Source organism: Ylistrum balloti, unplaced genomic scaffold (genome assembly GCF_031769215.1).
Source record: "Ylistrum balloti isolate Yb309-2 unplaced genomic scaffold, AGI_CSIRO_Ybal_v1 Utg369740, whole genome shotgun sequence".
In the NCBI taxonomy this organism is placed as follows: domain Eukaryota; kingdom Metazoa; phylum Mollusca; class Bivalvia; order Pectinida; family Pectinidae; genus Ylistrum; species Ylistrum balloti.
In genome coordinates, this window is record NW_026781950.1 from 944,736 (window position 1) to 1,014,213 (window position 69,478).

The 69,478-nt window shown below is 33.8% G+C and overlaps 2 protein-coding genes across 2 annotated transcripts; one reads left to right on the top strand and one right to left on the bottom strand.

Annotated features, from left to right (window-relative positions):
- Window positions 1-626: 626 nt before the first annotated feature.
- LOC132543098 (uncharacterized protein KIAA0825-like) lies at window positions 627-19,815 on the bottom strand. Its single transcript, XM_060206554.1, has 24 exons — window positions 19,781-19,815; window positions 18,809-18,974; window positions 18,098-18,269; window positions 16,909-17,569; window positions 16,654-16,863; window positions 15,937-16,083; window positions 14,322-14,551; window positions 13,750-13,893; window positions 13,348-13,469; window positions 12,745-12,898; window positions 11,847-12,037; window positions 11,057-11,236; window positions 10,446-10,583; window positions 10,064-10,154; window positions 9,464-9,696; window positions 8,838-8,892; window positions 8,388-8,440; window positions 8,065-8,207; window positions 6,964-7,124; window positions 6,246-6,387; window positions 5,777-5,879; window positions 4,270-4,373; window positions 3,644-3,846; window positions 627-2,367 (listed from the first exon to the last, which is right to left on the bottom strand). The coding sequence occupies exons 2-24, from the start codon at window positions 18,952-18,954 to the stop codon at window positions 2,173-2,175; spliced, it is 3,978 nt and encodes a 1,325-aa protein (XP_060062537.1). The 5' UTR covers window positions 18,955-18,974; window positions 19,781-19,815; the 3' UTR covers window positions 627-2,172.
- Window positions 19,816-22,351: 2,536 nt separating this feature from the next.
- LOC132543125 (treslin-like) lies at window positions 22,352-37,679 on the top strand. Its single transcript, XM_060206587.1, has 17 exons — window positions 22,352-22,358; window positions 22,776-22,824; window positions 23,261-23,558; window positions 24,562-24,793; window positions 25,286-25,397; window positions 27,552-27,664; window positions 28,789-29,001; window positions 29,328-29,479; window positions 30,133-30,242; window positions 30,442-30,538; window positions 31,728-31,810; window positions 32,280-32,522; window positions 32,645-32,729; window positions 33,173-33,227; window positions 33,956-34,093; window positions 34,447-34,614; window positions 35,310-37,679. The coding sequence occupies exons 2-17, from the start codon at window positions 22,808-22,810 to the stop codon at window positions 37,553-37,555; spliced, it is 4,362 nt and encodes a 1,453-aa protein (XP_060062570.1). The 5' UTR covers window positions 22,352-22,358; window positions 22,776-22,807; the 3' UTR covers window positions 37,556-37,679.
- The last annotated feature ends 31,799 nt before the right edge of the window (window positions 37,680-69,478 follow it).

A 69,478-nucleotide genomic window follows, 5' to 3' on the forward strand; every position in this document is an offset into this window, starting at 1 on the left:
TATAGATATAATACACAGGTAAGTAAAAACATATCTATATGGGATTTAGTAAGTAATGACAATACAGTATAATGTAAACATACATATTTTTTACCAGTTATCTATTTTAACCCCTTTTCCAATAGAGATATTATGCTAAAAACTGATCCTGCTAATTGCAGTTTAATTTGATGTAATTAATATAGCAATCATCGCTAATGCATTAATTCATCATTGAGATTATTTGTTTACAACTGACTCTACGCCAAATTTGGTGTCAAAATAAGTATGTTTACAGTATGCTGGAGGTTAATGAAATAAGTGAAATTCCATTTATAGACGTTAAATTAAAATGGATTATGGGAAAGATGATTATTTAAATGACAAAACCTGGTGATGTTCATGGTCATCCAGATTAAATATTTCGGAGAAAAAAATCTAGCACTGACCAGAAGCATTGCCAATACATAGAAATGGTGGACAACATGTGGAATTATATCTATAAATAGATACTGTTCAGCTATATTAAGATTGTATCTATATCTAAACAGGTGTGGTTTATATCTATAAATAAATATATGTCTATAAATGGAATACCTATAAATAGGTATAAGTGGTAAACCATAACAGAACAAATACAGGGAACTTATATATATACTTGTTTAGGTCATAGTGAACCCTGTAAAATGACAAAATTGTAGTGAAGATACACTAAAACAAAAAAACATCAACGAGGTTTTTGATTTCTGATTTCAATTTACATTTTCTTTGGTACTATTTATGTCAATAATGGAGAATGTCTTTATCTATCATAACGGATGTTAGGTGTATCCTGAAAGTACTCATATTGCTTTGGTATGTTAAGTGGAGAGTTACATAATCATGTGTCTTGTTTTACCAGAACAGAGCAAGAATGTGTCAGCAGAAATCTGATGGCTGACTAAATTTTCCATTACATTTCCTTTTTCTCTGAAATGGAAGAAACTTTTATGAAGCTATAACCTTCAATAAAATCTCCCCAGTCCTCTATCTACAGATATACCTGGTGTATCATAAGAGAATCCTAGAGTGCCAGCAACAAACCAATGACTGCCTGGATAGATCCCCACAGGCCAGTAGCATTACGCTTTGTGCCAGCCCATTCTAGAGACACAGCTCAACTCTAACAATTTACCTGATGGACAGAGTCAAAGACTCACCAGAGGCCAATTCCATCGCATGTACTGAACTCTGATGAACATCAGATGTAACATGTAGACCGAACAATGACCAAATACTATAAAATATCTACATTTGTAAGACAGGTCTTTGATATTTCCATTAAAAAATTAATGTACATGTATCAGATGTGATGAAATAAACCTGAATAGCTAAACATCTATTGATGTAAACAAATGTATTTGTTACCCAACATTTACACAGCATGATATATCACTACTTTCACAAATAAATATGTATTTAGAAGGGCAAAAGTAACTGAAAAGAAATTTTACAAAATTTCATTTCAATGTCATGGTTAATGTGGATACTTCAACAATTTCTTCCTGTGAAAAAATTTTGGGACTGTACACATAGACTCCAGATTGACGAAGAAATGTTGAGAGAATGTCTGAAAAATTTCAGCTATATCCTTGTAATTTGTTATCGGATCTAAGTGTTTCTATGAATGAGATCAGTCATTGAAGCAGCAGCATAAGCATGTATATCATAAGTTGAATTTGTGTTAATATTAAATATTGAATGGCACTAAAACTTCTAAAAAATATAACACTATATTAAAGATTTTAGAGGTTACATACAATGGCTATGTACATACTGTAAAATAATCAATTTTCGTGGGAGATTTATTTTAATTCATTTTGTGGGTACTCTCAATCCATGATTTAATATGACAACCCACTGTCATAATCATTTTAAATGCATTTATAGAGCTATTTTTATCCACGAAATCAAATGTCAATGAAATAGTGACTTTTTGAAAAACCACAAAAATTGAGCCTATGAAAATAATGATTTCACAGTAATGTAAATAATTTTGCCAGCAGACTTTCCCAAACTAACTAACATTAAATGAGGCGTTATCGAAGCACTATATCACACAGAGTTCAAAAATATTCTCTCCGTAGATGATCTACCACAACTAAAAGGAGACAACCACAAACTTGGGCAGTAATATTCTGACAGACACTTCATTCAACCGAGTTCTCTTGCTTCATTTTCATATGCAGATCGTAGAACTTCTACAGGTTTCTTTTCATTTTCCTCAAGGAAAGCTCCTTCTTGCATCTCATGTCGATTGTAGAGAAGTGTCCTGAATCCAAACTCACTAAGACCTAGATCAGACTGGAGAAGCTTCTGCCACTGTATCGGAAAGTTTCTGATCGCCTCCTTTGAAAAAATGTGAAAACAAATTGAATTATATTAAATTTACATTCAACAATTCCTTTAACATAGATAGACCCTTCTGTGATGTTACTCTTTCCAGATCCCGGTAATCTATTTTGTTTTATATATCACATTATCTGTATCCTGTTTCAGTTTACATTTTACCAAAGCATTTTGAAGCATGTTAGCTGATCACAAGAAAAAGCCTAGGAATAAGGCTGGGAAATTTACAGAACGTTAACAGTCAGAACTGAAAAAATACAGAACAGTGTTCTTTTTGTTTTCTTTTAATGACATACTTATGTAAGATTCTAAATAGAACTTAAGAAACAGATAGAGATACTGGTAACAAAAGTTATAAAAAGTTGCTCTGAGGTTAGGCCATATTTTTCCTTTTTAAAGCAAAAATTAGATGTACTGTTGTAAAATAAAAATGGTGTAAATTTTTGATAAATAATTATCATATTACAATATTGTTAGACAGATTGACAGGTAGAAACATCTGTGATGATCAGGATAAGCGAGAGCTGAACAAGGTGCAGAGCCTTCCAGATGTTGCTCTCCGGAATCCTCAGGACTGTCCATTAGCCATAAAGTCATTTCACAACTCAACCAGTTTTATAGTCTATCATTATTTCCAAAAAAAGGACAGTAAGGTATACTTTTTATTTGTTTATCATAATGTATTTATGTCAAAGTCTTAATAAAAAATTGAAAAATTTTGAAAATTATCCGAAAAAAAAAAAGCTGAAATGTAATGGAAAAGACATGGGTTTTCAAGACAGTTTTGCCAATAAAACAGATAAGATTTTACAACAAAATTGTCAATTATATCTTTATAACAAAAATTTTAGGGGACAGCTATGCATTATATTATACATTCCCTTGATATTCATGTAATACATTTATATATTTATTATGTTTTATAAGGTTTTTAACTGGACAAAAAATGTTTAATTCCTTAAAAATTTCAAAATCTGGATCAGTAGATCATAAGTGTGTATCTATGTGTGACCCTGGTAATAAATGTAATGAGGTAACATGTGTTTTATGTGTGTATTGTGGTGTAAATGTATCTACCATTAAAATATCCCGTAAAATCTGAAGGGATGGACTACATTAAATGGTAAAAATTAAGCAGCCTTGTTCTCCACTCAAGTACCCAGATAGTGTTAAAAATCTGGATTGATCGGGAATTATTTAAAAATATGAGTTATTCAAAATCTAAAATCATGAAATGTTAATAAAGAAGCCAGATATTATATAAGGAAAGTCATACATGATCAAACTTTCGAGTTCCAATCAGATCAAACTCCTTTGCTGGGTCAAATTCTTTCTGTGCTGTAGATTTCATGTTGGTGGTGAACACAGGAGGAAGTTTGTTGTCACTAGAGGGCAGCACATACTGGATATCAAGGTGGTGCTCCAGCCACAAGAAGTTATTGGTGATGAGGAAGTGAATATTACGTAGATCTCTCTGACCTAGAAACAAATGAATATGATCAGATAAATGCTGAAGTAGAGAATTTCTAAGTAACTTTAATCTTTCTAGTATTTCTAAGCACCTGAAAGAGAAATTCCTCTTTAGCCTAGAAATATAGGTTGCTGATTTGTGCAACAGCAGGGAAAGGACAATAAAATGGCATCAAATTATGTTATTTCAAGCTTGTATTTTTCTACACATAAAGGAAAACCTGTAGATTTGTTGTCTTTGTTATCTTTGATTTGTAGGGTGTCCCTCCTTAATGATTCAATACATATTGTAGGGGTCTTATAATGATACATATTTCCAATATTTTTCCCCCTTTTTTCACAAGCTTAACATTTCACATTTACATCTTAGGAATAAAAGTCTTATGGTATGAAAGACTTTAACAGGAGAATGAAGAGTGTAGGAAGTGTTACCTGTGTCTGTGTCAAGAATGTTACTGGCCAGTAATAAAAACAACTGCGCCATAAACTCATTGGTGGCCAGCTCCAAGATATTACTGTCATCTGTCTCAAATATCCTGTACAAATGATATACAGTCATGATAATAATACAATACTAAATGTGTGTACAAGCAACATATAAAACTGATGAAATGTTCAATAGGTTAGATATTTTTGCTGGGGATGTTGGCATGTTTTCCTCTCTGAACAACATACAGGAGGCCCATCACATTCCATCCAGATTAAAGCGAGTAAGGTATCTTGTTCAGGGAAAAACAACATCAGTACAAACTCGTCTGCATTTCCTGAGAAACACAAACTGCCACAAGTTGTGAACAACAAACAATACACCTTGGATCTCCATCTGAGATTGTGTAGGCAAATGCTATAACAAATGAGCTATCACAGCACTTACTTATCTAAGTCCCCACAAACAAACTTGTATAAACACAATATACCTATAAATATTATCCTATCTAGTCCCCACAGGGATGACTTACTTATCTATTATCCTATCTAGTCCCCACAGGGATGACTTACTTATCTATTATCCTATCTAGTCCCCACAGGGATGACTTACTTGTTTAAGTCCCTACAAACAAATTTATATAAACACAATATACCTATAAATATTATCCTATCTAGTCCCCACAGGGATGACTTACTTATTTAATTTATATCCCCACAAACAAATTTATATAAACACAATATACCTATAAATATTATCCTATCTAGTCCCCACAGGGATGACTTACTTGTTTAAGTCCCTACAAACAAATTTATATAAACACAATATACCTATAAATATTATCCTATCTAGTCCCCACAGGGATGACTTACTTATCTATTATCCTATCTAGTCCCCACAGGGATGACTTACTTGTTTAAGTCCCTACAAACAAATTTATATAAACACAATATACCTATAAATATTATCCTATCTAGTCCCCACAGGGATGACTTACTTATTTAAGTCCCTACAAACAAATTTATATAAACACAATATACCTATAAATATTATCCTATCTAGTCCCCACAGGGATGACTTACTTATCTATTATCCTATCTAGTCCCCACAGGGATGACTTACTTATTTAAGTCCCTACAAACAAATTTATATAAACACAATATACCTATAAATATTATCCTATCTAGTCCCCACAGGGATGACTTACTTATTTATTATCCTATCTAGTCCCCACAGGGATGACTTACTTATTTATTATCCTATCTAGTCCCCACAGGGATGACTTACTTATTTAAGTCCCTACAAACAAATTTATATAAACACAATATACCTATAAATATTATCCTATCTAGTCCCCACAGGGATGACTTACTTATTTAAGTCCCTACAAACAAATTTATATAAACACAATATACCTATAAATATTATCCAATCTAGTCCCCACAGGGATGACTGGAAAATGACAAGAAATTGAAATGAACATTAAAATAATTAAGATTTTGTTTTACTCACTCGCTGCTGATGTAACTACCAATGCTCTGGATCTTCTCCACGATCCATTCCTTGTTTTCTTTACAGAATTTCCCCGCTAAGCGTGGAGTGCCCTGACTCTTAGCTGAAACAGAGACATTAATTCTTAATATCAGTGAAATAAAATTTCTTTTACTATGACTGACTAAAGATAGAACACACTTGATTTATGTGTACAATGGAATCTCCTTACTCTGGACAAAATCATGTCCACAGTCTGATGAGGTGTGTAAACTGAAACTTGGTTGGTCAGGGCATTTTATACGATGGAAAACTTGTTAGTCTGGACATTTTATACAATGGAATTTTTGTCAGTCTGGACACATCTGTCTGGACAATTTATGTGATGGAATTTTTGTTAGTCTGGACATATCAGTCTGGACAATTTATACGATGTAAAACTTGTCAGTCTGGACACATCAGTCTGGACCTTGTTTATCTAGACACTCACACTTTGTGTAGACCAGTGTGCTGTATATACAGTCAGCCAAGAGAAGCAACTGATCCTTGTCGTTCTGACTGAGGGAGACTCCTGTGATAGACTGTATAAAGTTGAAGTCGGACAGCTTACACTTCAAACAGGTGGCTATAATCTGAACATCAACAGAACATAATAAGTATACTGGTATAAAAATAATATAAAAACTTACATGTAACCAAAACATATCACAAAAACAAACAGAAATTACATCAAGATTTACTGTACACAAACTTCAAGTGATGAAAAAGACCTGATCACTTGTTGGCAAATTAGTGCAATGATGAATTGGCATATCAACATTATTAGTTATGAAAACACCATACAGAAACTGCAAAAAGTGCCATCATATGTCAGCACGAAAAGCCCAATTAAATAGAATTAATACAAAAATGTTAACAGTAGTGAGTTTAATGTTAACAGTATTCAGTTTAAAGTTAACGTAGTCAGTTTAAGTCAACTTATCAACATCATAATTTTTTCTAATTCTTTATTCCATAAATTGAAAAGTAACAGTATTTATTATGAAAAAGCGCGACCAGAAAAAAAAAATTGTTTACAGACTGCATAAATTTTTTTTTTCCGAGATCATGATATAAACATGGCAAAACAATGTGAAGGCCTCCAACCTCTCCCACCATTCTCCAGAAAACAAAGGCCATAACTATGAATATTGTGAAGCCTAACCCACCTTGAGACTGGCACATTTGTGAGGAGACTTGATTCCCTTCAGTGTACACTGTTCTTGCATCATACGCATCAGGATACACACAGCAGTAGGCAGCACGTAAACATCCTCTGCCATCTGACCCAGGAGAGTACGCAAGGACACGTCAATGAATTCTTTATTTGCTGTTGAAATAAGAAACCATGTGAATATTCAAACACTTGGATATTACTCAATTTGAACAGATTATAACAATAATGAATTTGTACATAAACTAATATTTATTTCAGTGCAAAATTTTATTTAAAATTTCATAAATTGTGATTTATAATAAAAAATTGAAAGCAACAGAATCCATTCAATGTAAATCTGTTGCTTTAAAAGCTAATTTTTTATAACTATTAAAAAAAATAACAAGAAATACCACATACTGTCAAACACTTATTTTTGTGGGAGATATATTTGAATTGGTTTTCTATATATGAGTACTAGCTACATGCCATCAAACGTGTGTGACTTGGTGGGTGGGGGATTATATATGAGTACTAGCTACATGCCATCAAACTTGTGGGACTTGGTGGGTGGGAATTATATATGAGTACTAGCTTCTTGCTATCAAACTTGTGTGACTTGGTGGATGGTGTTTTATATGTGAGTACTAGCTACTTGCCATCAAACCTGTGTGACTTGGTGGATGGTGTTTTATATGTGAGTACTAGCTACTTGCCATCAAACCTGTGTGACTTGGTGGGTGGGGGTTTATATATGAGTACTAGCTACTTGCCATCAAACTTGTGGGACTTAGTGGGTGAGGGTTTATATATGAGTACTAGCTCCTTGCCATCAAACCTGTGTGACTTGGTGGATGGTGTTTTATATGTGAGTACTAGCTACTTGCCATCAAACCTGTGTGACTTGGTGGATGGTGTTTTATATGTGAGTACTAGCTACTTGCCATCAAACCTGTGTGACTTGGTGGATGGTGTTTTATATGTGAGTACTAGCTACTTGCCATCAAACCTGTGTGACTTGGTGGGTGGGGGATTATATGTGAGTACTAGCTACTTGCCATCAAACTTGTGTGACTCAGTGATGGGAGTTCATATGTGAGTACTAGCTACTTGCCATCAAACTTGTGTGACTTGGTGGGTGGGGGATTATGTGGAGGACAACCACAGGGTAGCTCAGCAAGTACAGTCATCACTGGCCGAATCTGATGTCCCGAACGGTCACTGGTAACCAAATACTCTAACACAGGCTTCAACACTCTGCCAAATAAAAATGGTGGACAACAACTTATCTCATGTTTCTTAATCTAAATGTATTGACTCTGATATCTTATACATTATACATTAAAAATATTTACAAAATGCATCTGTTTATAAAATCTCATATCTAAACTCATTAAAAAAAATAATGATAGTTTTAATAAGTTATGTAAAACTAACCTGAGAACAAATGGTTCCATTAGGTCAAATATTGTATACATCCAAACAGGAATCTATAAGTAAACAAAAGCTGTATGTAAATACAACTTCATTTCTAACATTAGGAACACTGATCAGACTTCCTACTTTGAGATTTTCTTTACTTGATTATAAGATTTATAATTAAATCTGGTAAAGTAGTGAATGTAATATATTGTGATTAGTTTATGCCAGAACAAAGTATGTGTAATAAATGTATACAGGAATTATTCACTCAATAAAATATTCATGAAAAGAAATATTCATATTCTGTAAAATTCAGTTAATGAAATATTAACTTTTTAAGAAAATAACCAATGAAATATCCATCTATTGAACAGAATAGTCATGTTACTTTATCCGATGAAATCAAGTTAACATTTACCATATAAATCTCATTTTTTTCTAAGTTTCTACAGTTATGATACATACATCAAAGTCGCGTCCTGGCACATGCTTCGTCTCCATATACACCCAATGTTCACATCTGTGATAAAATAATTCCAATCAATATTGATCACATTAACTGGCCAGTTGTGTGATATGCAGCCATGTCATAATATATTGTAAGAATCATGTGTAATAACACTACAGTGATGTCATGAATAAGTCACATCATAATGACATCATTTGATTAGTAGTTGAAAACACACCATCTTCGTCAAATAAGTCTGTCATATAGAAAAATTTATTTTGAAATTTTATGGGTTTTTCAGAAATACATATGATAAGGAGAATCATGATGTTAAATGGAATAAAACATGATCAGATGTAGACTAATCTGCACCTGATACAGAACTGAAAATGTCATAAATCAAAATTATTGAACTCCTTTAATATATACCAGGTTATCATGACACTCATGTCAGATTTTCCATATATTACAGAAAAAAAACAAGTTTATCAGGAAAGTTATGTTCCCAACATTATGTCTAGATCAACAAAATCAATGTCTAAAAAGTTATCAAATACAACTGATAGTATCAAAGCAACTCAACCATGCTTCTCATTCCACTTAAGAAATCTAACGCTATTGTCCAGAGTTTTAGGAGACATACCTGTCAATCACAGGAACAATTGCTTTAGCAACAGCATCTGGGAAATGCTGGGAGCACGTGGAAAGAACACTGACAATGGAATTAAAAAGTTGTTTGACATCTGGGTCAGAGGTCAAGGCTGCAACATTTGAGGTCACTTCCTTTCTTGGTGAATTGTGGGAGTTTTTATATGGATTGAGAACACTTTGTGTCAGGAAGAGAATTGGGAGGGTGAAATTCTTCATCACCAATGCCTGAAAAACGATTAGAACATATAATTAACTGAATGGTTTCTATTGTTGCATTCAATTTCCTATCATCTGGCAATAAATTAAAAAGTTATTGTTTTCTTGGTTCACATATACACACAAACCACATGGCAGAGTAAAATACAAATTCTGAAATCAGAACTGAACAAAGGGTCATAATTCTGTTTATTGTGAAGCAATAAACATTAATTCACTGTGCAACATTTTATCACACAAAGAGATAACCATATATAAAATGGTTAAATTGTAGTGTAGAGAAGATGTGCCCCAATCAATGTCACATGCAGCCAGAGAAAAAAATATGAGTTAAAAAACCTGTCCTCTTGTCTTCTTTCACTCAGAGTAACAGTACCTTGACTATCATTGCCCAGTCAATCTCTGGCTGACTCAGAAGAAGCTTGCACTGGATGTAAAGTGCTGTGGTTGTCTGCATGTCATCGTAGCTGTAATCATAAAATAAGCACCAAGATCAAGTTTCTGCTGCCATCAAATTAAGTCATAGCAAAATATATTCCTTATTGATGAATCTTAGGTAAGCAAGTACTTTGCCCTAAATGGCTTAGCTTTTACAAAAATTAGGCATTCAATGTATAATAACTCAATCATTTAAAACAGATGCATCTTGTCAGAATTTAGACTCTTGTCTTGAGAATTTGGTCTTGAAAAGGAGAATACTCTTAAGTTTTTTCATGATAGTGACTGTATAAAAAGTGCCTTCATGAAGTGACACTCACTGCTTGTGACCAGCCTCGAAAATAGTTGGTTGTATCCATGACAACCAGTCAGTGTTTGATCCTGGGACGTCTTCTACTGGTGAGACAATCTCTGATGTCTGTTTGTCAGAGCGCTCATAGAACCCTCTCTTAAAAACTCTGTAACACACAAAATTGATAAACCAATAAAAGCGAAGAAATTGCTTGAGTCGTTACAAACTATAAAATCCCTTCAAAGCTACGACATTGCTGAAACTATCAAAAACTACAAAATTATTATGCCATTATAAACAAATATATCTTCAGCCATCTTGACTGCAGACTGAGAACGCAGTCTGTGAGTTTCTACATCTATGGACATGTCCGAAAAAAATTAGAGTTAGAGCTACAACTATACTTTGACAGATTTACACAAACCAATATCACCTTTATACAACAGTATTTCTTGGTAACAGTATTATGTGAAGGATTTTCTGCTAGAAATTTAGTAATTGTTTCTATGCAAGCTACAACATCTGGTACATGCTCATAGTGGATATCATATGTAAACACAATTGGAAAGACTTATACTTTCTACACATATGCTTTAGACAAAGTTTCATCATTTTCCATTTCTCTATCTCATCACTTACTTGTACAAGATGTCCAAGGGAGAGGTGACGATGGCTACACTGGCCAGGAGAGTAGAACAAAAGTTCTGTATGAGATAGTGTGGGAGCTGTGAGTGACCAACATCCAGATACATAGAAACAGAACTACAGGCTGGCAATAGGAGCTCTCCCATACACAACAGTATAGACAGCACATCCGTTCTGCATAAAAACAGGTCTCTTCGTCATCAAAAATTGATTTTCTTGTTCCATACATTCTTTCTTCTCTTCTCTAATGTTATCAATTTTTTGTTATTTTTTTAGTCTTTTCCCAATTGCAAAAAACCAAGAACAAAATTAAAAGCAATCCACATTTCCAATTTCTTGCAAAACTTTAGCGGTAAAAAAAGTATTAAAAGGTAACAACTCTACAGGAAGCAGGAAATAACACAATTATTGTAGAGTGGATTTCTACCATTCAAAGCATTCAAATTCAGAAATGTTTTATTTTCTATCATATTTTTTCATTGGGTTTACCATCCCATCAGCAGCCAGTCATTTTGAGGTTGATTTTTTTTGGGATAGCTGGTAGCTACCTCAGAGAACAACATATAAGAGGCACATTACATGCCACTCAGAGTGATTGAGATATAGTGTCTTGACCTTGGACACAACCATGACAGTATAGAACATTGGCAATTTCAGAAACCTGATAAACAGACAGGGAATAATCATGTATGACTGAGGTATTCATACGAGAATGAAATGTCCGATAGCTAATCATGCAGATTCTTGAAAGTAAACCATCAAGTAACACTAGGCATGTACCTACCTGTACTGTTCTGTACGCCTGTAGGATGGTTTGGCATGAGCGTATCTCTTGGTGAGGATATGTACAGATTCATGTAAGACTTTACTGTAAATTCGCTGCCCAAGACGTGGAGGACACATCAACCAGGCATCATGGTGCAGACCACGCATATGGTAATTCCACATCTGTATGGTAAAGGAACAGCGCTCTCCCTACAAACCAAAATAACACATTATATAATTCTAATATTAGCGAGAACAAGACATCAGAAATGATATAAATTACATTTAGGTTCAACATTAATAGATAGGCAATAAAAAATAGCCCAGTGTATGAAATCATCAAGGATCATCTAAAAGTAGTGACAGTGAAATTGACCCAACAACATGAACAAGTCCTTTAAAGGTGTGTGAAGTTAGATCAAAACCCTACAAAGAATGAAGGCTGTCAAGGATTTTCTAAAAATAGTAAAGCTGACCTTGACCCTATAACACTGTAATTTAAATGTATAAGATATTATGGTCCTTTCTAAATGTGTGAAGTAACAAAATTCATATGGGAATAAAACAGCTAGAGAACTAACAAATTTGCGCACATATGTACATGTGATGTACATGTACACATAAAGATGTGTGTATGTAGATGTAAAGATGTCTGTATGTACATGAATGGTAACATCCTAATATCCCCTCCAACTTGGGATCAAGTTCTGAAGAAATTTTCAAACCAATATGTTAATGAGATACAAAATAACCACTATACTATACTTGCAAAACAAAAAAGGTGGAAAAACTTTCATTCTTAAGCATGAGAAATGAGCATTCTATATTTGAACCCAGCAAAATGCAGAGACTTTATCATCAGAGTTTCATGAAAATGGCACTCTTATACCCTGTATCAGTAACTCTTGTTCAATTACCTCAAAGAACTCTTTGGTGTCAGCCCAGTTGTTGCTCTCAGTATCATGTAGGATACTGGTGGCCATGAAGTTATTATGGATTTCTGTGGTGAGCTTACTCAGGGCCTCCACCAGTTCCTCATACTGCTTATACAGCACTGAGAAAACCTTTTTACTATCAACAAAACAACATACAACATCTGATTGTCTACAAAAATATAAAACATCATCTAAATGTCAATAAATTAAACAAAATCTTTCAATGTCAACAAATGTACAGGATTTCATTGTCACCAAAAGTATACACAAAAACCATTTATACGTCAACAAAAGTATACACAAAAACCATTTATACGTCACCAAAAGTATACACAAAAACCATTTATACGTCAACAAGACATTTCAACTGTATATCTGTGGAAGATTCTGCAAATGTATTTAGAAAATTGTGAACATTTCTGAATCTTCCACCAATATAAGTTCCAGTGATGACATTCCAACACAAAAAATGAAAGGACATATTCTAAATTATGTTTTGTATTCTTGAATCAAAATTATGCCATTTTATGCAAAATATGCCACAAGGATAAAATCCAGTGATTTGAGATATTGTGATAGAGGTACCTGCTATCCTCAGGACTAAGCACTGACTCGTAGTGATACAGATGATTCCTGATGTAAGCAGCACTGGATAGAATAGCATATAAACTCTTCATGGGAGCATTCCGTGGGATGTCGCCACTCAACTGAAAGACCACAAATAAAATCTTAAAGCATATATTGATAATTACTAGCAGTGTTAAAATTTCTCTTCAGAAAAAAACTAGTTATTTGAACACAGGACAACAGCATTCTTGTTGATTTTCCAGAAGGAAGGAATTAGTTGATTTAAAAATTGTTCTCAAGCAATAGCAATCAAATTTCAACTGACATAATCCAAAAGTAAGATTCTCATTTGGAGATATCAACAATATTTACTGCCCAATTAACTGATATTCTCTAGAGTGTGTAATATAGCTTTCTTACCTTTGTGAGATGTACATGGAAGTTCTGTAAACACAGATTAGTCGAGTCCACAAAAGCAGTCCTTACGCAATGAAGTACACTGTCAGATCCTGCCTTAGCAAAAGGCAACAGAAAATCCAACTCATTCATGAAGTCCAGCACAGACTGTAAAAGCAAACAGAACATACTAGTCCAAAACAAGTTAAAAGTACTTTTGTCTTGCTCAATAGCAGAGATATCAGATCCCGATTCCCTCAAAACTGTAGTTATTTTGTTCACTTAAGCTTCCTTCCCTCCCTTTGTGAGAGACTTAGGATAGCCCAGCTTCCCTCCTTACCACTGAGACAGACCATTTAATAGTTCAGCACTCCTCTTTAAAGATTTTTGATAGATTTGGGATAGTATAACTTGCCTCCCTACTTTTGTGACTAACTTGAACACTTGGAATAGTCCAGATTCCCTCCCTTCTTTAGTTATATACTTGAGATAGTCCAGCTGCTTCCCCCATTCCACTGTGGCAGACTTGGGATAGTCCATATTTCTTTTCGATCTTAATAATAGAATTCAGATACTTAATCAACAGAATTCCCTACCTTTGTGATAGACTTGGGATAGTCCAGCTTTCCTCCCCACATGTCCTCTCTAACCATCTCTGTCTGCAGGACATGAAGTTCTATCCAGTCCTTCAACTCCTTGTCCAGTGTAGTCTTCAGGAGGTTGCGTATCTGCTTGTCAACACATTGTGATAAATCCTTAGCAATCTTTTTGAACATGAGTTTCCATTCCCATCTTAGTCTCTCCTCTGCTCGCGCTTTCTCCACAACTGTAAACAACAAGCCATATTTGTACTGTCTTTATTTCTTCACCAACTGATGATAGATTTTTTCATAATATTAAACACCTCAACACAGTCTTTAGAGCTTTATGACTGAATCTTACTGCATAAGTCCTAAGCTCCTTACTGTCCACAGAAAGGGCTAAAGAAGGCATCAATTTGTTAGCTGTGAGCTACCAGTGAGTATTTTTTTGTTGAATGGCACTGTGTTTATCAATAAATGCTTTCTTTATTATTATTACTTTATATATACTCAAACCTTGTTATCTCAACCTCGGCGGGACCATGGGGAAACTTTAAGATAAATGAGTATTTGGTTTAAGTGAGTTTGAATGTTTTGTGTACAGTTAGGTAAGGGCTTAAGATAACATGGTTTGAATGCATGTATCTTCTGCCAAAACTGTTTTCTCAGAAAATGTAAATCATACCCAGATTGATGATTTAATGTATGAAATGATACATTTTATTGAACTTTTTATCAAGTCTATAGCAACAATAAGAAATTTATCAAATTCAATTAAAAAATCTGACAATTTCAAATGTTTACAAAAACAGTAGTACAGTAGTAGCATACATTATGTTTACTATGGATTCTTTTGTCACAGCAAAGATGAGTTTTTCTACTGTAGTTAAGAATTATATCTTACATACATAGCCATAAAGGCATGTTGTCTGTAATGTAGGGAGAATCAAATATTATTCTTGACACGTTAAAATGTTTTCTTCAGATAAGAAAATATATACATGTATACATGTACATATATGAATGATCAATGAAGTAATAATGACAGTACGCACAAGTGCATTGTCAAATTTTTGTGGCAATCTGCCTCAAAGAGCATAAAGCAAATACAAAGTTATAAAGTTAAATCGAGAGCAGTGGTGCAAATTTTTGTGCCTTGATAATCCCTTCATCCCATGAACACCGAAGGCACTTTATAATGGGCCAAAAAAACATCAGAAGTTATTGTATAGAAGATGGTGATTAAAATATCAAAAATGTTTTATACAATCTCTGTATGTTTTGCAAGGTACCTTCATCACTTTCATCAGACCAATGACCAGTAAGAAGATTTTAGCACTGACTTATAAAAGTGCACAAGATGGTCATCAATCGACTGGACTTCAGCTGCACTACAATCTTGGTATATAAAATGATGTATACATCATCAGGAAATCATACAGAATCTTCCATATGTATGTTTGGTGATCACAACGTACCACCCCTAGAGAGCTGATATTAAGGTTACCCTTTCTTCAAAACCTTGCCACTAAAACATTGCATATTAATCTTTCATCTGATGAAGGTACTGATTATGATTTATAAACATCTGCTGTTCATTCCTGAGACGAGAGAATTAAATTTCACATACCTTTCGGGGCAGGCATGTTGTCTGTGAGAGCTGACAATGAAGAGCCAAATGATGAGAAGCTGTCTGTGAAGGAGACATCATCAGCATGGCCGCTGAAGCTAACAGGTCGACGTACTGGTTCAGGACTGGAGCTTGTCTTCAGAACACCTGAATTCAGAAATGGAAGAGATATTTTACTAGTAGCAAAGATTTTCAAAATTGATCAAAGTTCTTATTTGTAAATTGTTCAAAATTCAAATAATGATAAAAGGGAATTAAATGCTACTTGCATACAGTTTATTATTTTCAAAAAGTTCTATAGTTCTCTCTTTTTTTGAAGATGAAACCAAACAGCAAAAGAATGTACCTTGAAAACAAAGTTACCCACAAAAAGAGTTCAATTCATTAACTTCTTTGAAAAATACATTCCTTTTATCAAGCTTTTGATAAAACCACAAAAATTTGAACCAATGAAAAAGCACAACATTTGCAGTATATTCTCTGAAAACTCTCAAAGATTTTAACAAGATTTGAGAAATGACCTGTACAAATAACAGTTTTTATGTAGAATTGTTTCAAGCAAGTCCAGAACACCATTTCCAAACTTTTGATGAATCTCATTTCTATGAGAAAAAGTAAATTCCACAGAAAAAGCTTGAGTTCAAGACTCAAATATCCTAGTTATGGCAATAAGGAAAAAGGGGGAGATATATGACATTAATGCATGTAAAGACTTACCTCTTAGACTGCCCTTTCTCTTGACTTTTTTGCTTGAGATTCCTGCATTATCCCATGCAGCACACTTTAGTAAACTTTCTACATGTTCCTCAATGTGAAGTACAGCAGTGACCACATTGAGTATGGACTCTATGTAATCTCTTGGCAGACTAAAAGTTGAGACTTCTTCATCATCAGGGTTAGTCGACGATACAGACTCCAGACTGTGGGCTTTCTCCTTTTTTCCAAGTTTGTTATTACTTTTTCCTAAATGACTGTGGTCACTGGAAGATTGAGGGGGCTGCTTGTGAATAATTTCTTCAATTTCTTCCCAAATGTCTTCAACAAGTGCAGACATTTCATCTGAAAATTTTTCTAGGTACATGTCATGCATGGCGCGTGCTATATTAAATGACTTTTTGAACACACCAGAATTGAAAATAACAAAATCTTCATCAATCATCTTTAAAATGATATCCGCCAGTTCTCTACAATTTTTTGTCACAGCCACAGAATTATATGACTCTGAATCTGCATCAGGAAGGAGAGTATGGAAACAGTGGTCCAGCTGCTGTGATCTCAATGTCTGATATTTAATGAGCACATCTTCTGAAGGGTACAGTGTGGACAAACTCTGGATATATTCCATGCGTTTGTTTTCATACAAATCCACTACTTGCTTTTGGCTGTCGATTGGAAGCTTTGTAAGACGATCTGTGAAATATCTGCGTAGGTGCAATGCTATTCTATCCCATTGCTGACTGATGTTTTCCTCACAGTTGTCTGTGGCAATGTTAAGAGAAGCCATAGAGGCCATTGGATCTGTCCCGCGAGGCCTGCTGGTGTGAGGGAGAGACAGGCCCTCAGAGGAGGACAAGGACAGTAACTCTTGTAGTATTGACTCCTCACAACCAGGGTGCTGCTCCAACATACCACTCTGTAAAGTTTTAACCAAATAATTTTAAATAATAAACAAAATTTATTGATATAATTCATTGGTTCACAAATATTTTTTGAAAGTTAATAATACAACCATCTGCCGCATCAAGAAACCACTCTGTTGCAAAATTAAAATGATTTGATATAAAAAAAATTTTAAAAATGATATGAATAGTTTTTTTTCTGTGATAAAGAATTATTTGCTTTTAAAGATAACTTGTTAATAATAACCATGGAATAAAAATGTTTCACAACAGGATTAAGGGAACTTTTGAAGTGTTCATTATTAAATAAGAAATAATTTAGGGAAAATTAATGTTGTTTCAATTTCTCATACTTTCAGTTTAAAAATACCACACCATAAGTGTTGTATCATTTTACAAGAAGTCAAAAATAATTAGTCCATAAAATACATCAAAATAATGTATAAATACAAGGTATCATAATTTTATTCTTCTATCTGAATAATGATTTACAAACATCACACCATGATTAGTTGTAATTACAATTTTATAATAAATCTTACAATATGACTTAGTATTGTATGAACATCTTCTGGTTCTGGGTCATAACATGAATCTTTCTCTAGCATGTTGGCTGCAATCATGTTTGCGATAGCATCTCTTGGATCATCCCATTCTCTGTTGCCTGGTAGTTTGTTGACAGTGTTGAGAATATCTTGTACACATCTGTCTAAGCTGCAACAAACAATATATATACATGTGTATATACACAAACACACACATTATTCAAGTAGAACAAATAAACCCACATATAAACAAAGCAAATGACACATTATTAATGTAAAAACACATTCTTAATTACATTTCTGTTTATTGCATCAAATAAGATGCATTCATTAATGAAGTTAAGTGTTATATAAAATGTAAAATATTATTGACAAAATCACAAATAACTAATTCATAATTTTCAATAGGTTGAATATAAATATTACATTGATGAATGGTTGCTTGGTCACAAAAATGCTGGAAAATTCAATAAAAAGAACAAGTTCATTCATAAGCCCAAACCTGTTAATGCGAGACCTCAAGAAACAGGCTTTCCTTCTAGTCTGTTATGTTTTTGGTATTTTTCCAGTGTACAATTTTACATCAAGTCCCCAATTCAAACTCTACTCTATCACTTCTTAAATCAATCCTTGGATCACTGACTGATAGGTTCTATCTCTGTAGAAAAAATACTTCTGGTGAGGGCTGCCTCTGTTATAGACTCTTACTTTCTAGTGTTATCTTCTAACTTGGTGTCCAAGTCCCCTATGTAGGTGTCCAGGGCAGGGATGCTGGGAACACCCTTCTCCAACAAGGACCGTATAGGGGGCACCAGGTCCATCTGGCCCTGTGATCTGGGAGGCTTCTTACTCATGGCATTGTAGATGTCACAACCTGAAAACGGATACAGTGAATTCAGAAGAATGTTAACTACTTATTATTTGCCTGAAGTTTTAAAACATGGACACTGAATCAACAGACAGATTTTTTGTAGGAATTGAAAATTTTAATGAGCCCAACAGGAATAAAAAGAGTTCAGAACTTAGATATCCGAGACCCAATCCTCTTCACATTTATCTGAACCTTTAAATGCCACTTTTCCCCAGTACAAGGACTGTACATGAGAGTTGAAATGTTAAGATTATAATTCTTCTCCCTTAATTCAAATAGATTCACACAAGTTCACATCACTGTGTATATCATATATATGACCTAGTGAACATTGGGGACTCAAATATTTTAGTTAAGCATTCGTGCTTTTCCTGTGGAACTCACAGAACTTCGAGTTCAGAGTAAGGACTCGTCAAAATTGTGGCATAAGTGTCCTGTAGTCGTTATTTATAAGACATTTTGTAGAGGGAAGCCATAAAGCCATCTGGTTTACAGTATTTCATCCTGAATTTTGATACGTTGTTCTCATACTTCGGCCTATTTAGGAGTCTATCAGCTCCGGTTGCCCCTTGCGCAACAAATGTACACCTAATATTTATCAAAAAGTTTCCATTTTAAAAAAGTATACTAATAGCTCAAAGATTTTTCGCTGAGTTCTTTGAAGGTAAAAATGTCGGGACTGTCCGATAAGTATTGACAGCTGCAGCTTTTAACATGCTAAGATTGCTATCAGTTGAATATGCTAAATTCCTTTATCCATAAGTATCAGCAACGCAGCTTAAATGTGTGTGCGTTCCAATACAACTTACCATGATATTAGATATATAGGCAAACAAAAAGGAATGTTATGTGCTCGTTATCACGCTCCCTCATGTACTTTTTTGCAACCATCACTGTTTTTCTTACCGGAAGTAAACAAAAAGAAGTACGTAAAACGACTCCGTCACCGGATGATATTTCCGGGCGTTAGGGGTTTGGGCGTTTTGTACAACGACGCAAGTGGGGTACGTTCACACTCTCAAAGACGATGGAAAATAAATGATACGTTCTTATTCAGGATTATATCCTTTTTAATTATCTCGTATCGTGTTCAACAAAAAACTTCAGACATGTCACCTGTCTCATAGATAAAAACGCCTTATCGATGAAACGATAAAAATCTAGACGGGGAGGTGCAGCAGCTCCATGATTAATAAATTTCTTAACTTTCATATATCAGGCAATTTTAAAACAATGTCAAATACATATGTATATGTACAAAGGTTATATTTTCACATGGGACATGTAGCGATCATTTACGAGATAAATGAGTTAAAAGCACTCTAATACACCAGAAACATCGAACACAGCTAATTTCATAAGGCATATGCCACTCTTGTTTTTTTTTATGATTTATACGATGCGAAAATAAAAACATAAAAAAATGAAATAGTATCTTTCGCTTTGTCATTTTGAGGAATATGACTGCGCCTTTTGATATTCGTTTTTGACATCCGCTCCGAAACTGTCCAGAGACACTTGTATATGTCGAAGTGTAAGCATAATGATAAAAAAGACCTAAAGTATTAGTCTGAAATCTAACACCCCAGGGATGATTGCTCTTGTGAACAGTTTGAAAGAAGTTGACGAGAATGTTAACTATTTCTATATCCGATGATTTTATGTAATCAAATTAATTTCTTGAATGCCGCAAACAGTCATTTAAAGGGAACCCCATCTACCGTTTACCACACCGATATATTAAAAGAAAACAAATGATCGGTACTCCAACGACATTTATAGGCTATCAATTCTTTAAATGCTTGTGCCAGCATAAACAATCTTTTTTATATTATATCTATAAATGTCTTATTCACATATCTATCTTTTTCGCTGGCGTCTCTTCGTGGATTGCCTTGATACTCCGTAAATTAATTCTTGCTTTCTAAAATTTACAATCGCCTCAAGCTGCAATGTGGGTAAAAACTTCAAAATATGGCGGCCAGCGGGCTGCAATGAAATCTTCGGGAACCGGTTGTTTACTTATACTTGATTATATGTCAAAGACACTTCTGGAAAATGTCTGATGCGAAAACACACACTCAACTTGTTTTTCTTGTAGATGTGAACAAGAACAACTACAGTTGTTATTCTGATGATCCGAATAGTTCACAAAAATATGTAAACACGATTTGCCTGTCAGCTCTTCGATTGCTAGTTTATTTCGCATCCGAAACGGAAGGATTACTTTCGAATAAATCGTCGAAATCCAAAATCAAGCAGAATTCTTTGAAGTGGGGATTCAAATTTTTCAATTCGGGTCATCACTATAGTAGAGTAGGTGGACACATTTTGCGAGATTTCAAACTAAGATACTTTGAAGAATTTGAAAATGAAGTTGAAAGAAAATTTGAAGAGATATTTAATGAACAAAAATCTGAGAAGACACATATTGCCAGTGATTGTCTGCGAAAGGCTTTGATGGAAATCATCTATGATTTTCAATGGGAGAAACCTGATATAACTTCACCAATTAAACAACGACGGACGTCGCTGGTAAACCGTGATGTGACGCACAATAATAATTTGGTTTTCATTTTCTCAAAAGTTCCAGAAAACCCAATTGCTTTGCGGAAATTTGCAGGAAAGAAAGTTATTGATGCAGATGTTTGTTTAGATTTATTTATGCCCAAGAGTCTCTATAGGGAATTCCATGGCTTGTATCAGCTTCAGCTCTTCTGGGTCGATTGTTATGATATTTTGGTGAGTTTAAATGTTTATGAGATGCCAGTATGTGTCATTAAAAAGTTCTTAAGTCTTCAAAACATCACACATGCATTGGTTTTTTACTATTGACTTCTATGTACCTGAGTCTATGATTTTACTAGTTGGAAATTTGAGACTATACAAATAAATGACTTTGATTATTATGATATTTTGATTTATATACATACAATGGCATATATCTTAATGTTTGTGAATGTATATACTTCATATTTCAACAGACAAGACCTGGCATAGATCCTGAGAGTCTAAAACTACTCGAAAAAACTCTCAACAAGATTGGAGGCCATTTAATACCGGCAGAAATATTAGTCCAACTATGTGAGAAATATGTGACAAATATTTCTAGTTTTTTTCCTGTGACCAAATCTGATGAGCAATCAAAAATAATCCAAGGCCAACAAGACATATCGTCGAAACAGGAAGACTGTGTCAATGTATTGAGAACTAATCAAGAGTTATGCAAGTCAGGAGTTGCAAAAACATCACATATATTTCGTCCTGTTTTACCTTTCATTCCAATCGTTTGTGATCTGCTGAATTACTGTCAAAATGCCAGATGTCTGAGAACTAACGCAGGAGTTGAAGAATCATCGTGTTTGGTCTCTCTCCTAGCACAAAATGGTATATAGTTACATAAAAATCTGTTTTATTTGTAATGTAGAGCACATACCCATGTCAAAATTTCCTCGATTGGTATATATTGAATCACTGCATTACATGCAATAGTTGAAATAGCTTACACCCAATATCATGTAATATTTTAACTTTTTCTCTAGAATTAATAGATTTGCTTAAGAGCAAGGGAAAATTATCAAAGGATTGTTTTGATTCATTTACCAGTATATGCAATTATTTATCTTTGAAAAATGTTTGCAAAGACATTTAAATGACTTTATTTCTCTGTACACACACCTGCACACTTTTGTTGTATTTAATTATCTGTACATGTTTTATGTCTCAAACAGTAATGATATCCTGATTTTGTATGTATTTTCACATTGAAAAATATTTAAGAATGTATTAAACTTTGTGTTTCAGGAAAAGCCTTTTGCGAGTTGGAGGTTGTCCCCATGTACAAGAATAAAAGGTAACAATGATTATACAAATCAAATGAGAATTGAAGAAATTTCAATCTTTCAGACATTTTTATTTCAAAGCCAAACAGAATTGATTTTCAACAGCATTTCCTTTATAAAAAATTGATATTCATGGTTCTAAAGATAAAGGTAACTTTTCCAAGGGAAATAACTCAAACACAATACACATATGCAAGGTATATGTGAAATGGTTTTAGAAAAGTAACATGCAATTCTAAATAAATTTTACCATTTATTTCATAGACTTTTTCTTAATTTTTTTTTTAACTCTTAACATTGTTGTATATCTTTTTACAGTCAATAAATACCATTATAAAAAGCACTGATTGAGTAATGACCATTAAACTTGATATATCTACATATCATGTTTTTTGTGACATTATCATATTATAGTATTTATTCAATGTTTTTATCAATTCAACACAGGACTGACATTCAACAAAATGCAGGTGTCCAGGCCTCTGTTGATGGGAACACAAGGGAGGTGGATTTTGGAGGTTACAACATTCTGTCTCTGGAAGAAGATGTTGTCAGGAAACCCTTGCTCGCAAAGGGTGGGATAAAATCCCTGCGTGTGTGTGCCGTTTTCCTGACCCAAACATGGTTGCAACAGAAGTGGATGGGACAAGAAGAGTGTGTGTGTACAGCAACAGGACGTAACAGGACTCGCTCTGTCATGTTTGAAGGATTACTTACAAAACTTCATAAAGAAAAAAGTTGTCTGGTAGGTTTTTTTAAGAGAATTTAAAGATCATATAATAGGGTGCAATAATATATATCTTGGGTTTTTTTTTAACACTTAATTGTGTATCTTATAAATTTGTTTTGTTTAATTTCCCTGTATGTGGTACTCTAAAAGAACTTAAATATTCATTTAATTTTATCAAACACTTAAGATATGGACTTATATTTTTTAAACCTTCTGCAGAGATGTGATCAACTGTGCAGTCATACCCAGAATGTAATAAAAATTATTCTAAGAGCTTTTGATAGTGTTTACTTTTTAAGTGTATGACATCATTTATAATGAAATTTAACTTTTTGTGTATATCTGTATTGAGATATGTATCAAAGCTTAAAACACAATATGTGTCATATCATGTTATGGTTAGTATATTTGTTGTGCAACTTTATAAAATCAATGGATTCAGCTGTAAATTACATGATAATGTTATATTCATGTTTAAAAAATGCAACCCATTAAAAAAAATCATATGAACAATATAACATTCTGTTCAAGACTGATTTCTCAACTTCATAAAGATTGAAAAATTTTCTAACAACTTGAGAAAATCTGAAATACAAAAAATAATGATATATTTTGTGTTGATTACCATAAATGAGCTGTTTCAAAGTGAAATTTGCGAAAAATTTGTTTGGCTGTAACAGTCTCATGATGACAGCGAACCTTTTTCTAGTATGTTTTTCCATTGCTATAAAATCACAGATGATTGAAACAGAATTCATGGACCTGTTGTCATTGATGGAACACAAATTTCTGAAAGCATGGAGATGTGAGCATTTTTGGTTCTATGCTATAATAAGGAGGATTACATGAGCATATCACAACCTCCCAAAAACACACAAAACACCTGCACTGACATTGCATACATAGGAAGGTCATCCTTTAACGACCCTAGCTTATGATGGAATATTCAACGATATAAAACCAGAACCAAACCATATTTTTTTTCTCTTTTAATTTTATACAATTGTTGGCATTGCAGATTTTGGAGGTCAAAGGTCATGCATCCTTAGTAATTCTGAAGCCCCTGACAACGGTGTCTGCATCATTATCACTCCTAAGTGTGGGACATACACTAGCTCTGGAAAAGTCCCTGTATCAGGACAGGAGAGGTATCTTGGACATAGAACTTGAATCTCTTCAGAAAAAGAAGGGACCATCTTGGTCAGAGCTTGTTACCAGACTGACAGAAAAACAGCAAGTAACAAAGTCAAGTAAGTTTAATGCTGTGTCAAGAAACATAAATTGCAGTCCAAGCATCTGGAATTTCCTGTCAATGAAATGATAAACAGATAACCAATCTATGATCATGACTGAGGTCTCAAGTGAGAGAAAAAACAATAAACTGTGACTGTGACAAGGTTTTGATATCACAATTACTGAGTACACATGTATGAGAACAAACAATGTCTTGCTGCCTTCGACAAAGGGGCTGTAAGTGAGCTTTGGAGGGCTGGCAGTGGGCTCCAGAGAATATGTCTTTAAGATTTCCAAAATGTATATTCTTATTTTGAATTATTTTGTTACTGTTCAGATAAATTCAGAGATAAAGCAATCTGACTGACTTTTCAAAATGACATGGGTCAACCCAACATCACAATCTCGTGGGAAAAAGAGTGTTGTATTGAATACCCTTGTACAGTCATATGAATAATCAGACAATACTTCAGCATTATTCATATGTAATGACAAATTATATTTTACAGGAAGAGAGGCAAACCAAGTTGAAGCATGCTTTGACCCAACAGTGATAGGGAAAGCCTATCTTCCTGGATGTCATCAGTCATTTGGTCGTTTGCTTGACAAACTCAACCAGAGGTATCTATCTCCAACATTTTAAGCACCAAGTATTTGAAAAGATACATTTTCTGGAAATTTGAATTTTCAGCTATTAAGATATTCAAATGTGCTGATCTAGTACTTAATGAAGCTCTAGAGCAGTGCTCCTGTCTTGTAAATCTATTAGAATGTTATGCTATTGGCTTAGGACACTCAGCAGTATAACAACTAACCAAAACCTTGATTCATGAGGAGAAAGTGACCACCATATGCAGTGGTAACCACTTATATCAGATATTATGACATCCCTCTTTTTATAGTACTTTTTCTATGCACTGAATTTTCCCTAAATAAATTAAGTGAAGAAATACCTTTATTATGATATAAATAGTCCAACATGAGATATCAATTACTCTAATATCTTTTTAGTCAAGATCAAAATCTCAGATAAATCTTGGGTAAAGTAAGTGTCCCAGTATGACACTAGTTACTGCTCGAAGTTACTCCGCACACCTGTCCAAGTATACAGCGAACACAAAGCGTACCCAGTTATCGTTAGGAGCAGTAAACAATAGAGCCTGCTGTATCTGTGCAAACAGCCTGACAAAAGACGTGTTGTACAGTGAAAAATCTTGTCTTTCAGACATAATCTCATGAAATTATTATCATGTGACCAAACCACATTTTTGTCTATTTCATCCACTGTTTTTTTTTTTCAGTGAAATTGTATGTTTGTCAAATTATACATATATTATTCATGTTATTTTTAAAAAGGTGCTATCTTTTATAGTATTTTCTGTTCTGTTGGTTCTGCCATACTTGATTAAAACTTGAATCATTCATTCTTGTTAAACAATATGAATCTACCTCGACTTCAGCATCTATCAGCAACAAAAAAACCCAAGCAAAATGGAAAGTGAAAATTGATTTATGTAAGGTCTAAGTTATAGTATTGACAACAGGTTTAAATGTTTCACATGACGTTTTGACTGACATTTACATACAACATTTTACATGTAGTTTTCTTTTTAGGTCATCTGACCCAAATGGTCAAGATGATTTATTGCTATTGTGCATCGTCCATCGGCATTCACCGTTTTCCATTCTTAAAATTTTACTTCAAAACACAACTCCTGCTTAACACCTAGGTGGATTTCAACTGAATTTGGTCTGAAATATCAATGGAGGTGGAAGATCATTTCTTAAATTCAGAAATGTTATTCGACCCCTAGGGACATGGGATGGGATGTTTATTTCTGGTATCAAGTCAAATCGCCCCCCCCCCCCCCCAAGACAAGTCGCCCTTTATTATCTCAAGACAGGTCACCCCCTACATCAAGACAGGTCGCCCCCTACATCAAGACAAGTGCCTCATTCAGAGATCAGAAGAAAAATAATGAATAAAAATATAATTATTTTGTTGTTTGATGCTATTTTATTTATTCCAATTATAAGAATTATGTACACATATACCACATACATACACATTTACACACACCTTTACATGCACATTATCATTATATCACATAAATAACATCAATCATAAATCCAGATATTCAATCATCATATATACACACTTTTACATGCACCTTTATTTTATCATTATATCACATAAATCACATCAATCATTAATCAGATATTCATCAAACATATACATGAAGTTGGTTTAATTTAAGCACTAATAATGATAAATATTTTAGAATGATCAGTGTTGTTACAAGAAGGCGAGAGAAGGTGTTGTTATAAGAAGAACAGAGTCATCGCCTAGGTCAGGAAATGTTTTCTCAAGTAGAGCCATTTGATATACCGGTATTAAATATGTTATTTATAACAACAATATATTTAATACATCTGTGACGCATAACACCTCATTATATTTTTGGGTGGCGTGTTGTCTTGATATGGGGGCGACTTGACTTGCATACTGATTTCCCACTGGAAATAACTTGATAAGAATTATCAGTATAGGATGACAGTTTTGATGATATGCAAGTATTTCCACTGGCTTACTATCATCATTGTCACAATTTCTTTTTCATGATGCTTGAAAGCTTATCTTTTAACCTTTATGATCTATATTGCTTATCACAGGTGACTTTCAAGGCCACTAGGCCTTTTGTTGTACAATAGAAGTTTCATTTGTGATGAATTATCTTTAACATTACATATAACACTGACTTTTCTTTTAACAAGGATATCTCAGATGGATTTCCTAAGTCAAGATGAGAAGAAAACACTTGGAGAGCTTCAGAGACTGTATAGATATGAAAATCAGCCTCCACATACACGAAGCCATTGTCAACGAGGTAGGTGTGAAAACTAGCCTTCACATAAACATAAACAGGCAACGAGGTAGGTGTGAAAGCCAGCCTCCACATACACGAAGCCATTGTAACGAGGTAGGTGTGAAAACCAGCCTCCACATACACGAAGCCATTGTCAACGAGGTAGGTGTGAAAACCAGCCTCCACATACACGAAGCCATTGTCAACGAGGTAGGTGTGAAAACTAGCCTTCACATAAACAGTCAACGAGGTAGGTGTGAAAACCAGCCTTCACATAAACACAGTCACCGAGGTAGGTGTGGAAACCAGCTTTCACATAAACACAAACAGTCAACGAGGTAGGTGTGAAACCCAGCCTTCACATAAACACAAACAGTCAACGAGGTAGGTATGGAAACCAGCTTTCACATAAACACAAACGGTCAGTCAGGTTGGTGTGAAACCCAGCCTTCACATAAACAGGAACCAAGGTCAGGCATTCAGACTTCAGAGGTTGGAATGGTAATACATTTTCAAAATCAATCGTGAAGGAGAAGAAACTATGACAGAGAACTTTATACTTGGAAGTTTTTTGCCAAGGAATGCAAAAACTAAAGGCAGGCCAATGTTTTGTTGCCTCAAATGGCAGTCATTAATATTTATATATAAAACAGTACTGATGGTAAGTTTCCTTTGGGTTATATATGTAGTTATTTGTCACAATTTGCCATTGATATATGTTTGGTCATTATATGTTATGAATTGATTGCCCTTGTCTCAGGAAAATATGAAGGTTTATTAAACCGAAAGCATCATATTCCTGAGTAATTTTAGGAAAATTTATGACATCTGAAGATAAATTAAGATTATTGATTGTTTATTATGCCAAAGCAACAAACACACATTTTGAGTCAACAAAATTTATAATATTCCTTAGTAAACAATAATATGATTCTGTTAACAATTCATTAATATTCATGAGGAGGCTCACCATATCCAGTTACTCTTATGGTTAAAAACAGTTTAAATTTTGGATCTTTTCTCTGTTTCCTTCAGAAGTCCCCGCAAGATTTTGTAAACAAACAGCACAATAATTCCAACAGGACAAATCGGTGACACATGTACAAAGATGGATTTTTTTAAAGTACCACTGTCTAATTGCTTAGGTTTACCAAGTCAGGAGTTAACCAAAGACAAACCGAGCATAGCCCAGGAAGAGGGAAAGAAAGGTCAAGGGTCATTGGCCTCCCGAGGAGAGATGATGGTGACACGAAGCCGACAAGCTGTCAATCAGAAGGGAAAGGATGAAAAGGACAGTACTTCAGGAGACAGTCGATCCAAAGATAAACCCACGTCTGACCAGTTACTTAGTAAAGCAGGTGACTAGACATGGATGTTCATAACAATAATAACATTCAAGCTTCACAGTACACTTGGTCAGAGTTGTAGCTGTTGTTTTGATAACCATTATTCCATTTCTATGTCTGTTGATACTTTTGTTTCTAGAATAATAAAATTTCTGAACTTTACATAGATAATGATAAACCATTATATTGAAATTTGATTACTGGACCAAATATTATTGTGTAGGTACAATTATATGAGTAACTTTTTACATCATGGATATTTCATTTCTGCTTGTTCTTTGTGCTTTGAAAATAAATGAAAATTGTCACTGATGTGTTACTTTTTATGTTTGTTACAGATTTTGCTGATGAGGAAGAGCTAATGACATACCTACAGGATGTATATACTAGTGCCTTGAATAGCAGCAGCCCCAGCCTCTCCGTCTGTAGTCAGACCATCATCACAGTGGCCTTACACTACCTCAAGGAGAGACAGACCTCCAACCCACAGGTACTGGTGTCAGTTATGTATTCTGTGTACAAAATCACACTGTTCCTTGCTTTAAAAGTGCCAAATGTGAATACTTGAATAAATACCACAGTCTGTGAATTTGCCTCATAAATTATGAAATAGAAATTTCCAATAAGTAATAACCAAACTTATACTAACACAAAGTTATGACATTACTCTCTTAATCATCAGAGATTCATAACCAATTGATTTTCTTCCACTTCAAAATCTGCTGCTATCAGTTAATATGTACTGATCTTCATTGTCAGACTCCCTGTTGATGTGGAATGTAAAAAAAAAGTCACTTTTAGTTAAAGATTAGGAAAAGTAGGTTTTTTATAGAGAAGTTTGTATTGATCAGTTTATACCTACTTTGATATTAGAGTCAAACAGTCTTTCCCTACATTGGACAGAAGGGTAATGTATATATTGAAATCTTTTTTTTCAAATAAGTTTTTGTCATGAGTTATCATATTGTAGGATAAAATACACTGATTAGGACCCATATTTATCCAGTAATAAGCCCATGTCTGACAATAAGCCCACTTACATAGTTGCAAAAAGTCCATCCAGAGTCTTATAGTATCTGTTGACCCTTTAGACTTATAATAGGTATAGTGACAAAATTAATAATTGAAATATTTCTGTTCCAGGACCGATGTATAAAGATGTTAGATCAGACTATAATTCTGCCATTAACTGGTCTTCGAGAGAAATACATAAGCAGCAGCACAGATGTGGAAAAGCAACTGAAAATCAGGGAGTATGTACACATTTTACGAGACTCAAAACTTCACTGTAGTTCTCTCTTACATTAATAGACCAGATCGAAGTGACATTTGTCAAGGTGTTCGTACTTGTATAGCAAGCATTTATTATCAGCTGGTTGTCTAAAACCAATTAAAAAATGAAAAAATAAATTAGTTTGCATAAGTAACATTGTAATGATGTGGAATTTGTAGGTACCAATTGCAGATATTGCTGCGACTGGAATGCGAATCAATGCTTGCAGCTGTGGACGTGTCCGAGGTATCCGAAACAGATGATCGAGTTGAACAGGTGACATAAAACATTTATTTCTTTTACTGTGATAGTCAAGATATCTCCAACTTATTTTGTTGGGTAAAGACAACAAAAAAATACATTTACAAGGTCAATTTGTTATGATTTTTATGGCTCTGAACCTTACAAGCTTTTCTGAATTTTGTATAAAATATGAAAAAGATCAAGTACCATCTCATTCTTTTGTTATTAACCATGGGCTAAATGATATATATTAATTCTAATAAATGTGCTCTTCCTTATAACACAGACATGCATACCCTCAACTTGTAATTCAAAAACAAAATATTCCTCAAGGCAAGCACATAATTTACACAGATTTTATTTATAAAAGAGATAATCCGAGCTCAAAAGTCAAGGGGCATGGACTGTCTGAGCTCCCTCTCTTTTAAAGAATTTCGTGTCCCTAGGGCATTTATTAAAATAGGTATGGTATTTATGGTCCCTGTCCCACAGTAAAAAAAAATGAAATAGAAGACTGTCTTGACATGACTTACAATATTCAAGATTGGGTTATTTATTACATAGAAACAGGAGTGACGTATCACATTTATTTGCACTGTGTTATGAATCCATTTTGGTTAAATGAACCATATGACTTATTGTGAATCGAAAAAATAATCACCTGTAGACAATGATTACAACGTTTTTCTATAGTTGAAATTATTGATACTTAACCTTTTGATGTAGATGTATTTATTGGTAAAGATTTGTAGAGGGTGCTGACAGCACAGTCTGTAGAGTAATGGACGTGCAAGCGTCATGTGAGCACTAGAATAGAAGTTCTTATAACACAACCAGTAGAAGATTAGAGTGTGACACTTTGATGACTTCACGGTCACCTCATCAGACAAATGATAAGTGTGGTGCCTACTAACACTGGTGTACATAGTGTATGAGATGGTAAGAAATCAGAAATATTATAATCCTCTGTCCACTAAAGTAAAATATAGTGTGATGCAGGTGAACGCCCCATATGTTTGATTTGTTCCCTTCCTAGAGCAAGGAACCAAGATCATAGATCACTATGTGTGGTCATAGTTATGCCCTTTGGCAAGACACTTTACTTCAGTGGCTTGGGATATGATGGGCCTCTCATACAATGTTCAGTGAGGTAGTCTGTAGCCTCAAAGTGACCATATCTGTTCGATAAGCCCAGCAAACGAATAAGTTTTTTTTCCCATAGGTTGTGACCCTATTGAGGACTCTAGGATTTGTAACAGATCCAACAGCTTTATCAGAGTTCATGTCTGGTACCATGGTGGATCTGTAAGTATACTAATTCTAATATTTTGTACTGTTACTGTCACCTGACATCACCAAAGGATGTATAGACGTTGAAAAATAGAAACAAAAAGGAGATGATATGATCTAATTGATTTTCTCCATCATTGACATCAAATAAGTTTCTTGCATTTTTTTCTACACTTGATAATAGAAATTGGTTGTATACTTCTTCTTGGCTTTGTTTTCTGTTTCTTCCAAAAAAAACTTGTTTCATTTATGATGAATTTGATTTGTTGATGAAAGCAATGGTACTTATTCAATATACTGAAGGGCAGTGACTCTCAAGCAAATTGTGTTAATATATATCTGGGATCTGTTTGATAGTCCTGTGCGAAACTCAGTTTCCTTCATACCTCATAAATATTTTGTTTTTTTCAAAATCTTTAAAATTACATTGCAATATTGTAAACCTGATTTTCAGTATTTAAAAATGTATGTCTTTTTTTATCAGTTATGTACATACCCTACCACACATACTGGGGAGGATTTATGATGAGCTGATGCAGCCACTCCCAAGTGTATTAGAGGCCATCTTGTCACCCAATCACAGTGCAGATCAGTCTGTGTTCAGTCACTCATTGCTGAAATCTGACAACCCTGGATCCAATCAGTCATCCCTCAATGACTCAAATTTATCACAGCCTCCATCCAACCAATCAGATGTCCTTTTGAATAGGCCAAAACGTAATGCCAGGTATGTGGTATTATCTACAACTATCTAGACTATTTTGGGAGGACTATATTGTAACTTTGAATATCAAGTTTGAGATGTCAACTGCAAAAAGAATTGTTTATGATACAGCTGTCTTGTTTCAGGCGTCATACTTTGGTCCACCATCCAAGTTTAGCAGAGGTTGGACCCAAGCGACAGATCATGGTCAGGAAAGTGGAAAAGAAAAAGGTAAAAAATTGATTAATTAGACAACTCTGATTATTGTAAGTCCAAACTTTTCTTCTGTGCTTTCCTTTTCACAAATTTCCCAGTAAAAGCTGAATTCTGAAAAACAGCCACCTCCAGTTACATAAGACATTGATGATAGGTACCAAATTCTTATGTAAATTTTTTGATGAATAATAGATAAGTGTTTAAAGTCATAAAAATCTTCAAATGTCATAATTTGATGATGCATGGTCACATAAAATTTCACAATAGCCATCTTTATTCAGTAATCGGCTCATCCATATGGATTTGGATGGAGCATGAATATCTGTTACATCAACCTGTGATATTAGCAAGTCCACCCTTCTGAGAGATTATGTTCTAAATCCTTGGTGTTAATGAAGAATAATTTCAGGACTAATAGTCAGAAGCTTATTCATGGTTTCATCATTGTATACTTGCAGGATAAAAGCCATAAAAAATCTCAGCATTCAAAGAAGAAAACCAAAGATCAAGGCAGTAAGTTTGCTTTCCTTCCATTTACATTCACTATATTCCATAGAAAGTGTCACAAAAATAATAACTCAAGAGATATGAGGCAATATTGAATTTACTTGAACATTCCAGTGAGAATTCAAAGTACTCAAATATTGCATGGGTACTCATACTGAGTTTATGTTATCAGTTTAGTTTGGCATGATGGAAAGTAAACCACATATGATTAAAATTTAAGTACTTTCAGATTTTAATTTGGTGATCCTAGATAATAGTATACAGATAAACTGAACTTTGGACTTCAATTTCTTCCATTGTATTATGTACAAAACAAGTTGTCCTTTCCTGTTTGAAATTCATATATACTATATTGTATAGTTTTTCAAAGACTGCTTTTGTACTTAAGTCTCACCAAAGAATTTTCAAAATAATTCAAACAAGTTAAAGGAGACATCATTATTGATATCTAAGTTGTCTTTGTGTAGGCTGAAGTATGAAATGTGTATGAAATTAAGTAAAGTCTCATTCTGTAGAACTTTTCTTGTTGTATCATGTATGTGTAATTAATGTAACACTTTCCCAGATTCTTGACTGAGCAGACAGACAGAGCCGATATCAACGGACCAGATTTATTCCATCATGTTGTCAATATGAAAAATTAGTATCATTGAATATTACAGAGTAGGATGTAATTGTAATGTTTTGAGATAGTCCCACATAATTGGAAATTATTTTGGTTTTTGTTTACACAGGTGGTGAAAAGGTTTGTCGTAATCTTTTCGAAAATAAGAAAACTAAATTGGAGCGTCGACAGTCAGTTGCTGTTATGGAAAATATAAGGTCGCGACATCATCACAATAAACGCCTCCCTAACCTCAAAAGTCCTAAGGGTGAGTGCATATTATATCAATAGTATCTCTCATGATGAAAATCTTCATTTACGTAAAAAATTTTGCATCAAAATGTGCAAGAGTATATATATATTTTTATTACCACATCATCATAAGACTTTGTCTACTACTTGACAATCGCTTCAACTTCACCTGTAAAGATGTCTGTTTATAAGAAATACTCCCACAGGCAAAAATACATGGGTTGTTTTTATCATTCAAGATTTGAATTAAAGATGAAAAAGCTGGTATAATGCATGTATTTGTGTAGCTAATTCACTTTAAACTTGTCTTGATTTTTGTAGAAATTTTGTCAAATTTCTTACACAGTTTACATTTCTTTCACCATTCAGCTCTGAAATCACCTTTCAAATCACCAACATTTCACAACAAGAAGGTTAGTGAAACACCTGCTCACAAGCAGAAATGCCAGGCAGTGTTTTCTCGAATTGAGAAGGAGAGACATCGTTCAAGGAGTGTTACTAGCATACAAGTAGTGGAGGAATCACCCATCAAGGCTTGTAAGTACATTGTCATGAAATTGTGTCCATTACATATGTGTCATGATGAAATCATTGTAAACTTAATTCATTAGGCATAATGAAATTTTAGCACATGATCACATTTTGGCATATTAACATATTGATTAATTTGCACATCAACAATAATTGTTATATAAACAACATACACAAACTGTAATTAGTGCAAAAATTTTTTAGCACTAAACTTTAAGCATGAAAAGCGCTAAAATGAAATTACCGCTAAAATTTGTTTTTTACAGTATTCTGTCTCTGAAAATATTGTGTAACTGTAGTTTGAATATCCAAAGTTCATGATGTTTAGTTTTCGGTGTATGTTTAAGGTAGGATGTTTGATCGGTCACTTCTGCTTGTTTAGAAAGAGTTTTATTGAATATAAAACATGTTTTCTGAGGACAAAAGCAGACTGTAACACCAAAACAATGTATGAAATAATATAGTCAGGAGGCAGTTAAAAATTGTGGTATTTTCTTTTCAGTTGAGAATAGATAACTTGAAAGCTGTAGTTTTAGTAATAGGCCTTGGAAAACTCTTTACAAGTCTTTATGAACCATGTTACACGAGTGCCTACCATTTAACTCATAGTCCCAGATGGCCTTGCAAGTCAGTAGTTGGTAGAAATATCATGCATTTCTTCAATAACTTTTAGATTCCTCATACTCATTTGTTTGTTTTAGGTCCTGAACAAAGAGACAGTCCATCGCAACGAAAGAGGGCTATGGCGATGCTTCGTCGTTCCTTTTACTCTGCCGGTCCCACAAAGAGATCTCGTAACTTGGTGAAATATTTCCAGCTAAATGACCGCATGGCAGGAAGACCTCCTGTTAATAGACTGAACTTGGGTGCTTCACTTCACGATTTATCAGCAGAGTTTAAATCACCTGATAAAAATTCTTCACTTATCTTTTCACAACTCATGGGAAGTCCAACACCTCCTAAATCAACTCCCAACAAAACAGTGATAACTCCAGCCAAGTATCTATTGGAGTCACCAAGCATGTATCAAGGATCAAAGTCACCTGCACGCTTCGATGGAACCCCAAGAAAACACATTGTTAATAAAAGATTGTTGGAATCACCCTCAATGAATACCCGTTCAAAGTCACCAGGATTTAGTCTGGGCCATCCAAAGGTTTTGTTTGGCGATGGCAGTTCATTTGATCCAGTTATTCGAGATCACACTTTTGGTACTTTAACAAAGACTCCTGTAAAAGAAATAAGTTTGGTTGCAGAGTCTCCAAGCCAGAATACACGATCTAAGAGTACAGCCACACCAAGATCTTCACGTGCAAAAATGTTTTTATTTAAGAGTCCAGAAAATAAAGGATCATCCATAAGGTCCATCTCCACTAACATATCTTCATCAAAATGTTTGAATTTATCCAAGTTTGAAAGTGGAGAGCTACTCAACAATAAAGATGAAGAAAATTTAGTTAGTTGTTCAACTAGTGGTGTTCTAAATTTATCGCAGCTTAAGGTTAATGGGGCAATTAGTGAAATCTGTATAAAAGATCCAGAAGCTCAGTCAAGTCCAAGACAAGAAGGCAGCAGTTGCCACACGAAGTCTCCAGTGGAGAAGACACCATCACCTAGAAAGACGGCAGGAGTGGCAAGAACTCCCGGGTCTTTAGACAAGAGGCCTAGAAGACAGAAACTCCAGAATCTTTTCCAGTCTCCAAAGTCAAGCAAAGTCATGCAGTCACCACCAACAAGTTCAGAATGGCAGAATTTGCGTCAATCACCTAGGTTATCTCGTCAAACAATTAATCTGTCCCAGTCACCAACATCTGCCCAGCATCAGGGACAGTCTCCAAGATCTCGTCTCGGTCAGAGGCGTTCTCTTTGTGATAGACTGTTGGCCTCACCTAGGTCTCTTCCATGCAATAAAAAATTGTGCAGTGTTCGTCCATCCCCTTGTAAGATATTGTCACAGAATGTGGATGAAGACGCCTCTGTAAGTGGAGATATAGACAGCGGTGTAGTGTCAGTGGCAATGAAGTCACAGGAGTTTGAGACTATGGATACTGATAATGAGTCAATATTTTCAGAATTGTCACAGGGATTCAATAATAAAACTTCGGCTCTTTCTGAAATTTCTTCTCCACTTACAAGAAAACGAAGTTTAAGATTTTCTCCAGACAGTAACCAAGTTTTCTCACCTAGCAAGAGGAGGCGAGTGCAACTACATACTCTGGATACAAATAAAAAATTGTCAACTTTGTCTTGTCTGCAATCTCGTATTTTAAGTGGACGTGTAGATTCCTTTGGCTCCAGTTCCAGTCAAACCAGTCAGGGTTTCATAACAGAAACCTGCCAGTCCCAGCAAAGTATTCCATCTTTTTCTCAGTCTAGTATTGACTCCAATGATTATTTTTCACTTTCCAATGATGAAGTGTTTCTTAGTCGTAAACCAAAAGTGATTGAGGAAACGCCACGTTCAGATTCTCCAGTGTTTGGTTCTGCTAAGAAGGGAAAATGTTCTCTTGTGTACAATACTAAATCTGTTATACCAGTTGTAGATGATCTCTCTTCAGAAAACCTTGTATTGCGGAATGGTACCATGATAAACTCTGTGAGTCCAAATACAATCAGAAATAGACATGTGTGTTCCACAAGTCCCCATGTGACAGGAAGTAGCACTTCCGGGAGTCCTTGTTTCACCAGAAGTGATCTCAGTAAGAGTCCATATGTGCTGAGGAAAAGTCAAACACCGTCTGGTAGTGCCTTGACAAAACTTTCACCATCAAATCGTAAATACTCACCAAATGTGTCAGCAAAAAGTCTGATGCATCTTATTAACTCACCACTGGTGACTTCACCGAACAGTGAGGAGCGAAGCCCTCATCTCAATCAGGACAGTCTTAACGTGAAACGCAAGAGACCACATGGCAAGTCAAAGCGATCACTTGACCTTCAACAATAGATCTGGTTTTACATGTGTTATACATCCTGTAATAAGCATTAGGAACAAAAACATGACTTCTACATTGAAGTATGAAGATTTGCTTATCATAGGGCAATTATAAGGCATGTGCTGGAATTTCTACTGTAACACGGTATGCTTATTACCAGGCATAGGTTTATTGCCAGGTAAACAGTATAGTTACACGAAGACAAACCTGCTGTAGTGATCACTTTTGTTATACAATAATTTCCTTATCAAATCATAATTATTTGATCTGCCAAAATGTGTTGATATTTATCTGTATGTCAATTATCTGTGAGGAGACACAATCACTATTAAAATACCACTCAGTGTGTGTGTGGGGATGTATAGGGGTATTGCTTCCTGAATTTATTGTTAGCATATATTTGCATGTACTCCATCGTAAATGTCTTTACAATAATAATTATTTAGAGACCAACTCTGTTTAAAGACCACCAATATATAAATAGATCAACTCCTTTTAAAGACTACCTCTATAAAAAGACCACCTCTATTTAAAGACCAGATCTATATAATGTGAACAACTCCATTAAGAGACCAATTCTAAAACAACTGTCACTATGAAAAGACCACTTTGGAGTCTTCTCCTGAGTGGTTGAATTTGTTTATGGTGATTTTGCTGTCATTCCTCATAAAAGCATTTCATAGATAAATTTTGTACTAGAAAGGTTTTATCCTCAGAAGCCACTACTTCTTGTCCTGAGATATTTTATGAGAAGCAGTTACCAGTGCTTATTATGTTCCTCAACTGGAACCAAACTTTGTGTTGTGTCTGGCGGTCCCTTGTTCCCTATCTGTCTGTTCATTCTTCCACTGTGACATCCTGTCCCTATTTACTACACAACTACTACATGACAACTTAATTCTATGGCTTCACTGTGATGGCACTGTGTGTCATGTATCAAAATGTAGGTCAATTTGACCTACATTTTGACCTTTGGCATACATCAAAGAAAACATTTGTCCAGGCTCGGAATCCCACACTGCTAAACATAGGAACCTCATTCTTGGTGTATGGGTTCACTTTGGTGAGGCAGTTTGCTGTTGAGGGTCTATAATTTGCTGAATCACCTTGTTTATGGAGATCTTTGTGTACATGTATATAGAGATTATGTCAGTAAGTTATGTAATCATAACTGCTACCCGTGTTATGTCAGTGTAGTTGTAGAAGAAGGGCAGAAATGGTGCTATATCTGATCTCAAGAAAATATAAATTTTGTCATATACATAATAATGAAACTTTTATGAAAGGTAATTTATTGATTTATTTATTAAATTGAAATGAGGTGACTTTCATATGTCAAATGAAAGTTTTGAAATACCAAAGGTTGTTAAATTGGTACAAATTGACGGTTTTGTTTTCATTGCAGTTTATGATTGAAAGTGTTGGACAAAGTCATACAACACCAAACTGACTATTGGGGGCTAAAATGAAATTTTTCAAATGAATTTTGTAAAGTTTATGTGAAATGGGAAATTGTGCAAGATTTTTTGCACTATATTATTTCAAATATTGTTTTTTTTTTTTTTTTTTTTCTACATATCAGATTTCTAAAACTGTGCAATATTGGTATAATACAAGTGTAAATTATATATGAATTATGACTTCCTTTCATTAAACATATACTAATATGAAGGGTTGGGTATTATATGCAGTAATATTAATGATTTTTTAATTAAGTATGAAAGATAATTTGAAAACCGACGAAATCCTGATAAAATATCGCTAAATATGTACATAACAAACTTGTGTCAGGTTCTGTGCTGGTACTTGCCTGTTTAGTTTGTCAAGTATTGTTGGCATTATTCAATATTTCATTACTCAAGGGACTCTGATCAAATACACTTTAGTGTATATTTAGTTTGTTCGATAGAGCGAATGTACACGACCATTAATCTGTGTAAGGCAAAAAGTTTTGAGGAGAAATTGTGTATATAATTGCAGGTATTTTACAAGATGCTTATCAATTCGTTTTGATGCTTCAGGAATTATGTGTTGCATCATGTAAATTGATATTTTTATTTGTATGCAGCCTATGAATTAAAACAGTTTCTGATTTGATCCTGTATTTTAGTATCTCTTCCTTCTCACACCATCCTGGTCGATAAATAGTGACATAATATGTAAATAAAGGCAGTCTGTCATATAATAATGGGTGTTTGTGTTTAAACAGCTGGGACAGTTTCCTGTTCATCATTGAAGCGTGACTCATGATCTTGTCGATTCAGTATAAATGTAAAATCTTCCACTTCATTGTTACATACAGGCACCTGCAAAAAATGATTTTACTGTCAAGGTATTTTGTATAAATCCTCTTAACACAGATTCAGCTGGTCAGATTAAGTACTGAAAAAGTATGCCTTAGTTTCTTACAATGTTTGAACACCATGAGAGAAGAATGTTGTTTTGAAATTTAAATCTGACCCAAGATAGCCTGCTGGTCATTAGTGTATCTACTGTTTTCTGTAGTGCAGTTGGTTCATCACAATTTAAAGGACTTGCTGATGCATGACATAATTTAGATGAAAGAGTTATCTCCCTTACTCCTTAACACCTTTTAATTATTAGGGTTGGGGTTAGAGTTAAGGATATATGCTACTTTATATTTATCTGATTTAGATATGGTAAGTTAAAGGCAATTAAACTATTTCATAACATCCATCAGATGCTTAATTTGGTAAGCGCATAAACTTGCACACAGTTTCCTGAATAATGAGAAAAAATCACTTGCATGTCCACATGTACCTCTGAGTTTGGAAATGGAACTTTGTCTTGTCCTCCTGGCTTTGAGCAATGGAAGTGAAAAGTCAAATCTGAATGGACAAAAAAAGTTGTTAATTAAATACAAAGGTTTTGCTAAATTGTAAGTCTCATCCACTTAACTTCGCCTCGCAAAGATATGAACGTACCCTGAAGACATGTCAATCTTTTTGAAGTTTCATGGTGTTGGAGAAAATACCATTTATTCCAGAAAAAAATGCAAAATATCTCGTATGTCTGAATTCAGATCTCATTATGATCATTCTAATGAATATATATACGACTGTCACGCTGTGAAAATTTCACTAAGCTGGCAGAAACTCTTCATCGTCTTATGTTATGATATTTATGCAAGATGTGTATCTAGAGTTGAATCAATCTGAAATAATTGAAGGCAACACATTTTCAAAAATCACAAACTTAATTCCCCCCACCCCCCACCCCCCCACCCAACTCCTAAAATTTGAAGCTAATTACTTTGCATCTCATTATTATGATTCCAGTTGAAGGTCTTGTAACTAAATGCCAGATTTAATTGTTGCTGAGTTTGCTCTTTCTGAGAATTTCAGTAAAATGCTATTTCTCAAAATGGACATGACAGAAAATTAAATAGCTTTACTGTACATCTACGGTGTGATATAACTTAAATTCTACACTAGAAAAATTGAGAGAGAGAGGAAGTAGTTATTACTACCAGTTGTGGTAGAATTTAAAGGTCTAGTGGGATGAAATATTTAATCTTTGATACAGTACATGTACAATCGAAGAAAAAGTGTTAAGTGTTTTCAGCAGAATGTCTGCAATGGCAAATTTAAAAAAAACTGACTAAGAAACACTATGTCTAACTTCAAGGTCAGATCAATAGGATAATAGAAGGAAACCAGAGTACTGTTAGGCGGAACTATATAGGTCACGTGCCAAAGGGAGGAGATAACTGAACAAGATGAAAATGTTCAGATGGAACAAAAGGCTATAACTCTTTCTTAAACTGCAAAATCACAATGCAAATAAGGAAAACAAAATTTCATGTAATAGTTATAAGCCAACAAAGTTTCAGAGGAAATGCTGAAAAACTGAGGAAGGAAATTTACATACAAAATTTGAATAATGAAAAATTGTTGAATTTAACCATTGTGTACGAAAACACCACTTCATGTCATGGTGATCTAAGCCTATAAATTTTGAAAGAAATCTGTTGAAACTGAGAGAGATGGTCTTCGGTTAAGATTTACATTATGAAACAACAAGAGGCATTAACTCTTCCAAGTACAGTCGAATCAAACTGTCATTAAGGAAAACACAACTTCATGTCATGATGATTAAGCCTACCAAGTTTGAAAAAATTAATCAAAAACTGTGGGAGATCTCTGTACAAAAAAAGGTTGTGAAGGACAGATGAATGACGCCATACCATAATGTTTCCCATCAAAAATTTTGACAGTCGCATAAAAAGGAAAAGTTTGTTAGATGTAGTATGAAATTTGGTAAAACATTTGTGAATCACCAATGTTTCATTGTTGGTTTTCTGATACTAAAGGAGGCAATAAAGAGAATAGATAATTAGCTGAGTTTATCAACTTATTTTGTAGAATAGCTGCAGCTTTCTTCTGGAGCATTATTCTGATAGCAATTCTGGACCAATTTTGAAATATCATACTGAGTGATTATGTACTGGTATATGATGGTGATAATTAATAATTCAAGCAGATTAAAACAGAATATTTTTCCAGCTTGTTGTCACTGAGAGAACACCCATTCCAAACAACAATAATGGAGGTATGCACACTTGAGTAGAATTTATCTATTTAACAAATATTTAAATTATGCATTATGACATATATTTTCTTTGTTTCTTCTCTATTTCCTATTCTTCATCAAATCTATTCCTACATGCTTATGATGACACTTGTATGATTAAATTTGATATCTATGACATTGCCATTTATAAATTTATTTCATTTATTAATGTTACTTGTGAATGTGACTATTTTTTGCTATCACAACAAATCACAGGCAAGTGATATATTCCTGTCAACTGAATTTAGACTCATGGCGATGCATATGATAATTTCCACCAATAGTGAGTGGTTACATTTCCACTTGTTATTTCGGTTTTGGATCTGATGGTTTTTCAAATGACTTTATAAATGCTGATATATAAATTTGGTCTGAAGTATTGTTGTTTGAACGGGAATCAATTTTTTAGCAAAGTAGTCTCTGCCACCTGAGATGGAAGGTATGGGGCCAAATAGGAAAAATAGAGCAATTTTATTTCAAAGCCTACTCCTCCTGTAGGAATGATTGGATTTGACCCAAGTTTAGTTTGAAGCATTCTTGTGTGAAGTGTAATCTATTTTGAATAAACGGTGAGTCTGTGGTCCCTGGGGCAGAAAGATGGAGCGGTGCCAACGGGGGGAAATTTCTTTAAAATCCCACTCCTCTAGTAAGAATGTTTGGATCTTAACCAAATTTGATATGAAGCATTGTTGGGGGAATGGGAATAAATTGTATATAAAAGCAGGGTCTCTGCTCCCTGGGATGGAAGGGGTGGGCCCAATATTGCAAATAGAGCATTTCTTTTTAATCCTACTCCTCCTTAAGGAATAATTGTATTTGGTCTAAATTTGGTCTGAAGGATTCTTTGGCGAAGAGTAATCAATTTTGAATAAACGGCGAGTCTCAGCGCCCTAGGGAGGGATGGCTGGTGCCAAATATTGAAAATAGAGCTTTTTTTAAAATCCTATTCTTCTCCATCTGTAGAAATAATTGTATTTTGTCCAGATTTGGACTGCAACATTCATGGGTGAAGAGTAATAAATTTTCAATAAGTAATGAGTCTTGGTCCCCTGTGGTGGGGTAGGCAGGTGCCAATAGAGGAAATGGAGCAGATTCTTTAAAATCCTTCTCTTCCAGTAGGAATGATTAGGTTTTATCCAAATTCAGTCTGAGGCATTCTACAGTGAAGGGGAACCAACATGCTATAAATGGTGGGTTTTCGGTGCCTGGGGCTGGAGGAGCGGGGCCAAATATTTGAAAGAGAGTTCACCACAAATTCTTTAAAATTTAACTTCTCCAGCAGGACTGAAGTATGAATGTTTTTTCTGACCCACTAAGGACAGAGGATTGGGGTCCAATAAGAAAATATTTATGTTTTCTGTTGGGTCCTTGGATATTTCTTTGGAATTCCTTTTCCTGCAGTTTTCATGAAGCAATTTCTGACAAAGTCAGGTGAGTGGTACAGGCCATATTGGCCTCTTGTTTTTGTTATTCAATTGTATTTAATTTCCTTTTTTTTCCTTCTCGTTTTATATTTTTAAAACAAAAACATGTTCCAATCAGAGATATTTATATAATAATGACCTCTGTTACACAATGTTTTAAAGGAGTCTTTATTCTGTTGGAAACAAACAGAAAGTAGCGTGGGAAGCTCTATAAAAATGCGACAGAAAATCAACCAATCAGTGACTAGCAGCCCATACAGCCCGGTTGGTAGTGTTGTCATTGTAAATAAGCGTGGATGTTTGTTGTGCGTCAGAAAATTGTTGTTAAAATAATCAAGTGACCTAATTCAGCTCTTATTTCAACGTAACTCGAAGGTAAGTCTTTTTTTCTGCAGGGTTTCATATTATTCACACTTGATACGGTTTTAATTTACGTGTTAGCATACATAAAATTAAACCAGATGACCACAAGCCGACATCTCGGTAGCTCACTTGTGACCATGACGTGACCACGATGCCGGTATTCGTCACGTATGATCGGTCAGCTGCCCGACATTTTTCTTGCTACGTGTTTTTATGGAGCGCATATGTACACCATGAATCATTAGAAGTGATGAATCTATAATAAATTTTCACTCTTAATTAATTTATGAATTATGTTGTTAGCTGATTTGGCTAAATTATTTCGAGGGAAGCAAGCCATGATAAAATGTTTGTGTACATTTTTGCGGAAGATATTCACATGTTTCAGAGTTCTGACAGATGGCGAAAATAGATACATGTCTTTCTGATCAGACACTGAATCTAAATTTAATAATTGAATTCCATTTCGATTCTGTCTTTTAATTGTTGCTTCATTGAATTTGAGCACTCTTGATATTTCTGCTCATAAGCTAATGTCAGCAATGACCTGAATACTGACTTAGGCCAGGTGTATTTGCAGTGCTGCAGATGTACCATCTGATAAAGAGATTTTCCCTTATTTTCAAAATAGAGGGTTCTGTATCTCAGTCTGGTCCAATTTAGATTTTAATTACCAACCTAGCAATTGGCATTGATTACAAATACCTCTTTTCATTCAAGATCTTGATAAATCTGGGTTTTGCACTTTTGAAGAACGTAGGACAGGTTGAAACAGTATTCTTTCACAGAAAAGCAAAGGTCATAGTGAAACAGGTCTGTGTTGGGATCTAGTACATATGCTGAAAGTTAACTTATAACATTGAATTATTTATAAATGATTCAATAATCAGTGATCAATAACTAATTAGCTATATTGATTATGAAAATCGAATCCATTCACATTTCACTTTTTAGGTTTAGTTAGTACATTATCATTATTGTACAGATAACATTGTGCAAATAACTTTTTATCTAGTGATGCACTGAATTCATTGGTTCACATTATGATTATAAAGTGTGGTTCTTGCAAGGGCTTAACTATGCAAATTAATTATTCATTAAAGGAAAGCTGTATTTAAATGATGAATGCTTAGACAGACTGCACCATTCATTTCAAATATATCTGATCTGACATGACCATGACACATTTTGTTTTTGCCAGACAGCTATATTTGATCTTCGTTATGTAACCTTGAAGATGGTGTATCTTAATGCTGAACTGATACATATAAAAAAGTATTGACAGAATGCCAGAAAAAAAATCAGTAACACACAAACACCTACCCCTGCCCTAGTTATACGCAAGACATATTTATCGCAGAATTGTCCGATATCCAGATAACCTGCTCATGTAATATGTTCATACATGTCACTAATGTAATATGTAGCCTAGAGCATTTTGCATTGGCTGGGTCAGTCAGAAATTGATGGTGATGTCATTATATGGTCATTGAAAACAAAATATCTGTACCATTTTGTCCTCCATCTTTTGACTTAAACATCTGTCGAAATGTAATTTTTGTGAATTATGAAACTAATCTTGAAGTTTTAATTAATTTTTGCCCTCCAGAGTTTTCATGATTTACTAGTAAGTGTGTGAGGGATCTTACTATAGAAGTACTGTTATCTGGACTCTCCTAACATTTATTGTCACCAAATGAACCATCTTATTATTGCTGGTGCATGTTTACATCATATCAAAATAGCAGTGACACAGAAATGAACCCCTGTCTTATAGCGATAACAAGCTAAATGTGTACAGTATTTATTTCAATAAACACTCCTACAAAAGAAATTCACTGTACTTTATTTATCTGTTGGTGGAAAGAGAACCTCTTGTGCTGGACTGAATTCTATAAAAGTTAACATGTGTTTGCAAACAGTCAACACAGGTAACATGAAATTTCATATATAGGTTATTTATATAAACACAAATTTTGTGTATCTTTTAATTGCCTGTTGTTTAATGATTGTCAAACCCTCAGGTATTTATCAGACTTAATACAGCATGCATGTTGGTGAATTCCATGTTTGAATGTTTTGTCACCATAACTCCCAGACAGTATTTGAGAAAAAAAACCTTTGTAAACCTGTAAACCCTCATGGAATTAATATCCTGTTTATAATTTATAAGCAGTTTTTAATATCAAGTGTCCCTTTGAAACTGTTCAAAATATCAATGATGACTGATAGACAAAACAAAACAATAAGAAAAAGTTCTCTGTGTGAATATCAATTATCAGGTTTTATGTCAATTTATCCAGTTTCCATGGGAATTTTTTCTGTGGGCTTTTATCGTAGATATAAATCAAATACACACTATCAAATGTGGTGTGAATGTTAACTGTTAGTAAGGTATGTTAATAATCTTCAGTAAATTTGATCCGAATGATTTCACATGTGAGATATAGAAATAGGAAAAATTTGATTTATTGTTGTTATTGTTCAGATATGGAATACTTAGAAATGTTAAGATTTTGATAACTTACCGTATTTACCTAACAATAAGCCCATGTCCGGTAATAAGCCCATCAGTGTGTGTTGCAAAATGACAAAATGCTATTTCATAGTTCTGTCATAAGGCCAACACTTGACTTTAAGTAGGAAGTAATGTGATTGCTGACCGGCCTTATTCTGGTTTGTACAACAACAGGGCATTTAACACTTATACAAGGTCGGTCATTTATTATTGCAAATAAATGTATATATTTTTTATGGACCAAGGATATTTACAAAAGTTATTAAAATATGATTAATTTGTTATTTGAACATGACCATTGAAACGTCACAAGTTACATTTTAGTTATTACATATTTAACAAGTAAATGAAATATTTCTAGTACTTGAACTTTTCATAGAAAATGGTCATTGAATGACTGATATATAAGATTTCTTGATGTCAAACTTCTCATTAAAAATTTACATCTGATTGGTTAATCATCTTAAGGATGTGCACATCAATTTGGATGTTGTTAACTATCTGGAATAGATGTGTACAGTGCACATATATATCTACTCTCAATTATAAATGTATGTCGGTTGCTACTTGTTGACCAGACATTAAGGAAATTGAAAAGGAAGAGAGTCAGCATGCGTCATCAGAGATTTTAGTTTCTAACATATTTGTATATGGTTATACATCCTGACGAGCTTCTAAGCACAGGTTTGTAGATCTATCATGTGATTGACATTGAATTTTTTTTTTCAGCATTTTCTTTCATTTTTTTTATATTTATATATTATAATCATATTTTTCATGTATGTTACCTTAAAGTAAAGTAATTTTTTTATTGACAATAGTCAACAGGTATTTGATTTACCCGGGACTTTCATGATTTATTTGCAGGTTTTTGCTGTTTTATAAATTACCTAAAGCATTGTAACCTTTAGTTCTCCTGATTTACCTGGAGTTTTGTGATATATCCAGATTTTGCATGTTTCGCCTGAAATTTTGTGATTTAACTGGTTTTCTCTGATTAAAGATAATCAAATTACAAATGGACTTTGCTAATGACAGAAAGTAAAAAGCTAACAAAGCACAGGGCTTCATTGATATTCAGCTTTGATTGATCTATGTCACAAATACTCATGACAAGTCCACGTAATATTTTTCATGAATGTCTTTGGTGCTATATCCAGAAGTGAACCTCAATATAGATTGTATCTTACAACCTATACACAACTACAGATCTCATTTTGATATGCTGATTGGACTTTGAAAAGAAAATTGCTCATCTAGTTGCTGATGTAGAAAGCAATTGGCCTGAAAGGATAGGAATTACATAGTAGTACACAAACAGTTAAAACCTTCAAGACAAAATCTGAAACATTATTCACAGCTGCCTGAAATTTCATACTGTGGTGAAAATATGGATAACCTTGTTGAAGATATTTTAGAGAAAATCTAGAAAACTCTTTAGAGAATGTTGGAAGCCATTTTGGCAAAACACAGAAACTACTGATATGGAAGGTCAAAGTTTTGTTGGAATCTACAAAAGCATGATACACATGGAAAACAATGTTGGGAATCTCGTAAATTATTGAATGAATTTGGAAAACTTGGTCAGAAAAATGTGGAAAGCCATCGTATGAATCTAATTATGTTTGTAGTGAATTTATGCTAAATAAGTGTCAATTTTCATCATTATGTCAAATGGAAACATTTATGAACAACACATTTTGCGTCGTATTATAATGCCATGCTAAATACCACAAGCTCCTTTAGGATTTTGTAGTGTTGTTAGGAATTGTCAGTTTGGTTGCTGGATAAATCAATTTTGTTCTGTCACCATTCAGAGGACACCATCTCCATGATACGGTCAATAAAAAATCAATCACACCTTTCTATGGCCAATCGTCAATACCTGGAGGAAAGTGACAGACCATTTTTAACACTGAAATAGATTTCTTAAGGCAAGGTTAGTATGATTGAAATGACAGCTGAACAGCTAACCTGATAGACCAGGTATGGTAAAACAATCTTGCATTGAATTAATGCAACAATCCGTTACCTATAAGAGAAATTGCCATTAGCACAGGTTCTTCTGTATATCTGTGTACTATATTGATTTTTATTGTACAGTAAACACACAGCAATGGGCATCTGATGATGAAAGCAATCTCTTTTGTCTTAATGTGGTAGGTTTACAATGTTACCTGTGTTATGTAAACCCAGTGTATCGAGGAACCTGTATAATACAGATATTTGGTGTTAATATAAATTTATATACCAGAATTTCATTGCTACCTTTACACGCATAAAAATTGAAAATATAAAAAGAAAAATTTCTAATATTTGCTTAAGTTTGGGAAACAACATGCCTTCTTTTGACAAATTGGTATGTCTAAATGAGCATATATTTGTCAGTGCAATCTTACCTATGGCAATATAGTTGACAGCAAGTAAATAAATACATATGTATACATGAATCAGCCCCAAATGTTCAAAGGCTGGTTCAACATTATCAGTGGTAAGTGAAAATTTTCAAACATGAATCAAACAAAATAGGGAATATTGCTTATAATTTCACTGCGGTTTATTTGCTGAGACCAACCAGATTTATATATTTTCACTGTTAATTTTGCTTTAAATGCTTTAGTGTTTTCAGTGGCAGTAGTTAAAATTTTCACCGACCACAGGCTAACTCTAACTGTCCTTTGAGCAATGGGGACCTGACAGTAAAATGTGGTATGGATAATTGTTCAGGAATTTAATAACTTTTTGATTCCTTGTATCATAGAATTGAGGACCAGGATTGCCTAGGTCAACATTTGCTTTAAAACAAATTATTGCTAGTATCATTGTCAAATTGGAATGTATAATGTTGTACAACTCAAGAAGTAAAAATCATAAACTTGAATCGTAGTTCAAATTCTGCTGTGCTCTGCCAATTCTTTCTGACCTTGGTTAATCAAAATTAGAAAAATCAATATAAACTAGAAATTGTTGTTTCACTTCTTTGGCGACAAGTTGACCGGAAGTTGACATTTATCCTGATAACGATATATGAGAAAGATTCCTTGTTTGTTAGTCTCTACAACATATCCAAAGATGAACTTTGAATCTTGAAACATTAAGGAGATATAGCTACATAATAGCAAAGAAATACACTTTTTAAAGGTTCAAACATATTTGACCCCTGTGACCTTGAATGTCGGTCAAGGTTATTCATATTTGCAAGCCTTATAATGTAACATCTGATGATCAATATATCCCCAATATTAGTTCTCTAGACCTTGTGAAACTTGACAAGAAGATTATTGAAAACTGGTACCCTATTTTGTATATTTGAACTTTGACCCCTTTGGGAAACCGGAAGTTGACATTTTGAGGGAAGTTTTCCTTATGACAATTACTAGGAAGTCTCAACAGAAGGTTTATAATCAAATTTCATCATTGTATGCCTTCTAGAAATTGAGAAACTTTCATTTAATGATTTTTAGTTAATTGACATCTGTGACCTTGAAAGTGGGTCAAGGTCATCTATATTATTATACTTCGTTGCCAGTTACATATGCTTCATATGTGTGAAATATAGAGCCTCTAGGCCTTTCAGAACTTGAGAAGAAGTTTTTCAAAGATTGGTACCATTAATAGCAATTTTCAACTTTGACCCCCTACCGCAAACCGGAAGTTGAATTTTGAGGTACGTTTCTCTTATATCACTCGACAGGAAATGTCCACAGAATATTTATGTCCAAAGTTGAAGACTTTGGGCAGCTTAACAATGGAGAAATTACCATTTAACGATTTTTACATAATTGACTCCTGTGACCTTGAAAGTGGGTCAAGGTCATTTATATTAATAAACTTGATAGATAATTGATCAGACATCTTACACATGAAATATCAAGACTCTAGACCTGATAGAATTTGAGGAGAAGTTCGTCAAAGTTAGTAACCCGAAATTGCAGTTTTCAACTTTGACCCCTCCCAGAAACCGGAAGTTCACCATTTATCTAATTTTTTTCTGACGAAATATGTTTGCAGGGTTATGTTTATAAACTGCTTTAAGCTGAAGTCAATAGCTTGAGCCGTTATTGAGTTACAGCCATTTAGGTAAAATCGGATATGACGTCATGGCGGCCATTTTGTTTTTCTGATGATTTTGTAAGTGACGCTAAATGGTAGAGGACATCTGGGGAAACCTTTCTGATATGAATTATTCCAAAACAAGCCCGTTGGTAAAGATCTAGATTGAGTTTTTCCAAATTGTCAGCATTTTTAAAAGATCAAAGGAAATTTTCAAAATGGCATACAACGGAAGTGGTAAACGTTACAGAAAAACTAAAATCATTAAATTCATCGGAAGGACATTCTGCATCGATGTGTTAAAGAAATTTTCAAGAAAAATCAAAATTGAAAAAAAAAAATTTTGTTTTCAAATTTTCAAATATTGACCCCACAGCGAGCTTTTTTATTAGACATATTTTGTATAATAATGGCATGGGGAAAAGTTAGATAAGGAAAATGTCTACAAATAACATAATTGGACGAAGTCTGTACACTCAACGGTTTTCGAGTTACGGCTGTTTTAAAGTTTTTAACTTATGACGTCATAGCGGCCATATTGGATTTTTGACCTACTTAAAAAATCTGCATTGTCACCTTCCAGTATGTACCTATAACATAGTCAATACATATTAGGTGTGGTCTTTACCGTTTAAAAGATTACGAACCCACAAAGTTCGGAAGAAAAATAATAATAATAATAATAAGAAACATAACAAAAACAATAGGTCTTTTCACCAAATGGTGAAAAGCCCTAATAAAAACTCACCAACTATATTTCTTTTTGTTTCATAAGAAAATCTAAACAGTATATAGTTTCATAGCTTGTGGCCAAATTCTAGGAATATGTCTAACAGTTACAAGTGGAGATGTTCTGTTATACTATGGGAGCAGATCAGGGGTCTTATTTCTCAGAAAGGTGACCAATGAAGTTCCTGGAAGATTATGCATGCAGTTATATCTCATTGTCACGTGGTTCAGGCTAACAGCAGATTTTCAAATTGTTGATGTATTTTGTCTTGTTCAAGGTAAGATCTATTTTGTAATTTATATAGTATTATTGATGGACTTACTAAAATATAATGCTTCAAATAGTATGAATTAATTGGTAATTGTGAAGTCAAATCTTTATCGTAGCATTGTAACTGCTCTGCACATGTGCTGGGGCTTTACTTGTACTTGAATTTACTGGTATATGTAGAAAAAAGCTGTTTCTTAGATAATGATAAAGTTTCATCTGAGATGAATTTCAATGACCAGAAGTGTATTCTTAAAAATTTTCCAGATGGAAACAATACCATTCTGTGTGTTCAGACCACTGACAATTAGTCCATTGTGAGAAAACGTTAACTATTCAACAGGGTACCTGTATGGTGTAGGTGTGATCAAAAGGCTAAATTGCAGCCTATTTATGCTTGAACCGTTGGTACTACTTCAATTAAAGGTACAATACCCATGTCCTATTTAAAAGCCATTGGTACATTACAAGTTGGGTCTTGTTCCAGCTTACTGGTCTTAAAAAAATGAGTAGACACACACACACACATTTGTATAGTGCTATACAAACATGTAGAGTTCATAATGCCATTTCGCAAGACCAAGCGAATCACTATACAGATGTATACTACCAATACTAACCAGCCAATTACACCCACCCGGCTACCCAACCAATATTGATTGGTTCATTCTATTTGGAACACTGTCAGCCATTATTTCAGAAAGCAGTTCAAATAATTTTGTATTTGTTACAAAAGGTGATTAATAGAGACCTGTCATCGGTCTGGAATTTTACTTGTGAGTAAGAATTACCTGGAAGTATTTTTACATAACCTTTAGGTAAGTGTTTTCAAAGCCTATATCATTATGATTTGATGAATGAGGTTTCGCGAGGTATTAGAAGATCTCTATGTACTAAACGATAATGGTTAAAATATTGACGTTGTGAGACCTGAGTCAGTAGACTAACGATGTGTTCAATCATAGCAATCAATCTTCCATTCACAGAATCCTATAGCTGGTCAACCATATCAGTGTCATTGGTCACCAGTGCCCCAGCACTGAAGTGGACACTGCTATTGACCAGACTAGCCATGCAGGAAAAATGTTTATTTTAAGGCCATACATACCGGAGATTTTCCTTTTATACTTGTTGAATCACGGTCCTGAAAGCATGTTATAATTTTGTACTGCTTAATAGAAAATACCAGGTAGGCCCCATGTTTAGAATTCACAGAATAGCACACAATTTGTTGTGGAAGTGTGAACTTCTGTTAGAATGCAACATAAAAGTATTGTTATCAATGTCATTTAATCTTTCATTATTGTGTCCTACAATATCTTAAAGAAGTTTTGACATTGTGCTTAATGCTTGTCAATTTAATGTTGCAAAATTCAGGTCATTTTGATAAGTTCAACAACAAAACTGACATTTGCTGTGTGTTGTAAAGAATATCGTTACAGGGTGATTGCTTGATAAGTTTGTGTAAAGAAAAATGATTGACAACCTATTGATTATAGAATGGGTCAGTCATGTAATTTCAAAGGCAGTTGGACAAGTTAGTTACGGTATATTTATTCAGTTAGTACTGTGGATAGACTTGAAATTTTAATGAAATATAACTTTTTTTTCTTATATAGTTTCTGGGTTTTGTGTTTACCAGAGGTTCAAGTTTTGGTCTTGAACCAACCTGTCTCTAAAACTTTCATTATAAATTGCTGAAATTGTTGTGTCTCCTTGCCATTGTTAGAAAGCAGATTTTCTGAATAAAAACACAACTGTCTATATATAGATATACATATTTAAAACACCCTGCTACATGTTTAAAACACCCTGCTTTGGAATGAGTATGGTATGTCTATATTGAGAATTGACTCTCTGTTTTCACGGTTTGTTATGTGGACAATTTTCTCATCACAATTACGTAGCAGGTGAACTAGAGATTTAAGCCATTGATGAGCAAATTGTTCTCGCAATTGACATGGCTGATTATTAGTGTTATAGACACTTTGTCATTATTGCTGTTACTTGCTTAATTTGGCCATTCAATCAAGGTCGACACAATCCCAGGGTAGAGACAATAGTACAGTGATAGATAGACACAATCTCAAGGTGCAGACAATAGTTAATTGACAGGAAGACACACTGTCAAGGTGGAGAGTATAGTCCAGTGATAGAAAGACACAATCCGAAGGTGGAGACAATAGTCCTGTGATAGAAGGACACAATCTCAAAGTGGAGACGATAGTACAGTGAAAGATAGACACAGTATCAAGGTGGAGACAATAGTCCTGTGATAGAAAGACACAATGTCAAGGTGAAGAATATAGTCAAGTGATAGAAAGACACAATCCCAAGGTGGAGACGATAGTCAATTGACAGAAAGACACAATGTCAAGGTGGAGACAATAGTTAATTGACAGAAAGACACAATCACAAGGTGGAGACAATAGTTAATTGACAGAAAGACACAATCACAAGGTGGAGACAATAGTCCAGTGATAGAAATACACAATGTCAAGGTGGAGACAATAGTCCTGTGATAGGAAGACACAATTTTTAGGTGGAGACAATAGTCCAGTGATAGAGAGACACAATGTCAAGGTGCAGAATATAGTCAATTGACAGAAAGACACAATCACAAGGTGGAGACAATAGTCAATTGACAGAAAGACACAATGTCAAGGTGGAGACAATAGTCCTGTGATAGAAAGACACAATGTCAAGTTGGAGACGATAGTCCAGTGATAGAGAGACACAATCTTAAAGTGGTACGATAGTCCAGTGATAGAAATACACAATCTCAAAGTGGAGACGATAGTCCGGCGATAGAGAGACTAAATCTCAAAGTGATGACAGCAGTACAGACAAAATTAGTCATTCTAGCTGACACATTGATGACATCAAAAGCAGCAATAGATCTGAGAGAAAAATCAAGCTAGTTTATAATTGTACCCACTGAAATATGATATCATTGTTCATACTTTATTAGCAGTTTACACCAACGCACTGCAACTAAAGGCTGCAGGAGATGTGTGGTAGTAGAGAATAAGCAGTGTTGACAATGTTGGGGACCATGGGTCATAGTGTTGTTGTGGTCTGTGAAGGACATATATTAATTATAGATATTGTACATTCATCATTTCATTATGTTAAGGAAAGATATGTATGTTACAAAAATCAATACAGATGATATTTATACTCTGTTATAGCTAAGAGGTGACACAATGGTCATGGCTATGGATTTTTTCTATAAGGGCTGTTAAATGGGGCTACATACATTGGCATGAATACAAAACAAACAGTAATTACATACCGACGCTTATAAAACGCCTGACAAATAGCTTTTGAACATAAACAAGGATATATTTTGAACCTAATTTGAATTTTATATGTATTTAATATCAGTATTAAAGAAAAAGTTTAAATTCATTTTAATGCAAAATTATTATTTACAAGGCTTGAGAGAATTTCATAAACAAGTTGTAGATTTGAAGGAAGGTGTCAGTTAAATTACAGTTACCTCACTATAAAGTGAAACAGTAATAATATTCTGATTTTTTCTCATTTGATTAAAATAGTTGTGGTCTGGTGTAATGATATAAACACATACTATATGTAATCAACTGAGTGATTATTGATATAATTCATATCTTCAAAGTAGAGGTAGCAGATGATTGGAAATTGTCACACACGAAAAAAGGGAGTGTTTGGATTTTATCAAGGAAGGACGATTATTAGAAACAAATTTTTTAATTCCAGTATAAAGGCATATCAGTACTGTAGATGGATGAAACTCTATCAAACCCCAACATATTACATTCGTATGGATTATAAACAAGATAACTATGTATGACTTCCATTCATATTTATTGCTTTATCATATAAAAGGATTAAACGTTGCTGAATGTAAATGTTATTATGTAAATTATAAGACCATCCATGCATTTATTTAATGCAAAATGAAATAGCAAATATTAAATGGCCATGTACAAGTGGGAGAAAACATGGCTGCATACATTCATTTGACTCAGACTTGGAATCATGGACAGAGAAACTCTAAGGAAATAGGACAGCACTACATCACAGATCCGATATGAACTGTTCTGATAAGCAAGAAAATCTGTCACAAATAAGAAGGACAATGTCTCTGTTACATAATTCGGAGAAGTGATTTTTTTAGAGAAAGTGGGGAGAAGGACTATTATTAGAGGTTTGTGAAAGGGGAAGAAAATGCAAATTTGTCAACTTTTTATATTGCCTTCAGAGCAGGTAATGGACAATTATTAGAATGAATATGGTACTAGAATTTCGTTGATACTTTATAGCTAATCTGATCAGAAATCTATAAATTTTTGCTTCAGATTCAGCATTTGGACAAGTGGTGCAGTGTTAATATTGAGAAACTTTCCTTTCATCAAGTCAAACCTCAGTTTGTAAGGGTTGAATAGGGCATCAAATGGCTGTGGAGTATTATAGAGTTTTTTCATAATACAGATAACTTCAGATGTGTATTGTGGTATCAGTTTTTACAAGGGGATCGTGACAGCTCTGTTAGATCATTGGCCAGCATAACTGCAATAAAAGATCCATGTTGTGTGGTTTTACATTTCATACCCATAGAGTTTTGTTTTTCTCGGGAAACTGAAAATGGATCTGTCTGTTCTGATGTCATTGTGTCCTTGGGCAAGACATTTTACCCTTATTGCTCTGTATGGCATGTAATGGGCCTCCCATATAATGTTCAGTAAGGTAACCACCAGCAAGGTCTCTGGTGCTAGACTTGAATAACACTGATAGCCTGCCCCATGATCATTATGAAGAGATATCTTGTTATACAAGTCACGTGGTGTTCTTGTAATTTGAAACTGTTGTATCAGATTGTTTCATTATCCAATAAACGTTTGCAATAATAGCTCATAATTTCCTTCAGTCCAAGATAAGATAAAGATTGGATAATTGTGTATGTACATGTCAGCATTTTATGCCATATTTGACAAGAAAAAAATATTTATTAAGCGCTTTTGCAGCAATTGTAATAATGAAATTGGATTGAAAACAAGAAAAACTTGCTTTCATGAAAACAATGTCGCCTAAGATAGGTACTATAAAATTTCATTGATTTTAAAAAGCAGCATTTTGATTGGTCAAATTTTAAAGGAGGTATTGCTAATTGGGTTTTGTTCCAGCAGCATTTTGATTGGTCATATTTTAAAGGAGGTATTGCTAATTGGGTTTTTTTCCAGCATTTAATTTATTAGGGACCACTTTTAGTTTCATTTTAATCTCATTCAAACTTGACAGGATTTAATAAGTTTGAAACTTTGTAGAATGTATTTATAATCATGAATTTGAATTGTTGAGTCTGAAATTTTGCCCTTTTTTGAGGGGGAGGGGGATATTCTGTTTCTGTCAACAGATTATCTCACCTGGTATTTTTTAACAATCTTTTTGAATACATGGAATGTTTTCAAATTCAAGTTAGAAAGTTTGAAGTGAATAGACTATTTTAGTTCATTTCCAGTGATATTTTAAATACTTTAAGTTTCATTTGGCAGAGCTGAGTGTAAATTATTATGCTCCATGGAGCTCACTACATTATTAAATTTCAACTTTTCCCTCTACTTAAACATATGCCACTAGTTTATATGTTTTGTTCTTCCTCAAATGACATGATATGGAAGTTTATTTCCTTTAGATCTAATTCTGTTACTCGTCAACCCTGCATAATTGCTTTATATGTTATCTTAATAATCTGTTGCTCATAATAGAAATTTATTATACTCTAGCTTAAATGAAAAGATGGCATGACTGACATATGCTATTTCTTGCTTTACTCAGGTGTAGTCTTTAACTGGTCCCTCAATATTACATATATGTATCCCAGATTAATGAATCCTGTCAAGTGGGTGCTGAGATAAATTTATGAGATGTAAAAAACCTTAGCTATAATATTTAAGATTCCTCAAGTATTTTTAATACATATACTTATAAGTTCATGGATGGAAGAACATGTACACATTTAAAATGCCGGCCCACATATCATTACCATATGGGACATGCTGACACAGGTAGAGTTTTAAGTTCGTTTGACATTTAGTTTACTGTAAGCATTCGTAGCACCAATGTTTTGTTTTCCTTGAATAGCTCCAGTTATGCAAATCTTTCCTTTTCTGTAATCTTCGTATTTTGTCTGGCATTCAACAGCATTCTTCTAGTACTTTAGATTAAAGAATGTATCGTAATGGAAAAACTTTGAGTAAAATGTTTGATAATTTGTCACCAGAATTGTTGTTAAATCTGATCACTGATCCTGTGTTTTATTACCTTACAAGCTTACAAAATATGATTCAAAATTATATGTATCTGCTGAATGTCAGAACAATATTGTAGGTTGGTTGGGAAAAGTTTTAGTAATTTGACTTTTTATAGTTCTTCATTGATGTGTAAGTTTAAAAATGCAGGTCTGATCAGGTTTGTGGAACCAGAGGTACCAGGTACATTTGCCTATTTTTGGGACAGATAATGGATGGACTAGGCTGTATTGAAGTCAGCTGTCTGATCATTCTGTGCTGATGTGGTTGTAACCTTGAGCGATATACTTTCCCCTAATAACTCTTGATGGGCCTCCTGTATGTTGTTCATAGAGGTAGTTATGCTGCTACTACAAGGAGACTACAACACAAAATGGTTCTTGGTGGTCAAGGGCGTTAAACCCAACAAACAAACCATTTAAGTGCCTGAAATACATTTTTATAAATTCTTTACTTACTTCCTCAGACATATCCTGTCATGTGATTCAGTCATGTGATATGTATCTGTTACCATATTTTGAACTCTATTTACCTGAGTACATGCTAGTGCATATATAAAAGAAGTTTGATCATTCACCATTTACTATAGTCAGACTGTGCCATCTAATGAATTTATAACCAATCACTGCCATGCTTCTGAATGGTGTCGCATGGATAGCCTACCACATGACTGAATCACATGACTTTTCAGGTATAGTCACAAAACTCTCCTAAACAAGGTATATAAGTCTTGCAGAAGTCCATGTCTACATATAGCTCATCATTCACAAATTTAAATTCATTTCTTAGTCAGTGTTCACAATACCATGCAGTCCAGGATATGTCTGAGGAAGTAAATAAAGAATTTATAAAAATAAAGTGATTTGATTACTGATGAGCTGATATCCGGGAGCAAATGATTGGTACACTCTCTATACATGAACAGGAACAATAAGATGTGTATATCTGAAAATGTCTATAATTATTTGTAAAACTGACCAACATGTTCAATGTGACAGAGTAAGTCATATTCATCAGACTCGTAAGTTATAGATCTAATGACAAAAACATGTATTTCAGGCACTTAAATGGTTTGTTTGTTGGGTTTAACGCCCTTGACCACCAAGAACCATTTTATGTTGTAGTCTCCTTGTAGTAGCAGCATAACTACCTCTATGAACAACATACAGGAGGCCCATCAAGAGTTATTAGGGGAAAGTGTATTGCTCAAGGTTACAACCACATCAGCACAGAATGATCAGACAGCTGACTTCAATACAGCCTAGTCCATCCATTATCTGTCCCAAAAATCGGCAAATGTACCTGGTACCTTTGGTTCCACAAACCTGATCAGACCTGCATTTTTAAACTTGCACATCAATGAAGAACTATAAAAAGTCAAATTACTAAAACTTTTCCCAACCAACCTACACTATATACCAGACAGGCACATCATAACTACTGGTTTCGCTACACATGCATGTTACATTATAAATTTCTAATTATGAAATTGTCATTAAAATTCATGCTCATTACAACATACAAAAGTTAGGGGGCTCTTCCTATAGAACTGGTAATGTAACTAAACTTTGTGATCAAACTAGGCCATGGTTAAAAGACAGTTTAAAATAAATATTTGATACCCATTTATATATAGTTAGTCTTGGCACTTTCATCAACATGATGGCACCATGGACACAGTATATAATGGATGCAATCCTGAGCTTTTTTTGGAACAAATACTCACTAGAGATTTGAATTTGTGATTGACTCTTAGCATGTATTAACACGAAAATAAATCCCCTGCAAAATATCAGTAATAATTGAAGACTGACAACGAGTGATTCTATTCTGGGTTTATTATAGATAATGTAAAGTACTACCATATAAAATCCTACTTCAGGAAAGCTTTATTTAAAGTGTTGATAAGTACATATGTAGTAAGCTGTTATGTGTGTCAATACTCAATTCTCACTTCAATAACATACAACATTGATGAGATAAAATCGTGTTTCGATTAAATTCATTTAAATGTCTTGTCACGAACATTACAGAGTTTCTGTCAAGGAATCAATTAACTACATAAGAGAATATAAATATTGTGATTGCCATCTCTTTCAGATACTTAATATAGAAAAATGATAAGTAACATCTAAACTGAGAATTTAAAGGAAATATTCATACAAGTGTGATTAAGAATAAGAAGTCTGAAAATTCACACAATAAGGAAAGTTTGCTGAAATAACTTTTGTATTTTCTGTGAATGTCACACGGAAATGAAGATTCTTTCTTCTATATTGTGATGAAAATAAAGTGACAAGTGTGTTGTTTTAAGTTAACAATCTTAATTACATAGTGCTACAAATGTAGGTAGTAATATATCTAGATGTCAAAGTTTTTTCAACGCCTGAACTTCTATATATACATATATGTACACTGTTTGTCAATAAGTGCCCTTGAAACCTGGGTGTATATGAGTGTTTTCAATTCAGTTATTATTTATCATTAATTATTCATAGGAGATACAATTAGGCAATACTTTGAATAAGTAATGTGTATGTTCTGTGTGAAATGCTGATGTATGATTGCTTAGGCTTTCTAATTTTCTTTTGAGTTTCTATGATATTTAGGGCAGAGAATTTATAGAAAGTTGACAATTCTTTTTTAGTTATTTTTTTATTATTTTATTATTATGATAAATGATATAAATAAAAGCTGACAAATCTTTCTTGAATGTTCATACAGTAAAATAATGAATACTGTTAGTACAAATGAAAGATGACAAATCATTCTTGGTGTTTTTTTCAGTAAAATGAATACTTTTAGTATAAATGAAAGATGACAAACATTTCTTGATTGTAAAATGAATAATGGTAATACTGTTAGTACAAATGAAAGATGACAAATATTTCTTGATTTTAAGATGAATACATTTAGTGCAAATGAAAGATGACAAATCTTTCCTGATTGTAAAATGAATAATGGTAATACTGTTAGTACAAATGAAAGATGACAAATATTTCTTGATTTTAAGATGAATACATTTAGTGCAAATGAAAGATGACAAATCTTTCCTGATTGTAAAATGAATAATGGTAATACTGTTAGTACAAATGAAAGATGACAAATCTTTCTTGATTTTAAAATGAAAACTTTTAGTACAAATGAAAGATGACAAATCTTTCTTGATTGTAAAATGAATACCGGTAATACTGTTAGTACAAATGAAAGATGACAAATCTTTCTTGATTTTAAAATGAAAACTTTTAGTACAAATGAAAGATGACAAATCTTTCTTTATTGTAAAATGAATAATACTGTTAGTACAAATGAAAGATGACAAATATTTCTTGATTTTAAAATGAAAACTTTTAGTACAAATGAAAGATGACAAATCTTTCTTGATAGTAAAATGAATAATACTGTTAGTACAAATGAAAGATGACAAATATTTTTTGATTTTAAAATGAATACTTTTAGTACAAATGAAAGATGACAAATATTTCTTGATTGTTAAATGAATGCTGTTAGTACAAATGAAAGATAAAATGATTTTAAAATGAAAACTTTTAGTACAAATGAAAGATGACAAATCTTTCTTTATTGTAAAATGAATAATACTGTTAGTACAAATGAAAGATGACAAATATTTCTTGATTTTAAAATGAAAACTTTTAGTACAAATGAAAGATGACAAATCTTTCTTGATAGTAAAATGAATAATACTGTTAGTACAAATGAAAGATGACAAATATTTTTTGATTTTAAAATGAATACTGTTAGTACAAATGAAAGATGACAAATCTTCATATGTATAATTATGTGATTAAATAGTACAAATTTAAGATGACAGGTCCAGTTTTAGTTTTCTAGGATGTGATATGGAGATGATATAGTAAATAGACATCATATATTTATAATTCTGTGGAAGAGAACTGACACTGAAGAATTTCCATGGGATTGTCAACAAAATATTTTAACCCATTTTTATTTGTCAAACATTGCTTACCTATGCATTTAAAAGCAGATACACAAGAAAATGTTCTCTATGAAAATTTTATTTTTTCAGTCTGTTCAAGGTCAAATTTATCATGGTTAAGCCCGAGGAGCCAACTTATTATATGTCAAGGGATGGGCTTATTACAGAACAATGAAAGAACATTGGTTTTTAAATTTACTAAACAGAATGTATATACAATGTGTATATATCTGTGCTTCACTATTACGCGGCATTTTGGCAAAATGCCAAGTAGATATGAAAGCATTGACAAATACTTCAAAATTTTTGTCTTTTATCATGAAATTTGAAACCAGACTTTTACGAGAGTAATCAAAATATTTGATTTTAGCAGACAATTTAACACTAATGAAAGGAATCCATATTATGGGATGGATGATCATATCAGTTAATGGTGATTAAGTCTTGTTGTTATTAGTATTGATTCCAGATCCTAGTATTTAGTGACCATTTAATTAATCCAAACCTTACCCTGTAATTCATATTTGTCCTTTGTTGTTATATAATCAGTGTTTACTAGATTTATTGTTGTAGTCTGTTTCATTATTTCTGTTGACTGTTTTAATATCTCGGTTGATATCAGCATGCTCAACACTGAAACTGGACAATAACCTTGTAATCAGGCAATCATCAAGCTACCAGACAATCAATAATGTTCCCAGATAGATAAAGTAGAATACAAGTCCTGCCAGCGATATTTCATCACATATTTGACCTGAGCAGAACTTAAGAAACTATTGTTGGGCCATGTAGACACAGGAAATCATTCCATCGATGCATGGAAATCAAGATCCGTATATCATGATGATACGATAGCGTTACTCGGAACAAAAATGTCAAGTATCATAATGCAGGATTGTTCTTGATGAGAGAAAGGAAAAAATGTCGCTGGTTACTTTGGTTCGATTGTACTAAGTTGGAGGTATGCTGGAATTAAGTTGTCTGTCAGTCCTTCTATTGATCATAGGACTTAATCTTGTCTGGACAAAGTAACTTTGCTTCGATTTTTGTGGTATTTAATGTCTTGTCAATATCCAGGGCCATATTGAGATAATGTTCTTCTTTTACATGTAGAAACTGGTAGCTCAAACCATACTGAACAACATACAGGAGGCCTGCCTCATGCTATCCATTGGGTAAAATGTCTTTGACCATGGACAGAATCACTAAAATCACAGCTTCTAATTATATAAGTTAAATATGAGCCTTTGAAAATGATTATCAAAGTCTTCATCTGAAAACTACAATTTTCATCCAGATTTCGTGATTTCCACAAATAGCAATTGTAGTCCTGGATTTGTTGTTTTTCTTCACTTTTTTTTAATAGTTATTCGACTTCCTTTACAAAATTCATAGTCACGCAGTCACTCATTCTTATTTACATAAATCAAAATCAATATATGTGTGTATATATATTTATTTATATACATTAAACACTGGTACAATTTCAACAAGAAATTCAAATCTGATACCTTTGGATAGATATTGTGTTAATAAATTACACAACTGACAATGAAAGACAATTTATGTCTCGTGCCCTACCCAGCCCTTGAACTCACAATTTACTGCACCATATCACCTACCCAAGAAATTCAGCAACTGCTTTACCAAATACACAAAAACCTGAAAAAAGATGTTGGGTAGTTGTAGTGATAGACAGATGGATATTGTTGACATGATCATAGTGGTAAATTGTCTATTATGTGCTCATGTTTATATGTTTATATATATGTACAATTTGTTTCCATGTATATATATATACTTTGCGATCCAGGTGTGTATAAATATCAATAGTAAAAAAGTGCAGAAACATTACTTTTGAAACCTGTGTGTAAACATCTGTAGTAAAAAGTATGTTAATATTTCTAGTGAAGACTTGTGTAAATATCAGTAGTAAAAAGTATTTTAATATTACTAGTGAAGACTTGTGTAAATATCAGTAGTAAAAAGTATTTTAATATTTCTAGTGAAGACTTGTGTAAATATCAGTAGTAAAAAGTATTTTAATATTACTAGTGAAGACTTGTGTAAATATCAGTAGTAAAAAGTATTTTAATATTACTAGTGAAGACTTGTGTAAATATCAGTAGTAAAAAGTATTTTAATATTACTAGTGAAGACTTGTGTAAATATCAGTAGTAAAAAGTATTTTAATATTACTAGTGAAGACTTGTGTAAATATCAGTAGTAAAAAGTATTTTAATATTACTAGTGAAGACTTGTGTAAATATCAGTAGTAAAAAGTATTTTAATATTACTAGTGAAGACTTGTGTAAATATCAGTAGTAAAAAGTATTTTAATATTACTAGTGAAGACTTGTGTAAATATCAGTAGTAAAAAGTATTTTAATATTACTAGTGAAGACTTGTGTAAATATCAGTAGTAAAAAGTATTTTAATATTACTAGTGAAGACTTGTGTAAATATCAGTAGTAAAAAGTATTTTAATATTACTAGTGAAGACTTGTGTAAATATCAGTAGTAAAAAGTATTTTAATATTACTAGTGAAGACTTGTGTAAATATCAGTAGTAAAAAGTATTTTAATATTACTAGTGAAGACTGTGTGTACAGTGTAATGATTCTACTGAAAAGTAATATATTCATTGAATAACAATTCTTTATACAAAGTTTTAAAATATGAGATGATACATTTGTGTCATCACAACTTACCATTTCCAATGATGTATTTTCTTATAATTGCATTGTAAAAACCAAGCTCATAAGTCAGACAAATAGGCTTAAAAGGTGATCTTATTTCTTACAAATAACCTTTCCAGTTGAACTTATTAATGTGTGACAATCATCATATTGAAAACATCGAGCCATTATGTACCGTTCTGTTTTGGATTGGTTAAACACCACTGGAACAGTACAGTGGGTTTAGTGTGTTATGACTGCCCCCATACAGTTACGTATAACCAGGGAATGGAAAAAATTGAAAACAAGTATTTGAATACTGTATCAAATAAATATTCTAATAGTAATTTCTATCGAATTGACATCCCTAGTGTAAACGTATGTAAATATCAGGAGTAAAAAGTGTGTAAATATATTACTAGTTAAGCGTGTGTGAGAATGTGTAAATGACGGGAGTAAAAAGTGTGTAAATATATTACTAGTTAAGCGTGTGTGAGAATGTGTAAATGACGGGAGTAAAAAGTGTGTAAATATATTACTAGTTAAGCGTGTGTGAGAATGTGTAAATGACGGGAGTAAAAAGTGTGTAAATATATTACTAGTTAAGCGTGTGTGAGAATGTGTAAATGACGGGAGTAAAAAGTGTGTAAATATATTACTAGTTAAGCGTGTGTGAGAATGTGTAAATGACGGGAGTAAAAAGTGTGTAAATATATTACTAGTTAAGCGTGTGTGAGAATGTGTAAATGACGGGAGTAAAAAGTGTATAAACTAGTAAAGCATGTGTGTTATCATGTGTAAATATCAGTGGTAAAAGGTATAAATATTTTAGGTGAGAATGTGTGTAAATGTCTTGAGTAAAAAAGTCTGTAAACATGTGTAAATGTCAAAAGTAGAAATTGTCCAAACATCAACATGTAAAGCATGAATCATTTATAAACATGGAGTAGTAGTTTGTTTACATAGACTTATACTCTGACCACCCAGGTAAAACTCACGTGGTGCTTAGTCATTTCTGTGAATCAGGTAAAATTCTTCAATGCCCAGGTTATAAATAGATTTGGCATCAACCAACAGGGAGTCCCACACTCCTTTATATCAGTATACATTGCAGGTAGATTATGCCCAGTAGACCCTGTTGGCCTGTTTTCAATGGTCAAGTTCACATGGGTCTGATTGCATGCTTTTATCAGCATTAGCGTCAGTTCCGTTCCTATATTTAGCTTGACGACAATGGCATATACATGCAGTTCTACTTCTGCACTTACAATATCTAAACAGTGTATATAGGATCTTGTGTAATTCATTCCAGCTCTGTATTTGGATTAGAATATCTGGATTCTATACATGTAATACTGACCATACTTTAAAAGTAATGTAAGTACATTCTATAATCAAGTAAGCCAGTTATTAGCTAAATCATGACAAAGTTTTGTTAAAATATCCAAGATAGAACTACTACTTCCAAACCAGGATGTTAAAGTGTAAAACAAGCACTAGTTTCTGTTTATAGATACTAAGATCACATTTTTCATCTAATGGAAACGGTAAAAGAGGAAATTACTCAATACTACGTTACAGAGTCATATTGTCTGGTTGGATTTAAATCTGTGTTAGTACTGGAGATCGAGCCTGGGGGACAACACTTAATGTTTCATTCAAAATTAGGAGACAGACTGAATTTACAGGCCATTGATATGTATTTTTTGTCATTTCTACTGATTTTAGAAAAGAATTGGGTGGGCTTATTACCAGGCATGGGCTTATTAACAGATAGACATGGTTACTGTAAATTTTTGAAATATGTAGCAGAGATATATTTGAAATGAACTGACTAGATATACCACTTTAATGTCAAGTAAAAGAAATACATTTCAGTCCTCAAATGTGCTGACTGGTACTATTACGTCCCATTCATTTAACTCTTTGTGTGGTGTAGCGCTATAATCACCTGATGAAAAATGCGTGCAGTGATTGTGACTTTATGGAAAAGCTATAGTATAGAACTTGACTGCTTCATTACACGTATGCTGACTTTTATGTTATGTTAAGTAAATTCAATAAAACTTAGTGTGGTGCTGGTGCATTCAAATACCTGTAGACGTCATGATATTAATGTATTATACATGTTTGTCGGCATTAATGAGCTCCGTCGTTACTTCAAAGTTCACACAAACAAAGGTTAGTTTGTACAAACAGGGTGAAAAACCTTGATAACCTTACATTGATATACACAAATGAGACCCTTATAAGAACAGTTTTGAGGACCTTTTTTTTTCATTTCTTATTCAAAACTAGGGACTTTTTTCAGACATACATACAGATATTTAAGTTTGGAGACCTATATTGAAAACTGATCGCTTGTTTGCTTAGTCATTTATAAACAAAGTTTGATTGATGCCCCCATTGTTATGCCGCCCCCATTGTTATGCCCCCACCACCATTGTTATGCCCCTGTGGGGGAGGGGGGCAGCAGGGCATATAGTGGTTGACCATGTCTGTCCCATTACATCCTGTCCTGATTAGATGTAAGCACTTTGCAACTTCCTTCTTTGACAGATTTTGGTCAAACTTTATTCAAAGGCCATTTATGAGTATACTTGTGTTTCAATAGCCCAGATCAAGGCCGAGGTCACCCTTGTCCCATTAAGTCCTGTCCTGATTAAATGTAAGCACCTTGCAACTTCCTTCTTTGACAGATTTTGGTCAAACTTTATTTAAAGGTCATTTATGAGTAAACTTGTTTTCAATAGCCCAGATCAAGGCTAAGGTCACCCTTGCTATATATAGACCTTGTATTAATGGATGTTTCATAGTATCATTAACACTGAAACTAATATCTTATGCACATTTCCTAGTTTTACATTGTACACAATGATTTCCTTATTTTTCTGAAATAGAAAATTCATGGTTGTCTCAAATCTAGTCTAGTAATACTGTTGATGAAGAGACCAGCTGACCACTTATAAGACGATAAGATGATTCAACAAGAATATTAGTTGTTCCTGTAACTGACCCAACATTACTCCTGCGTGAGTAGTCATACCTTCATACCTATTTATCACAATTTTCCATGTTCCTTTTTTTTCCCCTTTCATCCTTCCCTTTACATATTTTTGTCCATCCTCATTCTTACACCCTCTATAATTTACCTCTCACCTTGTCCCCTTTTCCAAATCCAGTTCTTACTTTTGATTAACCCCTGTGGGACATAAAATGTTTAATCCTTACTCCCGCCCCCCTCTCTTTCTTTCTGTTTTATTTATCCTGCCTTTTGCAGTCCTTCTCTTCCCCTTAAATGTGTGCCTGTTGTTCTTTCCTCTCCCTCCCACCTTTTTCCTTTATTCGTTCTTTGTCTTGCATATTAACATCTCTCCTTCCATCCTTTTTTCTAGGCCTTCTTTTCTCTTCCTGCCTTAGCTCCTCCCTGTCACTCTGCTTCTGTTCCTACTGTTTCCTGATAATCTTGTCAACATCTAACACAGATAAGCAGGACAATCACCTTATTATGCACCACTATCTGATATAGAAACATAAGTCAGCTGGGATCCTATACAAAGATAAAAATGCACCATTGTCATTTTTTAATATTTCAATAGATTCTAACCCGCATGATTTATTTTTCCATCTCGGGGAATGTTGACAGAGCTAATATTGTAGGTCTCAGAAGCGGTGAAACTGTCTTCGAATTCTTAACACACCTTGACAGCTCACTCATAACCTCCGAAAGGTAGGTGGCATACATATGTCTGTTTCACTGGAGTTGACCGAGATCTGAATTTTAACAGCCTTTCAAGGTATGATCAGTACTGTATCAAGCATTACATTCATTTTCCTCGTCTTGACGTGTTATGCTGTCAGTATTATTAGGTTAATGTGTAATGACATTTTTGTTATCAGGTAAAATTGATTTAAATACCATGTGAATTAACACCTTTTTCATTGGTATCAGCTATACTTGTAGCTGAGGTGAGAACAGGTGTGTTGTGTTCATGTGTAGTGTCATTGTGTATGTGTGAAGGAGTGGGTAGAGATGGGGGTTGGGGGACTTGGTGGTAATCATAATATGTATTTATGTATGATGTGTGAAGCTAAACATATCCTTGTTTCAAATCTGAAGAGTGTGTGTGTTGTATTGTGTTGTGTTTGTGACAGTCTTTGGAGGATGGGATCAATATGGATAATTTTTGCGGGAGGGGGTTGGGGGAGGGAAATGACAAGATTCCTACTTGGGACTGTTAAGGGGTCAACAGGTATGCTGTATAATGATCTTACTGGAGGTAGCTTGAAGTTTAACATGATAGCCAGCTAGCCTGAGTAAAGAACTCCTGTACAATCAGGTAGATATGATGTGTGTGTTGTACCTGTTAAGGACAGGTGTGTGTTTATGTGTGGAATATGAGCTGAGTCTAGAACTGCTCCGCTGCAGTCAGTTAAGGAGAAAAGAACATGATAATTGTGTCTGGGGAAATGAAAAGTTGAGAATCAGGAACATCCCCGAGATTTCTTTTTCTTACTTGAATGGACATACTAACCTTGATCATTATGAAGTGCCACGATTTGTTGTATCATATTACTACTGTGCTATGAGGTGAATATACCCATGTTCTATTTTTGGCATTTAATTTGAATAGACGATAACAGAACTAGTGCTACTTATTGTGACTTTGATGACATATGAGATGGGTTAATTTTCAAGAAGCACAGAAAGCTCAGACATCATTTGTGAATGTCAGTTTTCACTTCTCTCCTCATTCTCATGTTTATACATATGTATGCATAATTGCATATCAATATGATATTTCATTATATATGTAGCTCACTACACACAAGTGGCATTTATGAGTCTAAATACCATCTTAAGAATTTATGATGTCATAATTAACCATGAAGATGGGAACAGTATATTTGTCAAAAAGTTTGTTCTAGTTAATGGCCAGATACTGCTGTCAAGTCAAATCAGTATTGACATAAACTGCAAGCAAATATTTATGTATCTGAATTACATAACAAATGTACCTTGTTATGTTGAGCCATGTTCTGATATTTCCTTTGAT

Excerpts from the sequence above, each read along its gene's own strand:
- LOC132543125 (XM_060206587.1), top strand. Across the intron at positions 29,002-29,327 it reads CCAGTTACTTAGTAAAGCAG|ATTTTGCTGATGAGGAAGAG; the intron begins GTGACTAGACAT and ends TGTTTGTTACAG. Across the intron at positions 31,811-32,279 it reads TCTGGTACCATGGTGGATCT|TTATGTACATACCCTACCAC; the intron begins GTAAGTATACTA and ends TTTTTTTATCAG.
- LOC132543098 (XM_060206554.1), bottom strand. The coding sequence starts at position 18,954 with ATGAGTAAGAAGCCTCCCAGATCACAGGGCCAGATGGACCTGGTGCCC. Across the intron at positions 16,864-16,908 it reads TCAATCTTCCAGTGACCACA|CCCACAGTCTGGAGTCTGTA; the intron begins GTCATTTAGGAA and ends AAAAGGAGAAAG. Across the intron at positions 13,894-14,321 it reads ATCCCAAGTCTATCACAAAG|TCTGTGCTGGACTTCATGAA; the intron begins GTAGGGAATTCT and ends TTGCTTTTACAG.